General features: G+C 41.7%; 1 long non-coding RNA gene across 1 annotated transcript; it reads right to left on the reverse strand.

Moving 5' to 3' along the window:
- Positions 1–35,592: 35,592 nt before the first annotated feature.
- On the reverse strand, positions 35,593–41,797 carry LOC141489989 (uncharacterized). The gene is made up of 4 exons (XR_012469043.1): positions 41,660–41,797; positions 40,457–40,691; positions 37,979–38,106; positions 35,593–35,730 (listed from the first exon to the last, which is right to left on the reverse strand). It is a non-coding gene; the product is annotated as an uncharacterized LOC141489989 (long non-coding RNA).
- Positions 41,798–72,089: the final 30,292 nt, after the last annotated feature.

A 72,089-nucleotide genomic window follows, 5' to 3' on the forward strand; every position in this document is an offset into this window, starting at 1 on the left:
GATAATAATATCACATCCAACTTAGGGCTGTTGTGAGAAAATGAGATAATATTTGTAAAATATTTAAGGATTGTAAATACAGTCCTCTCTTCTTTTGAACTGAGCTCAGAATAATTTTTATAATGAAATGTTATTTAAAAAATTTAAAAACCATCCTTAACTCCTTGGCTATAAAAAACAGTGGGTTTACTTACCCCTGAACTATATATATGTAGTATATTCCTCTCCTTTCTCTGTCTCTTTCACACACACAGAGAGAGAGAGAGAGAGAGAGAGAGAGCATGATTCAGCTTAGCATAATTTCTCTGCTTCAATGTGTGCCATAATGGTCTGCCATTCAGGAGCCTAAAGACTGACTTCTTACATGCTGGCTTTTTAGATTTGAGTCACCAAGAAGTTATGTAAATGACCTGAGCCTTATTCCCCTTAGTCATTCAAAGATGGTTTTAATAACTATTAAAGAAAAATTGATCTAGCCTACATGGCAGATATTATTTATATCACATCTAGCACAGCCTCTGAGAATTCAACATTATCTTCATGCCCAAAAGAGGAACATGATTTTATCAGAAACTACAATTAAAAGGTATTATTATTATTATTATTATAGAAAGTTTTCAATGAATTTTTACTAATTGAAAAAACTCTATATGTAAAAATTTATTGGGAAAAAACTCTTTTTGAACACTTTACCAATCTTTCCCAATCCAAAGATTACTCTTGCCTTAAAAGAAATGAGAAATAAACTATGAATTGAGTCATTTAGTATTATCTCCATCATAGATGGATGCTTAAGTGGAACAGCAATATATGGAGTCAAGAAGACCAGAGGTCAAATTTGGTCTCTAATATATTACTTGTGAGACTCTGGGCAAGTTACCCAACTTTTCTCTACCTCAGTTTCCTCACCTATAACATAAGAATAATAAAGCAGCACCCACCTCCCTAGGTTGTGGTGAAAATCAAATTATTTAATATATGTAAAGCACTTGGAAACTTTAAAGTACTTTATAAATGCTATTATTATTAGATGATCAGCATCTTACCTACACTTTATTTTCTTTGTTACTTTTTTTCCCTTTGAAACCTTACAGTGATTTCTTTTGTGTGTATTAGTTTTTTATTTTCTCAACACCTTCAGCACTTGTCATTTTTTATAATATTGTGCCTTGCTTTTTAATTCAGCATTACTCGCCCATATTTCAATTCCTATAAAACTGAACTTAGTTGATGAGTTTGCTAAAGATCAACCCCATTCTCTTTAAACAAATCCCTCTTTCCTTTCTCAAAATAATTATTTCACTTTGTCTTCATAATTTCATCCTTAAGAATTTCCATTCTGAACTAACTACCCTAAAGAATTTTAGTCCACAAATATCTAAATTTTCAATTAAATCTGTTCTCCCCAAATCTCTGGTGTACAGTTATATCTTCTCTATCACAATTCTAAGATATGATGTCCACTTCCTCCCATGGATACCATTATTTTCATTTCAATGATTTCTCCTAGTTAATGAGAATTGAGTCCATGATGATAGTTCTCATTATTTCTTCAAATATTTGAAAAATGAAGTTACAATTAACACAACATAAGACATTATCAACTGCTCTTCTCTGAAATGAGAGGAGAGAGAGAGAGAGAGAGAGAGAGAGAGAGAGCACTCCAGAAGAAATCTAGAACAATTAAAATCACCGATCACTACCATATCAGGGTTATGTACTAGATGATCTTTTCACTGAATTTGGGAAACAAGAGCTCTTCTACTCATTTCCTATTGTATCATTCAGAGCAGGACCCAAAGGATAGACCATGAATGAAGTAATATCATGAGCTTTTTTTGCAATCATTTGTGCACATCAATGGAAAACCTTGAAATTACCAAACCATCCTATATAGTTAACATTAAACAATATCAGGTACCTAGGAAGGAAAAAGATAAGATATTTTTCTTTATTATTAGTGATGAAAGAAGTTGAATTACTTCATTATATTTACTGTCCTTAAAGTAACCCTATGTAGCCTATGAAAAATATAGATTACAGCCAGTTACCAACATTTTGGAGAATAGTGGTAAGATGATCAGAAAAGGTTGTCAAGGAGTCAACAGCAAAGATCAGCTGAAATCAGGGATTCCTAAAATCAAAAACAAAAACATCAAATTCTTTAAGACATTATGCCATAAATCCCAAAACATTGTTAGAAAAGAGACTGAAAGTGTCATTTTGTTAATATAGGGCACTCCCAGTTGAAGACTCTCATCTACCCATGCAGGTCAGCACTTTCTCCACAACTTAGAGCTATAGAGAATTGACTAGAACATGGGAAAAGCTAACTGCCTAACCCAAGATTACACAATCATTATGTGCCAGAAACTAATCTTGTACCCAGTTCTTCATGGCTCCATGGAAGCTGTTTATACATTCCATATCTTCTATGTGCAGAAGAAAAAAATGGAAAAAGATAATGATTTAAAATCACTGTGACTTTCAATAGCATTCAATAGTTAAGATTTACAAAACCAGAATCTCTCATGAGCCCAGGACAAACTGGAATCACAAGTATTAAAAATACTTAGGATTCAATTACTAGTTCACTTGTTGCTCTCTGATAGCCTGGAACACAATTGCTTTTCTTTCTTTCAAATTCAACTGCTTATCTCCTCATTCATTCAAAAGAGAGACTTCCGATTTACAGGAACCTAAGTCCATAATACAAATATAGTATAACAGACATCTTCTAAAAAATAACCAAAATGTAGTCTATAGATTTTAACCTTCTATAGCAAGGTATTCTCCAGTGGACTCAATTGGATCCAGGCAATGAGAAATTCCAATTATTTGAATTTTTATTTATGGGATAAGCATTTAGTTATCAACATACATCATGAACTGTATTTTCATCTGTTATTAAAGAATTATTACTGTGTGGAATTGAATGTGTTTCTACTATAAACCCCACTATCACTGAAGCAGGACAGGTAGCTTTTTTTTAGAGGAAATTTCCTTTGAAAATTTGAGGAATGTGTACCCTTGGAAAGCAAACTTCAATTGGACACTGGGATAATGAAAAGTAAAACACAGCAAAGAAGCCTCAGATGCCTTATAGATATCTTCTCACACATAGACAGGTGCAATCTGATGTCTATTGTACTAGACTACCCTCTGCTCTACTGAATGTGCTTAGCATTGCCTTTTAAATGGTCTCCATTTAGATTATAAAGAAACAGGCGTCAAAAAATATGTGCAAGTTTTGAGAGAGAGAGAGAGAGAGAGAGAGAGAGAGAGAGAGAGAGAGTGTGTGTGTGTGTGTGTGTGTGTGTGTGTGTGTGTGTGTGTGTGCAGGGAGATCTGCCACTATTTCTGGAACCTACTTATTTCTGTGAAATGTCAAACAGGGAGCCAGAGATGTATATATCATACTAATTCAAATTTTGATTTTTTTGAAATTCCTCCACTAAGAAATGGAGTCAAATTAAATCTAGTTTCAAAAAAAGGTGTGGATGTTTGTGATATCTGCATCCAGTAGAATCTCCTAAAGAGCATCACTTCTTTTCAGAATTGGATAGAGACAGGGTCTAAGAGATGGAAAATGGAAAGGCAGGAAAAGAGGGAAGATAGCTTCTTAATTTACATGTTCAGTCTCAAATTCAACTTAACTGATCTTCCCAAATCCAAAAACAAAATCTTTGCAGTCATATTACTTCTTAACTGTCCCTGACTCACTATCATTAGTTTCATGTCATATCAAATTCAAACACTGGAAAAATTACAATCATATTTACTTGTCCTGATTTGGATTTGAGGCTCCTTCCCCAAAAGTTCCATTCCAGTGTTTCATTATAGCTTAGAGATAACTCTTGAGTACCCAAAAATCAAGCCACTAGGGAATAAGTGGAAAGGCTTCATTCACAGATCTGGCAACAGATTGTAACTGCTGAATGATAAACGGTATGATTAGCTACAGGGAGGATCATTAATAGAGGTTTGATTGCTAGAAGATAACTGTTAGAGCCATAGCAGTCCCTGAAATTATCACTTACTGGAAATTAATAACCAAGAACTTACTGTCCTTCTAGAAGACTATGACTCCAGAAGAACTTGGTAAGACATAACACCTGGCACCTATTCAGCCCTATGATAAAATAATTCAAGAGATACTCTCCAAAAAGGAGCCATAATGCATTGCAAAGGATTTGGGAGTCTTGAACAAGAAGGATCATTCCTCCACCAAAGTAGAATACTCTGATATCATTTAAAGACTTGAAGATTTGGATAAAACTTAGAACTTAAGTGATTTAACCTGAGATCCCTCTATGCGTGCGCGGGTGCACACACACACACACACACACACACACACACACACAATATTTTAACTAACTCTTTTTAACACCAAGTCCGGCCCTCTATGCCACAGAGCTCAGCAAGTTCTATTTCTACATGTTTTTACCCTCTAGTTATTATTACTAAAGTCAAATTAAGGAGGCTCTTGAATGCAGTCTCAGGGGTTTATCTTATTTGACAGATGATTGAGAGTCACAGAAGATTTTTGAGTAGGGTAATTGGGCTCTCTATTTTCAGCAGAAAAGTTTTCCCGACAAGGGAGCTGGACAAAGTTTGGTCTTCCCAAACTATCATACCTCTATTTTTTCAAGAATCTTCCTAGTATTCTTAGTGGAATTTTCATTCAGGGAGAACTCCTCTAAGTAGAGTGACTTTTCTTAAATGAGTAGGCATTCTTTTTCCTTTGGCAGGGGTTTGAGAATGAGTTGAGTTTCTCTTTTGTTGAGAATCTTAATTGAGAGACTAAATGAGCTCTTAGTTCTAAATTGAAAAGCTTCTCAATAAGCAAAATGGAAAACAGAACAAAATGGATGCAGAGCTTTGAATGTCCATAAAGCATCAAAGGCAATCATAACTTATATTCCCCCCCAACTTTCTGGTATGTAATATGTATCTATGAGATTTAGGAATTGATTTAGAGTTGTAAAGCTCCCCCATAGGTCATCTCAGTCAAGGAAATTGAGGAATAGAAAAATTTGCTGGCTTGTTTAGGCCACACAGATTTCAGTTGTCTTCTATTCGTCAAATACTTTCCTTCCTCTCTATGGAAATCTCTGTTTTCCTATAAAATTCGATTCAAATGTCATCTTCTCTGCTCTAGGCCTTTTTCTGCTTTCCCCAGTTTCAAATACCTTTATTTCTCAAGTTACCTTATATCTACTCTTCAAAAAGGATAACCCAAAAGTCTTAATGCTGTTTAAGTTATCAGGGGTTAAAACAACACTAAGATTTTGAAGCTATCCTATGTATCTTATATATGCTTACATATATACCTATATGTAGATGTTGCTTCCTCTAATAGAATGTAAACTCTTTGTTTCCCCAATATTTAACTTGCTATCTAGCACATAGTAAGAGCTTAATGAAATTGCTGTCAACTGAATATGAAACTAATTCCTCTGTTTTAATCAGGGTTTAATTCCTCTCTAGAACAGTTATGTGTTATCTATTATATCTTTACATGATTTCTTCTTACTAAAATATAAGCTTCATGAAGGCAGGGACCACACCATATCTAATTCCTTCCCTTGCCTCCCACATAGCTCTATCCATATCTTGCTTCCAAGCAAACAGATGGTTAGATAAGAGTCATGAACATCATTTGGGAGATCATTGTAATGGTGCAAGAGAGAGAGAAAGAGAGATTGAGGACCTGAACTAAGGTGGTTGCATTAAGGGTAAAAAGAAGAGGAGAGAAATCAATGATGTTCCCAGAATTCTGAATCTGGATAGCAGAAAGTATAACAAAGGGGACAGAATTGATATAGACAAAAAAAGATTTGAGTTTGGAATATGATGCATTCGAGGTTCTAGCTGTGCATATTCATACCTAAGTGAGGTAGTTTTATTGAAAGGTACTGAACTTGGAATCTTGATTGGTGTCACTGGATCTGAGTTTGAATGCCAGAGCCCTGCCACTTGCTCCTTAAGTAAGGCATTTAATGTCTCTGGGTCTCCTTTTCCTCTACCATGAAGGAAGTTGCATTAAATGGTCTCTAAAGTCCCATCTAGTCCTTATTCAGTGATCCTATATCTATCAAGTAGTTAGAAACCCAAAACTAGAACCCAGGAAAAAAAGTCAGAGATTAAGGAATAGATTTGAGGACTATGCATATAATTGCAATGAGATCACTGATTTAAAGGTGGAGGTGACCTCAGATGCCCTGTTAACTAAACGGAAATCCTCTGTACACCTTAACAACAAGTACTATCCATTGCCATAGAAAGAGAAAAAGAAGAGCTCTTTTCTTTGGGAGATCCATTTTTAGGGAATAGGCAGTGGAAATCATCAGAAAAGATGGAGTCAAAAGTAGAAAGAAGGTCAACATAATATAGAGGCATGAAAACCAATGATAAAAACACTTTCAATTAATCAGCTCTGATAACTGCTTCAGAGAACTAGAAAAAGATAAAAAAAAAGGGGGGGGGGAAATGCTGTTAGTCTCAGTAATTCTGAAATCTTCAGAAGAAACAACCATCTGAAGATAGAATGCTAAACTCATAGTCTGGAAGTCATGGATTCACATGTTGGATGGCCAGTCGATGACCATCAGAAAGTCACCACCTTCCAAAGTTAAAACTTCCTCCTTGGAGCTATTTTTATTCCCAATTTTACATGCTTTTTGTGAAGATCAAGGGAAATGAAGTATGTAATGCCTGTCACAAGTCTTAAAATACTACATCCATCCTCTAACATTAGTGTTATTTGTTTCAACTAAATTCCACAAATGAACATCATACTACCAGGACAGCAAAATAAACAAACAGAGAAGAAATGGAGGCAATATGGATGAAATATTTTTTATAGAAGTTTGGTGCTATAAACACAAGAGAAATAGAATTGAAGCTTGAGGTGATAGCAGGATCAAAAAAAGGTTTTTTTTATATTTCCTTGTATATTAGTTTTCTTATTTTTTAAAAAAGATGACATCTATGTATGTTCTATCCATATTCTATTTCCAGTAAGGCCAAACTAGTAAATGGCCCATCTGAACTATTAGAAAAAATGTCCACACCTTCCTCCTTAAAACCCCCAGTCATAATACTACCAGGCCAGATCTTATTTATGTACAAATCTCTCCATGTCATTCCTGGACTCAAAAGTCTTTGATGATTCCCCATTGCCTTTTAAGTAATATGTGGGTATTTTTGCCAATCAATCAAGTCCCTATTCAAGTTAACACTTAATCTCTCTGTTTTAACTTTATAGTTTATCCCAACCATTAATACATAATCTAACAATTTCTTCTCTCCATGCCTTTTATCACAATTTTCTCTATGAAAACTCACCCATCTCAATCTCTTTGTCATTCTTGTTGATTTGCCTATCTATTCTTGCAGTCAAAATTTGACATTCAAGATCACCTATTCCAGATAACCAAAGCACTTTGAACAAGTCTTTCTAATGCAATTAGAATTACTATCTTATAGCATAGCTGAGTATGTGTGATTGTGTGTGTTATGCCACTTGTCAGGCTTCGGTTGTTTTTGGATCATGTCTGATTTGTTGTTACCCCATTTTGGGATTTTCTTGCCAAAGATACTGGAGCAGTTTGCCTTCTCCAGCTCATTTTACAGATGAGGAAACTGAGGCAAACAGATTAAAAGATCTGCACAATTTGTAAGTATCTAAAGCCAGATTAAAACTCAGAAAGAGGAGTCTTCCTGATTCCAGGCTATGTCTCTATCCACTGCACCTGTCCCTGATGTTCAATCAATGCTACCTGCCTACTAAATTATAAATTTCACAAGGGCAGAAACTATATTTCTTGCAAACTTTAGATATTCCCAAGTACTCAGAACATCATAGGTACTCGATAAATATCTGTTGAGTTGAATTGTTAACAAGGTAGAGCAGGTGGAGTTCATGGAAAGGAAAATGTGGATGTTGCAGAAAAGATGGCAGAGAATACATTCATGAACACAGCGAGTATAAAGAACATTCTTCCTCTGAGATGGAAGTAAAGGAGGAGAATAAGGATAAGTATACAAGGGCAATTGAAGAAGAATAGAAGGAAGCAAAAATGCTCAACAGCTGGTATCGATCTTTTCAGCAACGTCAAAGATAAATTTGCTTTCTGATTATAAAGGTCTATAAGTAAGTAGAAAAGAAATGTAAAAATTTGGTAAGTGAAAGCATGATTAGGAACCAAATTAAATTCTGTATCTAGCTACATGGGATAAAAAGAGTTGGAGGAATCCTCTCTCTTCTGCTTTGTTGATTATATTGAACATTGTGTGTGTGGCATCCATTCTAATATGACTGCCCTGTCTCAGTTTAGCAATTACATGGCTTACTTAACTTCTCTTGAAAACCATAATTAGTGAATTAACTAATAGTGCTACCTTATGATGGTGTCAAAAACTTTGTGGGATCAGTAATGACCCTCTAGACTTCAAAGAACTGATTCAACTAACCAATGGTTAAGTCAATAACTATACTTATTATTTGTAAATATTGAATCTTTATACCCCACTGTTCTTTTCGTGTGAGTGCATAGCTGATTTTGTGATCATAATATAAATTAAACATTCTTTTTCTCATATTATGAAGCAGAAAAAACAAGTACAAATTTATAAAAGATATTGAAATGAATATAGTTCAAGTCTGGCATTGTGGGATTTTGGTATGAAATTGAGGAGGTAAGATGGTATATACACATCTATGTGCTCAAATGTTATTAAATATTAAGGACCAAAGACCAGATAGGACTACCTTCATTAAAGAAATATTGGAAATTGGTGATTTTATTTTTACTTTGTCATCATATGAGTTTGTTTAACTTAAGTATTATTTAAAAACAGATATTTTAAACTCTTGAATTTTCACAATTTAAACTTTATTCTTTTGATTATCACAGCAGACATAAAAGACACAAACAACAATTTGTGAGGCAACCCTAATAAACAAAATATTCTGAAACTAGCAATTCTTGGAAATTCTTTTTTCCTCCATTCATTCAATTGACAACCTAATTCAGATCTTCACCAATACTCATCTGAACTATAATAACAATTTCAAACTTGATCCTCCACTTTCCTTATGTTGAGCTTCCCCAAATATCCCTTCACCAAACAGTCAAAATAATTTTCCTAAGGGAAAGTCATGATCAAGTCAATCATGACCCGTGTCTCGTCTATAAAAATTGGAACTAATCAGGCTATAAGTTCTTCCCCAGTGCATCTTCAGCCTCTACTTTCAGTCATATTTTGTACTACACTCCTTTAAAGTTTCTAAATTTCAACTGAAATTTAGATTTTTGACACTTCTCCAAAATTGTCACTCTACCTCTATGAATCTGATCAAACTGTTCTACATACCTGCAATGTGCTCTATTCTTAATTCTGTCTTGAATTTTCCTGAACTTCCTACATAAATATGAAACACCTTGCCATCAGACACAGTGAACTGGCCCTAGCTGGAGATCTTCAGGTAAAAGTTAGATGATGATATGATGGGGTGCATCGTGAATGAGATATTGTCCATCTATTGATGGGACTAGATGGGGTCTAAGATTCATTCTAATAAGGAGGTTCTCTTATTTTGTTACTTCCTCTCTCTGTAACCCTTTTACTCATCTGTACACTCATACAGTCAATAAAGTGTAAGGACCCAGAAGAAAATGAGTTTGTCATTTTGCCTTTTATTCACCAAGGTCTGTTAAAATTCTTTGATCTATTCACCTAATAAATGAAAACAGGAAATAGGGGCAGCTAGGTGGCACAGTGGATAAAGCGCCAGTCCTGGAGTCAGAAGGACCTGAGTTCAAATCAAGCCTCAGACACTTAATAATTGCCTAGCAGTGTAACCTCAGGCAAGGCACTTAACCTCATCACCTTAAAAAAGGAAAATAAAAATTGATATATAATTACATATATGAAAATGAATTGTTTTCCTTTTTGAAATGTGAAGTAGAATTTTGTTCCTTAAATGAAGCATTCTATGCATATTGCAGATATAAATATTTTGCAATTCTTATTAAAAGAACTCTTTACTGAAATTTTTGGACAAGTTCTCTAATGGGGAATGAATAATATATGTGATATATTTGATCTCTCTTTGTGTATTTCTCTCTATGTGTGCATGTGTATTATTCAAGTTATTATGGAAAGGAATTTAACCGAAAATAAAAAGTTTCTTGGTCTAAGCTTATTGCTTCCTGGGCAGGTGCATTAATTTTGTCTGTGCAAAAAGTTTCCAATTCAAATTCCTACTTCAAAATCATGAAATCCAAATGACTTATTTTTTTTTCCTTTGATAGGACCTGCTAGCAGCCTCAGGTGCTTCTTACCCTCTGGTTGAATGACTCAAAGGCCTTCCAATGGCTTCCTCTTTTAGACATCTTAAACAAGGTGCCTGTCCTCTCTTCATTTACCCCCAGATGCTTTGCTTGGTTGAACTTCATGAGCATCATGATTCCTCTTAGGATAACACTACATGGTGAAAGGACACTTGATTTTCAAATAAACAGTCATGTTCTCCAAAATTTGGAAGTCAGAGAGAGATCATAGATTTTTTTTTTTAGGTTTTTATTTTTGCAAGGCAATGGGGTTAAGTGGCTTGCTCAAGGCCACACAACTAGGTAATTATTGAGTGTCTGAGACCGGATTTGAACTCAGGTATTTCTGAGTCCAGGGCCGGTGCTCTATCCACTGCACAACCTACCCACCCTGAGGTCATAGTGAGATATCAAGATAATATTATGAGAATAATGTTGATGATCTCTTCTTATGGATCAGGCAAAGAGCTTAGTGATGAACAGTCTCTATCCCCAACAAACTGATATTCTCCTGTGCAAGGTGTGTCCACAAACAAGTATGGATGTCCTCTGCTCTAAAGCATATGGAAGGCTCTGGGGTTTGTCAGGTCCAGAGGAAGTAAAGGATGTATCATGATTGATAGATTAAGGAGTCCTTAGTAGTGTCCTGGGTAAGAAGCTTGTGAGGGAATGGAGGTTGTGACAGTTAATAGTACTTTCTGAGGACTGGTGGTTCCTCAGGAGGTCCAGATTGGGTGGGTCAAAAAGGGGTGGGGGGTGGGGGCTTGGGGTGGTGGTCCTTCCCAGAACCAGAAGAAGACTAGGAGAGCCTAGTATCAAGGATTTGGATGGGGAGAAGAATGAGGTTCTCCAACTGAAAGGTGTACCAACCATCCCCAGAAAGAGGAGAGGAATAGAACAAAAGGAATTCCCAATATGGAAGATGATTCAAAAAGTAGACACTATTTGTACAAAAAAAAAACAATTGTAACCAAGATCAAAAGAAATGTAGCAAATTGGTAAACAATTTTGCCAACGAGTAAGGACAAGGCACTCATTTCTAAATTATATAGAGAATAGGCTCAAATTTATATATATGAAAAAGAAATTCCCGAAATGAAAAATGGTTAAAGGGTTTGCAAACTCCGTTTATAGATAAGATACTCAAAACTATCCAGTCATATGAAAAATTGTTCCAAATCATTAATGATTACAAAATACAAACTAAAGCATCTCTGAGGTACCAATCACACATCTCAGATTGTCCAGAAAGGAAAATGAGCAATGTTAGGAGAGATGTGGGAAATCTGGCACACTGCTGCTACATTGTTGGGGGAACTGTGAGTTGATCCAAATTTTCTGGAGAGCAATCTGGAATTAAGCTCAAAGTCAATAAAAATGAGCATACCCTTCCACTCACCAATACTTCTACTAGATCTATACCCTGAAGATATCTTGTATAAAAATATTCATAGTACCTCTGTTTGTGGACAGGCGATGGGGCAAGTGGTTGGAGTCCAAGATCAGGTGAGGTAGACAGACCGCCTGGTTGGGGGTGGGGGGGGGGGTGCTGGTTCGGGGCGGGGGGGAGGTGCTGGTTCGGGGCGGGGGGGAGTTGCCTGCCGGGAGGCCCCCTCGCCAACCTATGAGTGTTCTGGATGGTGAGGGCGGGGAGTGTGGGAGGCGGAAGGCCAGGCTTGGACTGGAGTAAAGTTGTCGCAGTACATGGGGGTGGCGGGGCCGTGGATGGGCGTCTGGGAGGCATAGCTGGGCGTGGCGGCCGAGACGGGAGTGGGCAGTCCAGGGCGCGTGGTGCCAAGGGGGACGAGTCTCTGAGCCTGGACGGAAATGACCTGGCAGGTGGAGTGCATCTCCACGCGGACAACGTCCTCCTGCACGTCCTTCACCAGGCCGATGTAGCCCTTGTAGGGCCCCTGGCAGATGCGCACCGACTGTCCCACCAGGCCGTTGGCTCGGCCGTAACCCCTGTGGGAGCCCCGGCCCCCGGGCCGCCCCCAGACTCGCCTCGGCGCGCCCTCGGCTGCTGGCGCCCGGTGTCCTCCGGGGCTCGCGCGCCCGGGACTGGCCAGGCGAGGGCCGCGGCCCGCCGCCGGAGCCCCGGGCGAGAGCTGGTCGCGAGGCGCCGAGCGGGCAGCCCGGCTGAGCAGGAGATGGCGGGACTTGCAGACGAACAGGCCCCCGTGGTCCAGGAGGCTGCCGGAGTGCAGAAAGGCGACTCCTCCGAAGAGGTGGAGGATCCTGGCCTCGAGGCCGGAGTGGGGGCCCTCCAGCACCCTGACCGCGTCGGCGACTCGAAGGCCGTTCCGGTGGCCGTCCACGGCCGCAGCCGAGCCGCGGTCCCGCCTCGGGGTGACCGCCCGGCGGCGCGCCGTCAGCAGCCGGCCGTGCATGGTGAGGATGCGGCAGGCGTCCGCCTCCACGCCGACGACGACGCCCACGGCGCCGGGCTGCAGCTGCACCAGCTGGCCCCAGCGGGGCCCGTCGCCGTGGCCGTCGCCCTCGCCGGCGTCCAGCGGGGCCGAGGTGCCCGGGCAGAGGCGCAGGTCTCGCGGAAGCACCTTGAGCTCTTCGCAGGTGAGGTCGGAGAGCAGGAGGACGAAGCGCTCCTCCACCCTCAGCACCAAGCCGGCCACGCCCTGGAAGCGGCCCGCGGTCACTCGGACGTGGTCCCCCTGGTCGAAGTCCTTCTGCAGCTCCCAGGCCGCCAGCTGCAGCGGGGCGCGGAGCTGCGGGTGCTCGGGCCGCACCGTGACCTCGGGGCCCCGCACGCCCAGCACGCGGCCCCGCAGGTGCTGCAGCTCCCCGGCCCGCACCCGCACCTTGTCTCCCGGCCTGAAGCTGCCCTCGGCGTCCGGCTGGGCGCCCTGCACGCACAGCTCCGGGTCCCCCAGGCCGTCGGGGCCCTCCGCGAAGCGCTGCAGCTCGGAAAGCGTGGGCATCACCCCGTCCCCGAGGACAGCCGAGGGCGCCACGGTCTTGTAGAGGAAGCCCGCGCGGCTGTAGCGGTTGCCCCGGAACACGAGGAAGTCTCCGTCGGCGCTCACTTTTCCTCCCAGGGCGCGGACCTTGCGAGCGTCAAAGAGCTTCGGGGGAGGCCTGCCCGAGCGGCTCCTCTTGGCCCCGCCGCGCGCCTGCTGGCCGGGGCCCGCCGGGAGGCCGTAGTCGAGGCGAGGAATCATCTTGAGGGAGACGCCGGCTGTGTCGGGCTGCCAGGGAGTCACCTGCGCCAGGTCCCCCTTGTACAGGCCGGCCCTGAAGCGCACCCAGCTCCCGGGCTCCGGGCGGAAGGCTCCCGTGCCCATCACCCTCAGCACGTCCGGCATCTCCTCCACAGGCACCGGCTTCGGATGCTGGGCGGCCCCGCGCAGGCCGGCCACGCCCTCGATGGCCCGCACCACCTGGCCCAGGCGGTACGCCTCCACGTAGATGCGGCCCTTCACGTTGTCCGGGGCCAGCACCGACTGGATCTGCAGGGGGCTCTCGCTCAGCCGCGAGGCCAGGAACTTGCGCATCAGCGTCAAGGCGGCGGCCCTTTCCTGGCCCACCTTGCACCTCACCATCCACAGCCTGGGATCCCGGAGGCCCGGGAGCAGCCTCTGCCTGCTCAGGGCCTCGGAGAAGCGGCCCGAGGCCCCGGGGCCGCCTTCGCGGCGGGATGCCGAGGCGTACTTCTGCACGTAGTAGTCCACCAGCTCCTCCTCTCCCTGGGTCCTCCAGGCGTTCTGGAGGCGCCGGGCCTGGGAGCAGTCCTCCTCCTCCTCCTCCTCCTCGTCGGGAGCCGGGCCGGGGCCCTCCGGGCTTCCCGGGTCCAGGAGGGCCTCCGCTCCCTCCTCCCACTCCGTGTCTTCCTCTTCGTACTCATCGTCCACCTCGGCCTCCTCCAGGATGAAGCCGTGGTGTCTGGCTTTCTTTCGTGGCCGCCGCTCCTCCTCCTCATCTTCATCATCATCATCATCGTCCTCCTCCTCCTCATCATCATCGTCCTCCTCCTCCTCATCATCGTCCTCCTGCTCCTCCTCCTCCTCCTCTGCCTCGGCCGCCGCCGCCCTGCCCTTCTCCTGCTCCTCCGCAGCCTCGCCTTCCCCAGAACGCTCATCCCCTGATTCCGATGCCCACCTCGACTGGGACCCCGACTCCTCAGACTCGGATTCCGACCCGGACTCGGAAGCGGAGGACGCTTCCTCGGGCGGCGCAGATTCCAGGCCTGCGGCAGCTGCTGCTGCTGCCCGCCGCCTCCTGCCCCGGGCCCTTCGCTCGGCCTCGGCGCCTCTCTCCGTGCGCCCCGCTTCAGGGAACTTGCGACGGGCACGCTGAGCCACCTTCTCTCCGGACTTGGCGGGCCTCATTTCCAGGCTGCTGCTGCTGCTGCTGCTGCTGCTGCCCTTCCCAATCCGAGTCTTCCAGAGGCAGTGGCTGGGGCGCAATGAGCGCCCCGGCGCCTTCACTCTCTTTATAGTCCTTCCTTGGGGCTACGTCACAGCTGAACCGGCCGAGTTCACACCTCTCCCGGAGACCCTGCACCCGGCTGGGAGGGGGGAGCTGTGTGTTGGGGGCGGGGGGGGCGTGGCGCGGGCTCTAGAAGACCTGGAAGTGTTCTGGAAGGTAAAGCAAGACCTTCTCCCTCTTCCAATTAGAGGCCCACAGAGGAAACGGGGCATGAGCACCCTCATGGGCATCCCAAACCAAGTGCCTCTAAGGTGGAAATCGCTTTGGCTGGCCTACTGCCCCAGCACCTCCCTCAAACTGTGTGACTTCTCGGTGAGCACGGAGGCTAAGGTGGACGCGGGAAGCAAGGGAATGACTCAACTTGGACCTGAGAAAACCCAAAGAAAATCATGAAAATATTCACCCAAATCCAAGTCACGACCTTCAAGCGCCTTTCCTCCCGGTGGAGGAGACACTGTCAGGTCCCCAACCAGAGGGAGATTGGGCAGTTTGTCCAACAACTAGGTGGAAGGACCAGGCACCCATGAAAGGCCGAGGAGGAAAACGGAGCGTTGTGGTCCTTCAGTGTCCCAACAACATCGCTCAAGCAAGCCTCTATTGTTCCACTGTCACCCTGCCAAGCCCTTGGTCAAGGGAGAAAAATTCCAGCCGGTCTCCAGCCTTTTGTAAAATCAGTTCATCTTCCCTTCTTCATATCATAAGCCAGTTCTCCTCCCCAGGATCCTCCTCCCACAACAGCCCAACAAAGCTCCCATACAACAAATTCCTCCCTTTTATGAAAGAAAAATACATCAACTGAAAGAGTTAGAAACCTGTGCACTGTGTTTGGAACCCCTGTGAACCTGCACATGGCCTCCAAGGGCAACTTTCTGGCTGTGTGCTTACACACGCTTCCAGTCTGCTGGATGTTCCACTGTTTCTTGCATTAGCTCTTGCTTTTGTGAGATGTGCTTCCTTCCTCACCATGCAGTGACATTTCCCTGTCTCTCTGGTTGTAGTGCTTCCCTTATTCTACAGTGGTTGGGGGAATCTTCCCAAGCTTCTCCATGGTCCTCACACTTCAACATTCTTTCCTACTTTGCATAAAGGTTCCTTTCTATTCCAGTACAACAGTTTTTTTTATTAATTAATTAATTTATTTTCATGCATTTGTATAGGAATCTCTCCAGGGTACAAAATTTCCCTCCATGTTCCATTCCTACCCCCCCTCCCCCAGCAGGAAATAGTCAGGTTAGCATTTGACATATATATATTTTTCAACCTATTTACAAACGAGTAATTTTCAGCATGAGGAATGAGGATTAAGGGAAAGAGATACATAAGAGATCATTTTGACAAAGTGTTCATCAGATTCGGAAGGGTTTTTTTTCTGTGTGTTTTATTTTCTTTTGTTTTTCTTCCTCCTGTTGGGGATAATATAGTCCATAACCAGTCAAATAAAGTTGTCTTAGCTCTCTGGATTATTGAGAGGAGTTGCTTCCAAGGTTGTTCATCTCCTAATGTTGTCGATGTGTACCTTGTTCTCTTGGCTCTACTCGCTTTGCTCAGCATCAGATCCTTTATGTCATTCCATGCTTTTGTAGAGTCCAATGATTTATGGTATCTTATAGAAAACTAACCATCTATAATATCCACGGACCAAAACTTGTTTAGCCATTCCCCCATTGATGGGCACCCCCTCCCCCCATTTCCAATTCTTTGCCACTTCAAAAAGAGCTGCTAGGAATAGTGTGGAACATGCAGGACTTTTCCCACTTTTTATAATTTCTTCTGGATATGGTCCTAGAATTGGAACTGTGGGTCAAAGGTTGTGAACTGTTTTATTTCTCTTTGGGCATAGTTCCATATTGCTCTCCAGAAAGGTTAGATCTGTTGACAACTCCACCAGAAATTCGTCAATGCCTACAACCTCTCCGACACTGATCATCTTCCCTTTTTCTCATCTGGGCTAATCTAACCGGACTGAGATGATTCCTCATTGTTGTTTTAATTAATAGTGATTTGGAGCATTTTGTCATGTGATTACATATAGCTTTAATTTCTTCATTTGAAAACTGTCTGTTCCTATCCTTTCACCATTTATGAATTGGGGAATGAATTGTGATCTTATAAATTGGATGCAATTCTCTATATATTTTGGACATGAGACTTTTATCAGAACTCCTGGCTGTGGAGATTGTTTCCCACCTTTCTGCTATTCTTCTCATTTTGGAAGCGTTGATTTAATAGCACAAACACTTTTTAATTCAATGTAATCAAATGCATTCATGCTGCAATTTAAAATAGGCTCTAATTCTGGTTTGTTCATAAATTAATCCTCTTCCCATAGATCAGAGAGGTACAGTATTTTGGACTATTAATTTCTCTTTTGAATTAACTCTCTTTATGTTTAAATCCTGTAGCCATTTTGACCTTATTTTGGTAGACCAGTATAAGAGTTTTCTGTCATTCCCCAGTTGATGGGCGTCTTCACTTGTTCCTAAGTCTTTATTATCTCAAAAGAAGTGCTTCTTGTCCACCTCCAAGTGTGGATGTCCTCTACTCCAATGCATATGGAAGGCCCTAGGGTTTGTCAGGTCCAGAAGCAGGAGTGAAGGAAAGGGAATCAATCAATCTCTATGTATGTATCATGACTGATAGATTAGGGAGCCCTGAGTGGATTCCTGGGGGGAGAAACTAGTCAGGGAATGGAGGTTGTGACAGTGAAGACCACTTGCTGAGGACTGGCGGTTCCTCTGCAGTTGGAGACTGGGTGGGGCAGAGAGGGGTGGGGGAGGGGGGCTTGGGGATTGGGATCCTTTCTAGAATCAGAAGAGGACCAGGAGAGCCTATTGTCTAGGATTTGGATGGGGAGAAGGGTGGGGGTTCCCCAATTGAAAGATATACCAACCAGCCCCAGAAAGAGAAGACCAAAAGGAACTGAAGATATAGAAGTCATAAAAGTAGACATTACATAGTAAGCTGGGAAACAATTTTTACATCCAGTATTTCTGACAAAGGACCCATTTCTAAAGTATATAGAGAACTGAGACAAATTTATAAAACTTTAAAAAGCCATTCTGCAATTGAGAAATGGTTAAGGATATGCAAAGAATATTTATAGATGAGGAAATCAAACCTATCCTTTCATATGAAAAATTGCTCTAAATCATTAGCGATTAGAAAAACGTAAATTAAAGCATCTCTGAGGTACCATCTCACACCTCTCAGACTGACCAAAAGGATCAGAAAGAACGATGAGCCATATCGGAAGGGATGTGGGAAATCTGGGACACTACTACATGGTTGGTGGAGCTGTGAGTTGATCCAAACTTTCTGGAGAGCAAGCTGAAGTTAAGCTCAAAGCCAATAAAAATGAGCATACCCTTCCATCGAGTCATACTTCTACTGGGTCTATACCCTGAACTGATTGTGGGAAAAAGGGTAAAAACATCACTTGTAAAAAAAATATTCATAGCAGCTCTGTTTGTGGTACCAAAGAATTGGAAATAGAGTGAATGTCCATCGATCGGGGCATGGCTGAATGAATTGGGTCTATGTGCCTTACTGGGACACTTTTGCTCTATTAGAAACCAGGAGGGATGGACTTTCAGAGAAGCCTGGAAAGATTGCATGAACTGATGCTGAGCGAGACCGAGAGATGGACACCCTAACAGCAACATGGAAGTGATGATCCACCTTAATGGATTTTCTCATTCTATGGGTGCAATAGTCAGGGACAATTTTAGGGTATCTGCGACGGAGAACACCATCTCTATCCAGAGAAAGAGCTGTGGAGTTTAGAGAAAGACCGGAGACTATTACCTTTAATTAAAAAGGAAAGTTGTCTTATGTGCTACATAATTTTGCTATGGCTAATATTTAATTTTTTCTCAGTGTTATGATTTTTCTCTCAACATATTCAATGTCGATCACTGCATACCATGGACACAATGTAAAGCTCAATAGACTGGGGTGGCTAGGTGGCACAGTAGATAAAGCACCGGCCCTGGAGTCAGGAGTACCTGAGTTCAAATCCAGCCTCGGACAATTAATTACCTAGCTGTGTGGCCTTGGGCAAGCCACTTAACCTCGTTTGCCTTGCAAAAAAATTAAAACCTAAAAAATAAAAAATCAATATGCTGCCTTCTGGCTGGAGCTGGGAGGGAAGAGTGAAGCGGGGGGGGGGGGGGGGGGATGGCAAAATTCAAACCCTTGTTTAAAAAATGAGAGGCAGGAAACCAGAATTGTAATAAATCAGAAAACAAAATATTTATTTAAAAGTAAAATGAAGAGCAGACGTTGGCCGGATTCTCTTCCTTGACATAGCATTTGTGACACGAGAAAAGCCAGTGGGGTAGAATCCGGAGATCCCATTGGGTGTCCAGTTGGGACTCGGTGTAGGGTCTCTCTAGGGAGACTGGCAGCGGTTTTGCAGTTGAAGGTGAGGCCCCAAGCAGTGAAGGCGAAGCCATCCCACAGCCTAACAGACAAGGGCTCCCGAGCCGGGTCCCGGGAGGTTAGCGATGGGGCAAGTGGTTTGAGTCCGAGATCAGGTGAGGTAGACAGACCGCCTGGTTGGGGGTGGGGGGGGGTGCTGGTTCGGGGCGGGGGGGAGGTGCTGGTTCGGGGCGGGGGGGAGTTGCCTGCCGGGAGGCCCCCTCGCCAACCTATGAGTGTTCTGGATGGTGAGGGCGGGGAGTGTGGGAGGCGGAAGGCCAGGCTTGGACTGGAGTAAAGTTGTCGCAGTACATGGGGGTGGCGGGGCCGTGGATGGGCGTCTGGGAGGCATAGCTGGGGGTGGCGGCCGAGACCGGAGTGGGCAGTCCAGGGCGCGTGGTGCCAAGGGGGACGAGTCTCTGAGCCTGGACGGAAATGACCTGGCAGGTGGAGTGCATCTCCACGCGGACAACGTCCTCCTGCACGTCCTTCACCAGGCCGATGTAGCCCTTGTAGGGCCCCTGGCAGATGCGCACCGACTGTCCCACCAGGCCGTTGGCTCGGCTGCGGCCCCTGTGGGAGCCCCGGCCCCCGGGCCGCCCCCAGACCCGCCTCGGCGCGCCCTCGGCTGCTGGCGCCCGGTGTCCTCCGGGGCTCGCGCGCCCGGGACTGGCCAGGCGAGGGCCGCGGCCCGCCGCCGGAGCCCCGGGCGAGAGCTGGTCGCGAGGCGCCGAGCGGGCAGCCCGGCTGAGCAGGAGATGGCGGGACTTGCAGACGAACAGGCCCCCGTGGTCCAGGAGGCTGCCGGAGTGCAGAAAGGCGACTCCTCCGAAGAGGTGGAGGATCCTGGCCTCGAGGCCGGAGTGGGGGCCCTCCAGCACCCTGACCGCGTCGGCGACTCGAAGGCCGTTCCGGTGGCCGTCCACGGCCGCAGCCGAGCCGCGGTCCCGCCTCGGGGTGACCGCCCGGCGGCGCGCCGTCAGCAGCCGGCCGTGCATGGTGAGGATGCGGCAGGCGTCCGCCTCCACGCCGACGACGACGCCCACGGCGCCGGGCTGCAGCTGCACCAGCTGGCCCCAGCGGGGCCCGTCGCCGTGGCCGTCGCCCTCGCCGGCGTCCAGCGGGGCCGAGGTGCCCGAGCAGAGGCGCAGGTCTCGCGGAAGCACCTTGAGCTCTTCGCAGGTGAGGTCGGAGAGCAGGAGGACGAAGCGCTCCTCCACCCTCAGCACCAAGCCGGCCACGCCCTGGAAGCGGCCCGCGGTCACTCGGACGTGGTCCCCCTGGTCGAAGTCCTTCTGCAGCTCCCAGGCCGCCAGCTGCAGCGGGGCGCGGAGCTGCGGGTGCTCGGGCCGCACCGTGACCTCGGGGCCCCGCACGCCCAGCACGCGGCCCCGCAGGTGCTGCAGCTCCCCGGCCCGCACCCGCACCTTGTCTCCCGGCCTGAAGCTGCCCTCGGCGTCCGGCTGGGCGCCCTGCACGCACAGCTCCGGGTCCCCCAGGCCGTCGGGGCCCTCCGCGAAGCGCTGCAGCTCGGAAAGCGTGGGCATCACCCCGTCCCCGAGGACAGCCGAGGGCGCCACGGTCTTGTAGAGGAAGCCCGCGCGGCTGTAGCGGTTGCCCCGGAACACGAGGAAGTCTCCGTCGGCGCTCACTTTTCCTCCCAGGGCGCGGACCTTGCGAGCGTCAAAGAGCTTCGGGGGAGGCCTGCCCGAGCGGCTCCTCTTGGCCCCGCCGCGCGCCTGCGGGCCGGGGCCCGCCGGGAGGCCGTAGTCGAGGCGAGGAATCATCTTGAGGGAGACGCCGGCTGTGTCGGGCTGCCAGGGAGTCACCTGCGCCAGGTCCCCCTTGTACAGGCCGGCCCTGAAGCGCACCCAGCTCCCGGGCTCCGGGCGGCAGGCTCCCGTGCCCATCACCCTCAGCACGTCCGGCATCTCCTCCACAGGCACGGGCTTCGGATGCTGGGCGGCCCCGCGCAGGCCGGCCACGCCCTCGATGGCCCGCACCACCTGGCCCAGGCGGTACGCCTCCACGTAGATGCGGCCCTTCACGTTGTCCGGGGCCAGCACCGACTGGATCTGCAGGGGGCTCTCGCTCAGCCGCGAGGCCAGGAACTTGCGCATCAGGGTCAAGGCGGCGGCCCTTTCCTGGCCCACCTTGCACCTCACCATCCACAGCCTGGGATCCCGGAGGCCCGGGAGCAGCCTCTGCCTGCTCAGGGCCTCGGAGAAGCGGCCCGAGGCCCCGGGGCCGCCTTCGCGGCGGGATGCCGAGGCGTACTTCTGCACGTAGTAGTCCACCAGCTCCTCCTCTCCCTGGGTCCTCCAGGCGTTCTGGAGGCGCCGGGCCTGGGAGCAGTCCTCCTCCTCCTCCTCCTCGTCGTCGGGAGCCGGGCCGGGGCCCTCCGGGTTTCCCGGGTCCAGGAGGGCCTCCGCTCCCTCCTCCCACTCCGTGTCTTCCTCTTCGTACTCATCGTCCACCTCGGCCTCCTCCAGGATGAAGCCGTGGTGTCTGGCTTTCTTTCGTGGCCGCCGCTCCTCCTCCTCCTCATCTTCATCATCATCATCATCATCATCGTCCTCCTCCTCCTCATCATCATCCTCCTCCTCCTCCTCCTCCTCTGCCTCGGCCGCCGCCGCCCTGCCCTTCTCCTGCTCCTCCGCAGCCTCGCCTTCCCCAGAACGCTCATCCCCTGATTCCGATGCCCACCTCGACTGGGACCCCGACTCCTCAGACTCGGATTCCGACCCGGACTCGGAAGCGGAGGACGCTTCCTCGGGCGGCGCAGATTCCAGGCCTGCGGCAGCTGCTGCTGCTGCCCGCCGCCTCCTGCCCCGGGCCCTTCGCTCGGCCTCGGCGCCTCTCTCCGTGCGCCCCGCTTCAGGGAACTTGCGACGGGCACGCTGAGCCTCCTTCTCTCCGGACTTGGCGGGCCTCATTTCCAGGCTGCTGCTGCTGCTGCTGCTGCCCTTGCCAATCCGAGTCTTCCAGAGGCAGTGGCTGGGGCGCAATGAGCGCCCCGGCGCCTTCACTCTCTTTATAGTCCTTCCTTGGGGCTACGTCACAGCTGAACCGGCCGAGTTCACACCTCTCCCGGAGACCCTGCACCCGGGTGGGAGGGGGGAGCTGTGTGTTGGGGGCGGGGGGCGTGGCGCGGGCTCTAGAAGACCTGGAAATGTTCTGGAAGGTAAAGCAAGACCTTCTCCCTCTTCCAATTAGAGCCCCACAGAGGAAACGGGGCATGAGGACCCTCATGGGCATCCCAAACCAAGTGCCTCTAAGGTGGAAATCGCTTTGGCTGGCCTACTGCCCCAGCACCTCCCTCAAACTGTGTGACTTCTCGGTGAGCACGGAGGCCAAGGTGGACGCGAGAAGCGAGGGAATGACTCAACTTGGACCTGAGAAAACCCAAAGAAAATCATGAAAATATTCACCCAAATCCAAGTCACGACCTTCAAGCGCCTTTCCTCCCGGTGGAGGAGACACTATCAGGTCCCCAACCAGAGGGAGACTGGACAGTTTGTCCATCAACTAGGTGGAAGGACCAGGCACCCATGAAAGGCCGAGGAGGAAAACGGAGCGTTGTGGTCCTTCAGTGTCCAAACAACATCGATCAAGCAAGCCTCTGTTGTTCCACTGTCACCCTGCCAAGCCCTTGGTCAAGGGAGAAAAATTCCAGCCGGTCTCCAGCCTTTTGTAAAATCAGTTCATCTTCCCTTCTTCATATCATAAGCCAGTTCTCCTCCCCAGGATCCTCCTCCCACAACAGCCCAACAAAGCTCCCATACAACAAACTCCTCCCTTTTATGAAAGAAAAATACATCAACTGAAAGAGTTAGAAACCTGTGCACTGTGTTTGGAACCCCTGTGAACCTGCACATGGCCTCCAAGGGCAACTTTCTGGCTGTGTGCTTACACACGCTTCCAGTCTGCTGGATGTTCCACAGTTTCTTGCATTACCTCTTGCTTTTGTGAGATGTGCTTCCTTCCTCACCATGCAGTGACATTTCCCTGTCTCTCTGGTTGTACTGCTTCCCTTATTCTACAGTGGTTGGGGGAATCTTCCCAAGCTTCTCCATGGTCCTCACACTTCAACATTCTTTCCTACTTTACATAAAGGTTCCTTTCTATTCCAGTACAACAGTTTTTTTTATTAATTAATTTATTTTCATGCATTTGTATAGGAATCTCTCCAGGGTACAAAATTTCCCTCCATGTTCCATTCCTACCCCCCTCCCCCAGCAGGAAATAGTCAGGTTAGCATTTGACATATATATATTTTTCAACCTATTTACAAACGAGTAATTTTCAGCATGAGGAATGAGGATTAAGGGAAAGAGATACATAAGAGATCATTTTGACAAAGTGTTCATCAGATTCGGAAGGGTTTTTTTTTTACTGTGTGTTTTATTTTCTTTTGTTTTTCTTCCTCCTGTTGGGGATAATATAGTCCATAACCAGTCAAATAAAGTTGTCTTAGCTCTCTGGATTATTGAGAGGAGTTGCTTCCGAGGTGGTTCATCTCCTAATGTTGTCGATGTGTACCTTGTTCTCTTGGCTCTACTCGCTTTGCTCAGCATCAGATCCTTTATGTCATTCCATGCTTTTGTAGAGTGCAATGATTTATGGTATCTTATAGAAAACTAACCATCTATAATATCCACGTACCAAAACTTGTTTAGCCATTCCCCAATTGATGGGCATCCCCCCCCCCCCATTTCCAATTCTTTGCCACTTTAAAAAGAGCTGCTAGGAATAGTGTGGAACATGCAGGACTTTTCCCACTTTTTATAATTTCTTCTGGATATGGTCCTAGAATTGGAACTGTGGGTCAAAGGTTGTGAACTGTTTTATTTCTCTTTGGGCATAGTTCCATATTGCTCTCCAGAAAGGTTAGATCTGTTGACAACTCCACCAGAAATTCGTCAATGCCTACAACCTCTCCGACACTGATCATCTTCCCTTTTTCTCATCTGGGCTAATCTAACCAGACTGAGATGATTCCTCATTGTTGTTTTAATCAATAGTGATTTGGAGCATTTTGTCATGTGATTACATATAGCTTTAATTTCTTCATTTGAAAACTGTCTGTTCATATCCTTTCACCATTTATGAATTGGGGAATGAATTGTGATCTTATGAATCGGATGCAATTCTCTATATATTTTGGACATGAGACATTTATCAGAACTCCTGGCTGTGGAGATTGTTTCCCACCTTTCTGCTTTTCTTCTCATTTTGGAAGCGTTGATTTTAATAGCACAAACACTTTTTAATTCAATGTAATCAAATGCATTCATGCTGCAATTTATAATAGGCTCTAATTCTGGTTTGTTCATAAATTAATCCTCTTCCCATAGATCAGAGAGGTACAGTATTTTGGACTATTAATTTATCTTTTGAATTAACTCTCTTTATGTTTAAATCCTGTAGCCATTTTGACCTTATTTTGGTAGACCAGTATAAGAGTTTGCTGTCATTCCCCAGTTGATGGGCGTCTTCACTTGTTCCTAAGTCTTTATTATCTCAAAAGAAGTGCTTCTTGTCCACCTCCAAGTATGGATGTCCTCTACTCCAATGCATATGGAAGGCCCTGGGGTTTGTCAGGTCCAGAAGCCGGAGTGCAGGAAAGGGAATCAATCAATCTCTATGTATGTATCATGACTGATAGATTAGGGAGCCCTGAGTGGATTCCTGGGGGAGAATCTAGTCAGGGAATGGAGGTTGTGACAGTGAAGACCACTTGCTGAGGACTGGCGGTTCCTCTGCAGTTGGAGACTGGGTGGGGCAGAGAGAGGTGGGGGAGGGGGGCTTGGGGGTTGGGATCCTTTCTAGAATCAGAAGAGGACCGGGAGAGCCTGTTGTCTAGGATTTGGATGGGGAGAAGGGTGGGGGTTCCCCAATTGAAAGATATACCGACCAGCCCCAGAAAGAGAAGAGAAGACCCAAAGGAACTGAAGATATAGAAGTCATAAAAGTAGACATTACATAGTAAGCTGGGAAACAATTTTTACATCCAGTATTTCTGACAAAGGACCCATTTCTAAAGTATATAGAGAACTGAGACAAATTTATAAAACTTTAAAAAGCCATTCTGCAATTGAGAAATGGTTAAGGATATGCAAAGAATATTTATAGATGAGGAAATCAAACCTATCCTTTCATATGAAAAATTGCTCTAAATCATTAGCGATTAGAAAAACGTAAATTAAAGCATCTCTGAGGTACCATCTCACACCTCTCAGACTGACCAAAAGGATCAGAAAGAAGGATGAGCCATATCGGAAGGGATGTGGGAAATCTGGGACACTACTACATGGTTGGTGGAGCTGTGAGTTGATCCAAACTTTCTGGAGAGCAAGCTGAAGTTAAGCTCAAAGCCAATAAAAATGAACATACCCTTCCATCGAGTCATACTTCTACTGGGTCTATACCCTGAACTGATTGTGGGAAAAAGGGTAAAAACATCGCTTGTAAAAAAAATATTCATAGCAGCTCTGTTTGTGGTACCAAAGAACTGGAAATAGAGTGAATGTCCATCGATTGGGGCATGGCTGAATGAATTGGGTCTATGTGCCTTACTGGGACACTTTTGCTCTATTAGAAACCAGGAGGGATGGACTTTCAGAGAAGCCTGGAAAGATTGCATGAACTGATGCTGAGCGAGACCGAGAGATGGACACCCTAACAGCAACATGGGAGTGATGATCCACCTTAATGGATTTTCTCATTCTATGGGTGCAATAGTCAGGGACAATTTTAGGGTATCTGCGATGGAGAACACCATCTCTATCCAGAGAAAGAGCTGTGGAGTTTAGAGAAAGACCGGAGACTATTACCTTTAATTAAAAAGGAAAGTTGTCTTATGTGCTACATAATTTTGCTATGGCTAATATTTAATTTTTTCTCAGTGTTATGATTTTTCTCTCAACATATTCAATGTCGATCACTGCATACCATGGACACAATGTAAAGCTCAATAGACTGGGGTGGCTAGGTGGCACAGTAGATAAAGCACCGGCCCTGGAGTCAGGAGTACCTGAGTTCAAATCCAGCCTCGGACAATTAATTACCTAGCTGTTTGGCCTTGGGCAAGCCACTTAACCTCGTTTGCCTTGCAAAAAAATTAAAACCTAAAAAATAAAAAATCAATATGCTGCCTTCTGGCTGGAGCTGGGAGGGAAGAGTGAAGCGGGGGGGATGGCAAAATTCAAACCCTTGTTTAAAAAATGAGAGGCAGGAAACCAGAATTGTAATAAATCAGAAAACAAAATATTTATTTAAAAGTAAAATGAAGAGCAGACGTTGGCCGGATTCTCTTCCTTGACATAGCATTTGTGACACGAGAAAAGCCAGTGGGGTAGAATCCGGAGATCCCATTGGGTGTCCAGTTGGGACTCGGTGTAGGGTCTCTCTAGGGAGACTGGCAGCGGTTTTGCAGTTGAAGGTGAGGCCCCAAGCAGTGAAGGCGAAGCCATCCCACAGCCTAACAGACAAGGGCTCCCGAGCCGGGGCCCGGGAGGGGAGCGATGGGGCAAGTGGTTTGAGTCCGAGATCAGGTGAGGTAGACAGACCGCCTGGTTGGGGGTGGGGGGGGTGCTGGTTCGGGGCGGGGGGGAGGTGCTGGTTCGGGGCGGGGGGGAGTTGCCTGCCGGGAGGCCCCCTCGCCAACCTATGAGTGTTCTGGATGGTGAGGGCGGGGAGTGTGGGAGTCGGAAGGCCAGGCTTGGACTGGAGTAAAGTTGTCGCAGTACATGGGGGTGGCGGGGCCGTGGATGGGCGTCTGGGAGGCATAGCTGGGCGTGGCGGCCGAGACGGGAGTGGGCAGTCCAGGGCGCGTGGTGCCAAGGGGGACGAGTCTCTGAGCCTGGACGGAAATGACCTGGCAGGTGGAGTGCATCTCCACGCGGACAACGTCCTCCTGCACGTCCTTCACCAGGCCGATGTAGCCCTTGTAGGGCCCCTGGCAGATGCGCACCGACTGTCCCACCAGGCCGTTGGCTCGGCTGCGGCCCCTGTGGGAGCCCCGGCCCCCGGGCCGCCCCCAGACCCGCCTCGGCGCGCCCTCGGCTGCTGGCGCCCGGTGTCCTCCGGGGCTCGCGCGCCCGGGACTGGCCAGGCGAGGGCCGCGGCCCGCCGCCGGAGCCCCGGGCGAGAGCTGGTCGCGAGGCGCCGAGCGGGCAGCCCGGCTGAGCAGGAGATGGCGGGACTTGCAGACGAACAGGCCCCCGTGGTCCAGGAGGCTGCCGGAGTGCAGAAAGGCGACTCCTCCGAAGAGGTGGAGGATCCTGGCCTCGAGGCCGGAGTGGGGACCCTCCAGCACCCTGACCGCGTCGGCGACTCGAAGGCCGTTCCGGTGGCCGTCCACGGCCGCAGCCGAGCCGCGGTCCCGCCTCGGGGTGACCGCCCGGCGGCGCGCCGTCAGCAGCCGGCCGTGCATGGTGAGGATGCGGCAGGCGTCCGCCTCCACGCCGACGACGACGCCCACGGCGCCGGGCTGCAGCTGCACCAGCTGGCCCCAGCGGGGCCCGTCGCCGTGGCCGTCGCCCTCGCCGGCGTCCAGCGGGGCCGAGGTGCCCGAGCAGAGGCGCAGGTCTCGCGGAAGCACCTTGAGCTCTTCGCAGGTGAGGTCGGAGAGCAGGAGGACGAAGCGCTCCTCCACCCTCAGCACCAAGCCGGCCACGCCCTGGAAGCGGCCCGCGGTCACTCGGACGTGGTCCCCCTGGTCGAAGTCCTTCTGCAGCTCCCAGGCCGCCAGCTGCAGCGGGGCGCGGAGCTGCGGGTGCTCGGGCCGCACCGTGACCTCGGGGCCCCGCACGCCCAGCACGCGGCCCCGCAGGTGCTGCAGCTCCCCGGCCCGCACCCGCACCTTGTCTCCCGGCCTGAAGCTGCCCTCGGCGTCCGGCTGGGCGCCCTGCACGCACAGCTCCGGGTCCCCCAGGCCGTCGGGGCCCTCCGCGAAGCGCTGCAGCTCGGAAAGCGTGGGCATCACCCCGTCCCCGAGGACAGCCGAGGGCGCCACGGTCTTGTAGAGGAAGCCCGCGCGGCTGTAGCGGTTGCCCCGGAACACGAGGAAGTCTCCGTCGGCGCTCACTTTTCCTCCCAGGGCGCGGACCTTGCGAGCGTCAAAGAGCTTCGGGGGAGGCCTGCCCGAGCGGCTCCTCTTGGCCCCCGCCGCGCGCCTGCGGGCCGGGGCCCGCCGGGAGGCCGTAGTCGAGGCGAGGAATCATCTTGAGGGAGACGCCGGCTGTGTCGGGCTGCCAGGGAGTCACCTGCGCCAGGTCCCCCTTGTACAGGCCGGCCCTGAAGCGCACCCAGCTCCCGGGCTCCGGGCGGCAGGCTCCCGTGCCCATCACCCTCAGCACGTCCGGCATCTCCTCCACAGGCACCGGCTTCGGATGCTGGGCGGCCCCGCGCAGGCCGGCCACGCCCTCGATGGCCCGCACCACCTGGCCCAGGCGGTACGCCTCCACGTAGATGCGGCCCTTCACGTTGTCCGGGGCCAGCACCGACTGGATCTGCAGGGGGCTCTCGCTCAGCCGCGAGGCCAGGAACTTGCGCATCAGGGTCAAGGCGGCGGCCCTTTCCTGGCCCACCTTGCACCTCACCATCCACAGCCTGGGATCCCGGAGGCCCGGGAGCAGCCTCTGCCTGCTCAGGGCCTCGGAGAAGCGGCCCGAGGCCCCGGGGCCGCCTTCGCGGCGGGATGCCGAGGCGTACTTCTGCACGTAGTAGTCCACCAGCTCCTCCTCTCCCTGGGTCCTCCAGGCGTTCTGGAGGCGCCGGGCCTGGGAGCAGTCCTCCTCCTCCTCCTCCTCCTCGTCGGGAGCCGGGCCGGGGCCCTCCGGGTTTCCCGGGTCCAGGAGGGCCTCCGCTCCCTCCTCCCACTCCGTGTCTTCCTCTTCGTACTCATCGTCCACCTCGGCCTCCTCCAGGATGAAGCCGTGGTGTCTGGCTTTCTTTCGTGGCCGCCGCTCCTCCTCCTCCTCATCTTCATCATCATCATCATCGTCCTCCTCCTCCTCCTCCTCATCATCATCGTCCTCCTCATCATCATCATCGTCCTCCTGCTCCTCCTCCTCTGCCTCGGCCGCCGCCGCCCTGCCCTTCTCCTGCTCCTCCGCAGCCTCGCCTTCCCCAGAACGCTCATCCCCTGATTCCGATGCCCACCTCGACTGGGACCCCGACTCCTCAGACTCGGATTCCGACCCGGACTCGGAAGCGGAGGACGCTTCCTCGGGCGGCGCAGATTCCAGGCCTGCGGCAGCTGCTGCTGCTGCCCGCCGCCTCCTGCCCCGGGCCCTTCGCTCGGCCTCGGCGCCTCTCTCCGTGCGCCCCGCTTCAGGGAACTTGCGACGGGCACGCTGAGCCACCTTCTCTCCGGACTTGGCGGGCCTCATTTCCAGGCTGCTGCTGCTGCTGCCCTTGCCAATCCGAGTCTTCCAGAGGCAATGGCTGGGGCGCAATGAGCGCCCCGGCGCCTTCACTCTCTTTATAGTCCTTCCTTGGGGCTACGTCACAGCTGAACCGGCCGAGTTCACACCTCTCCCGGAGACCCTGCACCCGGGTGGGAGGGGGGAGCTGTGTGTTGGGGGCGGGGGGCGTGGCGCGGGCTCTAGAAGACCTGGAAGTGTTCTGGAAGGCAAAGCAAGACCTTCTCCCTCTTCCAATTAGAGGCCCACAGAGAAAACGAGGCATGAGGACCCTCATGGGCATCCCAATCCAAGTGCCTCTAAGGTGGAAATCGCTTTGGCTGGCCTACTGCCCCAGCACCTCCCTCAAACTGTGTGACTTCTCAGTGAGCACGGAGGCCAAGGTGGACGCGGGAAGCGAGGGAATGACTCAACTTGGACCTGAGAAAACCCAAAGAAAATCATGAAAATATTCACCCAAATCCAAGTCACGACCTTCAAGCGCCTTTCCTCCCGGTGGAGGAGACACTATCAGGTCCCCAACCAGAGGGAGACTGGACAGTTTGTCCATCAACTAGGTGGAAGGACCAGGCACCCATGAAAGGCCGAGTAGGAAAACGGAGCGTTGTGGTCCTTCAGTGTCCAAACAACATCGATCAAGCAAGCCTCTACTGTTCCACTGTCACCCTGCCAAGCCCTTGGTCAAGGGAGAAAAATTCCAGCCGGTCTCCAGCCTTTTGTAAAATCAGTTCATCTTCCCTTCTTCATATCATAAACCAGTTCTCCTCCCCAGGATCCTCCTCCCACAACAGCCCAACAAAGCTCCCATACAACAAATTCCTCCCTTTTATGAAAGAAAAATACATCAACTGAAAGAGTTAGAAACCTGTGCACTGTGTTTGGAACCCCTGTGAACCTGCACATGGCCTCCAAGGGCAACTTTCTGGCTGTGTGCTTACACACGCTTCCAGTCTGCTGGATGTTCCACTGTTTCTTGCATTAGCTCTTGCTTTTGTGAGATGTGCTTCCTTCCTCACCATGCAGTGACATTTCCCTGTCTCTCTGGTTGTAGTGCTTCCCTTATTCTACAGTGGTTGGGGGGAATCTTCCCAAGCTTCTCCATAGTCCTTATACTCAACATTTTTTCCTACTTCACAGAAATACTCCATTACATTCTTGTTGAACAGTTTGTTGAGCTATTGCCCCTCTGATGGTCAAAGCCCTTGTTTCTTAGTCTTTATTATCCCAACAGAATTGCTTCTCTACATCAAGGAGAGCGTTTGGGCACTAGTGTCCTCAGTTCATGTGCTCAGGAATGAAGTCTCTCGTAGAAAGACTATGTTTCTTTAGGATCCTGGATTTGAGGAATTCCCATTTGCTTTCAGCTGTAGCTAGAGGGAAAAGTGGATAGAGGGCCAGGCCTGGTGTCTGGAGGAACTGAGTTCAAATATGACCTCAGACACTTCCTCTCAATGTAACCCTGGGAAAATCATGGAACCCTGTTTGTCTCAGTTTCATCATCTATATCATGAGCCTGGAAGGTAAATCATTGGCCACTCCCTTATCTCTGCCTAGAATCCCAGATGGTTATCTAAACAAATGGCTGAGAAGCTTGGTGATTCCCCTCAATCTAGAGCAGCATGTTTATCATTCTCCCACTTCTCCAGAAGGCACTATAGCTATTTGGAGCATAATCCATACCTGTTTTAATTGTTTGAAATTTGTATTTCCCCTTGTCTTAGTCTTAATTATTTGGGACATTTCTTCTTTTGAAGTTTTGAGTACTTTGCACTACTTTTGAGAAAAAAATTGTCTACCATACTTTGCAGATATTTTCACACAATACCTAGCTTAACCTCTGGGAACCAAGCATTACTTCCATGCCCCAAAAAGGAACATGACTTTATTGAAATCTTCAATTAAAACATATTCCTACTGAAGATTCTCAGTAAATTTTTGTTAGTTGTTTAATCCAGATATTTTGATGCCTTCAAGTGTCTTGATCCAAACTAGAGCTCTCATACCTTCCATTCCTTGAATTACCATTCCAATGAATCCTAAAACTCAGTCCTCTGGCAAATGAAGTCATACTAATTTCCAAGCTGATACCCTCTGTTGATACTAGGCCATTATGAGATAGAAGTGTTGGAGTGCTGACTCTTTAGTCAGAAGTTTGTTTAGGGTCTTCTGTGGAAAGGTTCTTGGAAAGGAACTGTTCTATCATCTGTCAATTTGGGCTGCAATTAACAACATCTGTTTTCCTACCTGGCCTTTCATTGTTTCCATCAATTTAATAAATTTTTGAATATTGGATTTTCAAAGTAATGATAAAGTTAGAAAGAAGCTAATTTATCCTGGGACTTTGTGCAGTTTTATTTCTGTTGATATGTATGAACCAAGCAACTGAGATCCTTTAAATGTAAGAACTCATTTCCATTTAATGCAATAATTACTTTTCAAAGACCAAATATATGCCCTATAAGCTACTAGATGTCAACATGCATTCACATTGACACTGTGATTCTGTATTATTACAAAGAGAGCTGAAAACTCTTCACAAGAAGACAGTTTCACAAGGAGAAGACCATAGCTTATAATATCTCCTTTTCCAGTTAATAGAACAGAAGAACCTTTGGCAAATCAATTAAAAATATGAAAGTGAAGTGTTTACTCTCACAGAATAAAGGCTATATACACAGCAGCCAGAAATAAGTATAATGCTACTTTACATTTATACAGTCTTTCATTTATTTTGTAAAGGGAAGAGACAGGAATGTGAATATCAGGTTGGACTCAAACCAGATGTGTGATCACTGGCAAATTATCATCATAATCACCATTAAATATTTATACAGAATTTTGAGGTTTACATATCACTTTACATACATTATCTCATTTAATTTTGTAATTCTTCAGTGCCTTATAAACAATAATGGGATATATCAATGTAATATTATCTCTCCACTATCTCATGTTTTCTCTATAACAGTTTTGAGAGATAAAGCTTCCCCCACCACCCTATTTCATAAATATTATGGAAGATGAAATTCAAAGGAGTAATTTGCCTATTTTCATGCAGTGTTATAACCAAGTCATTTTGCCATTGTTGCTATTGTCATTTCAGTCATATCCAACTCTTCATGACCCCATTTGAGGTTTTCTTGGCCAAGATATTGTAGTGGTTTGTCATTTTCCTTCTCTAGCTCATTTTACAGATGAAAAAACTAGGGCAGTTAAGTGACTTGGACCAGAATCACACAGTTAGTAAATGTTTGAAACTAAATTTGAATTCATGTTTTCTTGATTATCTAGTGCACCATCTAATTGTCCTAAAGTCAAGTCATGGTCATGGTATAATGAAAAGGGTAGGAAAATGACTGTTAAAAGTCTTGTGTTTGAGTCCTGTCACTGTCATCTATGATAGATATGATCCTGAGCAAGTAACTCTTCCTGAATTTCTCTTATTTTATTTGCAAAAGATATTATCTATCCTAAATATCTCTCATTTTTTGAGATTCAGTAAAATTATAATATTAACATATATATATATATATATGTATATAATTCATTATCTCACTTAAATCACTAGCAACTCTAAAAGTTAGATTCTGCCAGATTTGTAAATCCAATATTACATGTCAAAACTTTCTTGTTCTTAGTAACATGCCAAGACTGGTTCAGAAGAGGTACCAAAACCCAAATATTCTTTACTTGAAATCCAACATATTATTCACCACTACCTCTCTACATATGGGAAGTTTTGAAAACTGAAGTGCTAAATATATGTAAAGTAATGTAACTTAATGTTCTAACACTCTAAACTCTGTGATTGTACCACATTGACTTAGTAAGATTGAATATGATAATGTATTCTCTTTATTATTTCATTTTTGCATCCACTACTGCACAGAGCTTTAGATTCATAGTATCATAGAATTAGAGATTGAAGAGACCTTAGGGAATGTACAGGAATTTGTCTGTTTTCTATCCAAAAACTTAAAGTCCCATCCTCTTATTTTGTAGAAAAGGAAACTGAAACCCAGAGAGGTTGAGTGACTTGTCCAGTCAGAGGGACATAGGTAGTAAATGACCAAGACAGAATGTGAATTCAGATCCAAATTCAATACTCTTTACAAGACACCATTTGACCTCAATAAGACCTATCATTATTTCCATTTTTGTATCTCTCACCAGGACAAACCTACTCCTTTATCTTCTCAACTCTGTATCTCTCCCATACACCTATTGGTTTTCCAATTTTAAATGTTTCTTTTTACTTTACCATAATAGGTACTGAATAAATCTGTTGAACTTTGGAAGAGTGGATGAATAAATGGAATAAAGATATGATAATCTTTCAAGTGAAGTCACACTCCTTCCACAGTTAACTTCTCTGAAACTTTATTTCCTCTCTTCTTCTTCACAATCATTCTTCACACTCCAACCCATGTACACATGGAGAAACAATTCTTTCTTTGTAAACATAACAGCAATATGAAACAGTTTTAAGAATGAGGGAAACAAAACACATTTTCCTAGCAGATCCACCTGAGAATTCTCTGGGTCTAGGGAAGATTCATCCTCATGTGTCACAGAATCTTGTGTAAAACAGGAAAGAAGGAGCCAGGACAGCTACATCTGCTCTCTCAAGCCAACATACTCCAGATCTCTGGAGTTCTGAGCTTCACAAGTGGAAACAGAAATTGGAGAGGGTACAAGTTCCTAAACCAGGGTGGTGGAAAGAGAGAAAGAGGGAAACAAAAACCATCATATTGTAAGAAAAATAGCATTCTTGCCATGAGATTTCTTCCCAATGGTCTAAGGCACCACTACTTCCAGATGACAAGTCTCAGATTCCACTAAGGTAGTATCTATTATCATGGGAAACCAGGGATGCCCTTACTTAAGTAAGACTGAGACTGACATCACCTTTCAAGATGTTTCCATGGGCTAGAGTGTGTGAGGTCTCCTAAGCTTAGTTTATAATTACAGGACTGTGGGCCAAAGTACTCATATGCTCAGCTCAGACTCTAGCCCCCACTTTCCCTGGATATTAAAAGTATTATTTTCCCAGACAGTGCTATGCTATTTGAGGAAGTCTGAAGATTACTAGGAATTCAAATTTTTTTGCACTTACTCAGCAAGAAAATAAATCACATTTTCAGACCTGATTGAATTCCAAAAATGTTTTCCCCAACTATTCCTACTAGTCTATATTGAGGCATTGTTGAGTATGGTGGGAGTCTGATGACCTGTTAGGAAATTTTCTGGTATTTGGCCAGGCTGGTTTTCTCTTTCTCCAGTCAAATCCTTTCTTCCCTTTGGGAGAATTCTATTTGAGGGAATGCAGTTTCTTCTCTCCTTCTACCATTCACTAAACCAAGTAAGAACAGTAACAAATACATTTAAATGGCTTCATCTGGATGAATGAGGTCCTCAGGTGAAGGGTGAATAAGAATTTTGATGGGCAAATGTTTATCTATTGGGACCAGGGCTTCTCCATAACAAGATAATATAGTTCAAACTGGAAGGAACATTAGAGTTATATCATCCAATTTCCTCATTTAGAAAGGAAATTGAGGCCCCAAAAGGCTAAATGAGACCTAAGGTCTCATACATAGTCATTAAATAGCAGACCTGGGATTTGAATTTGGAATTCTCTGACCACAAATCTATCACTGAGTGGTAGGTATATACACATACATAAATTATACTAGTATACAGGTTAGGGATGAAGAAGTATGGATGCAGGGAAGGACTCCAGACAAAGAATTTGTTCCAGTTTAGAGACAAATATGGGTTGTGTAAAGGAATAGTGGAAGAAAGAAATGATTGAAAGGAAAAGAGTCTTAGAATCCTATTTGATTCATGATTCTGCTTAACATATTCTTTAGATTTTCAACTATCTGATGTGACCAAAATGCCATCCCTCCCTCTAAGGAATATTCTTGCTCCTTCTTCAGTCTCTCTCACCTCCATTGTCCAGGATCATCAAATTGGATTTTTTGGGTTCAAATCTTCATTGAAAATTAGAACATATTCCATTCAAGGAATGGCCTGGTTGGATAAGTTTTGCAGAGACAAGGGAAATTCACCTCTGAGATTTGAATTGTAGGCTGAAAAAGTAAGATTTAAAAAAGGAGTTAAACAAAAAAAAAAAAGGTCAGTCCTCCAAATAAATTGAATTTGTTGATTCTATTCAGAGACTTCCAAAATCTAAACTGAATCAAAATAATTAATGATGTCACCTGCTAACCAAATCCCATCCCCCAAGCTCAGGAACCAACTGTTCCAGGATTGATGGAATTTAGGTCTTGCAAGTCCAGCTTTAGATTTGATTTATATCACCTGCCCCACATTCAATTCATTGCTGTTCCTAAGGCTATCATTGTGCAATCAGAGATAAAGAGACTGGATCATATTAGTGGGAAAAGTTCTAGACTTGGGATCAGAAGATGTTGTGCTTAAATCTTGCCTCTAAAACTTGTTGTGTGAGCTTGGACAAGTCATCTCCTTTTTTTAGATTCTACTTCTATAAAATTGCATCATCTTCCCCAACTGATAAATGGTCAAAAGATATGAACAGGCAGTTTTCAAATGAAGAAATTGAAGCTATATATTATGAAAAATGTTCTGAATCATTACTGATTAGAGAAATGCAAATCAAAACAACTATGAGGTATCACCTCACACCTATCATATTAGCTAAAATAACAAAAAGGGAAAACAATCAATGTTTGAGAGGTTGTGGAAGGATTGGGACAATTAATGTGCATTAATTATGTGCATTAAAAATTGTGCATTAAGCACTATTGGTGCTGTGAACTAATCCAACCATTCTGTAGAGCAATATGGAATATGCCCAAAGAGCAATAAAACTGATCAAAACCTTTGACCCAGCAATACCAATACTAGGCCTATATCCAGAAGAAATCATAAAAGATGCACATGTTTCAAAATATTCATAGCAGTTCTTTTTGTAGTGGCAAAGAATTGGAAATTGAGGGGATGCCCATCATTTGGGGAATGACTAAACAAGTTATGTATATGAATATTACAGAGTATTATTATTCTATAAGAAACTATGAATGGTCAGATTCTAGAGAAGCATAGAGAGAATCACAGAACTGATGCTGAGTGAAGGGAGCAAAACCAAGGGAGCATTGTGCACATTAACAATAGTCTTGTGAGTTGATCAGTTTTGATGGATGCAGTTCCTCTCAGCAATTCGGAGAGCTAGGACAACCCTGGGAGACCTGTTATGGACAGTGCTATCCACATCCAGAAAAAGAGGGAAAACTACAGGATCTGAATGCATACTATTTTCATTTTTTAAAAATCTCTCTCTAATGTTTTTCATCCCTATCCCGTGATTTTCTTTCTTTTCCCTTAATCCTAACTAGTCATACAGAAAATGACTAAAATGTAAATGTTAAACACAAATGTACATGTACAATGTTCACTAGACTATTTGCCTGCTGAGGGGAGGGGGAGGGGAGGGAAGGTAGAAGCAAATTATGTTACATATGTGTGTGTATGTGAATGTTGAAAAACTTTCACAATTTTATTATTGGGAAAATAAAATGTCAATAAGAAAAACTGCATCCACTACCTCATGTAGCAGGTATCTCATGTAGAAGCCCAAAACATGATGAACTTTAATTATTTTTTTAAAGGCAAGTAGGAGGGGCAGCTAGGTGGTGTAGTGGATAAAGCACTGGCCCAGGAGTCAGGAGTACCTGGGTTTAAAGGTCTCAAACACTTAATAATTACCTAGCCGTGTGGCCTTGGGCAAGCCACTTAACCCCATTTGCCTTACAAAAAAAAAAAAAAGGCACGTAGGTATTAAAGACAAGACAGAGTCCTAAACTTGAATATCAGAAGATTTGGTTTCAAATGCCCCAGAAACTTCTTGCCTGAGCAAAGCATTTTAACCTCTCAACTTTGGTTTTCTTATTTATATTTCCCATGATATTATTTCAGAGGGTTGTATTTAGTATTAAATGAGACTTTGCAATTAAATGAGATATTTTGCCAATGTTAAAGTTCTATATAAGTAGTTTTTGTAGTTCAGTCATATCTAACAATAGTTGGTGACCCCATTTGGGGATTTTTGGCAAAGATACTGAAGTAGTTTGCCATTTCCTTCTCTAGATCAATTTAGAATTGAGGAAACTGAGGCAAACAGGATTAAGTGATTTGCCCTGAGTCACACATTTAGTAACTATCTGAGGTCAGATTTGAACAGATGGGATAGATCTAGATGGGATAGACTCTAACCACTATACCACCTAACTACCCCTATATAAGTGCTAGCTATTATCATCAAAAGAATAGATAAGAGAAGGTACCTCAATTCCTTACCTTTGCAGAGATATGAGGTCTAAGATTTGGAACATTTCATGTATTTTCAGATTTTACTGGTTTTGCTTTTTTTTCTGTACTTCATTTTTTTACCTTTAAAAATATTCTTTGTTAGATGTGATAGCTCCCTGAAAAAGATAATGGGTTGGGATGAAGGGAGAAATTTAGATAATGTAAAAATAAAAGCTAAAGTAACTAGGTGGTATAATGGATAAAGTCAGGGAAGTCAGGAAGACTGAATTCAAAACCAGCTTCAGTCATTTAGTTCTTTGAACCTGTGCAAATCACTAAATCTGTCAAACTCATCAAGGATCAAATGAGATTATATATGTATGCTTACACACACACACATACACACACACACACACACACATACACACACACACAGACACACAGACACAAAGTGCTTTGCAAATCTTAAGTGCCTATATAAAATTAGCTTAAGACACTATATGAAATAAGTCATTACATAAAATTAAGTCACTATAAAATTATCATTATTTAAAATCAGCTAATGATCTTCCATTATTTTGTATGTCCGTAAGACAGTAATCACTCATTTTTATGCTTCACTATGTGTATCTAGCAGAATAAATAAGAAGCAGGTGCCATTCTCCAGTTCAGAAAAGCTTTTTATCCATTTGAGAAAAGGATGTGGTCTGATTTGTAGAAGAGAAGGGGTGGAGTAGAAAGAGGAATTGTTTGTTTGTTTGTTTAAATGTCTATTTCCATTCTACTATTTAGAACCCAGAGTTCTGATTTTGGGAAAAGTTCCTGTTCTTTCTGCTTAATTTAAAGTCCATAATAAATAACCAGTTATAGAAGGGTCCTGTTGGCCTCTTGTTGGAATTTATGTTTTTAAGGATGTTTTTTCTCTGGCTCACCCTGTGGAAGCAGTTGTTTTGGCTTCTTCCTCAAAGTATCTGTTTAGCCTTTCCCCTCTCCTGAATCAAGTCCTTTTGGAAGCTTCTGGTGGGGTGCCCCAGCATTCCTTGGTGCTCCTACCCATCCATTCCCCCTTTGCCCTTATTTGCATCCAAACCCCTCAGCACAACTCAAAAACTACTAATCTGTCCAAGAGGATATTTCAAACAACCAATAAACTTGTCTACACCAATAATTAGCACTCCATGCTTTATCCATAGCCTAATGAAACTGTATGTTGATATATAGGCATTTTGTCATTTTCAGACTTTCTACCACTTCCTCTGGGATAGTGTTTATGGTTTTAATAAGATTTTTTTATTTATACCATCTGGGAAGCCTCAGGTGTCACAGGTATTGAAAAGTGGATTTATACCCATCTCCTGATTGACAAAAGCAGGACTGACTGCCTCCAGGCTCTCCTGTCAATAAAATTTAGCCAGTCTTTTCTTAAAGGATTTTGCCTCAACATGAGGGTTTAAACTGGAATGTGATCAATCTTTTTACCTTAGATTCAGGTGTCTTAAATTAACCCCTCCATGTGTTTTCATTTCAAGTTTCACCAACCTAGTGCTAAAGGACCACCGACCAATCTCAGGGACTGCAGACTTGGACACCTTTCCTTCCCATCTATGAACTCTATTTTTTTTCTGCCACTGTTTCAATGATGAATTCCTAGCTACTGGACTTGAAAGAGGGGTTCTGTGCTAAGTCACCAGCCTCACTTTCTCTTCCAGATCCATCTTGATCCAGGGGCTAGCCTTGGGTCAGAATGACTGGAAATACCCCTGGATGTGAGGCAATCAGGAATAAGTGATTTGTCCAGGGTCACATGCTAGTTAGTGTCAAAAGTCTGAGGCTGGCTTCAAACTCCAATCTTTCTGCTTCCAAGGCCAGTGCTCTACCCACTGCACCATCTAACTGCTCTTATGAACTGTGCATTATAGGTTCACTTGCTTAATGATGAGAAGGTAACTAGAGGAGCTTTTTTTGGAGTAGGTAACTCAATGACGTGGAAAGTCCCCCAGTTATTTTGGTTTTCCCTCCAGATCTTATCATCCTTCTATTGCCAACTTGGGGAGATGAACATGAGCACTTGGCCAACAAGTAGCTCTGGTTGCTGGTCTTTCTACCAGTCCATGAATGTGCTCTTCAGGACCTCCTGAAAAGTCAAAATAGGTCTGTCAAAGTCTGCTCATTAGCTCATTTGCTGTATTCTATATAGACCTTCCTGAGGGGTCAAGGGCAAGATCTATCAACCAATGAGATTCTGTATTTCTAGTTGACTTTAACTATATTTTGTGTGTGTATCAAGCATTATAAAACTAAGACTCTAGAGGAAAAGGGCATCTCAGATCATGAAGAAGACCTGAAGTCTACTTCATTAGAAAGGGGTTTTAATAAAGTGTTTTATTGTAGGTTGAACAATTTTTAACCCCACAATGGGGGCCATTCCTACAGAGAGTTAACTAACCTTTCTGACCATCGATTGATCAGTGGCATAGCTATCACCAGTTTTTAAGGCTAGACTCAGATCTAAGAAGCATCATTAACCTTTGGAAATCAATACTTTTAACTCTGGAAGCTAATGATGACTCCAATCTGGCATCTTCTTCCCACTACTTGCTTGCATTGGTCTTCTTCTTGCCTCTCTTCATTCCTTTCAGAATTTGGATTAGCAGCAATTTGAATAGTCTGTCCCACTGGATCAAGTCCAAAGGTTCCCCAGAAGTTGGGGAATGCAAAGTCAGCAGGAAGTTCCTTGGCTTCTCCCCCTATGCACAAGCTTCTGTGGACAGATCCAAAACATAGAGTTTCATTCATAAAGCACTTTGAAAAATTAAAGCATTTATATAAATGTCAGCCTTTGTTATTATTGCTGCTAGCCTCGGGCAATCAAGTCACACATGGGTTGACAATTCTTTGTCACTTTCATTTCAAACTATCTCCTTATAAAAATTGTCCTGCTACAAGGAAAATGTAGGCCTGCAGGATAAGATGCTGAGAAACAAAAGCAGTGTGAATTCTTACTGGCCATATGCTCCTGCTACAAGGTTCTAGATTTTCCCTAAGTCAGACCCCTTGGTGAAGCAGAAAAAGTGAAGGCAGTCAGAGGAAATAATCAAATCTGAAAATGGTAGAGTGGCTGTGAATGTGCAGGCAGGCAAGAGTTTATAGGACTTAGATCCAGAAGGGACCTAAAAAATCATCTAGACCAGTGTCCTCATCCTAGTTCTACTCAGGATGAATTAATGGATGAAAAGCTGTAATAAGTACTAATTTGGAGCATAGATGGAATTTGAACTCAGGTCCTCTGAGGCTCCATATTCTAAGGTCAGTATGTTTCCTTTACCATCCTTCTCATTTTGCAGATTAGGAAACTGAGGCCTTGAGAATTAGAAATTTCTGAAGCAAGTGGTAAAACTAACATATATTTTCATATATGTTTTCATATCTTTAGAAGCCAGTTTAGTACTCTTTCTAGATAAAGACAGGCAAAAAAGAGGTTTTTCCTGTTCAATTAAAGCTTTGGGAGAAGATGTGGATCATCCCTAATTTATCTTTTCTACTTTTAGCAGGCAACTTTAGCAGGCAGAGCATAGAGAGAATACTGAGTTTGTAACTAGGAAGACTCATTCTCATAAATTGAAATCCAACCTCAGACACTCACTAACTGGGTGATCTGAGCAAATCATATAACCCTTTTGACTTCAGCTTCCTCATCTGTAAAATGTTGATCTCAGGTCTTCCTGATACCTGGCTCCTCCATCCACTGCTCCATCTAACTGCTCTGTGTTGGATTATGTTGCACACTGGACTAGGAAAATGACTTTAGCAGCTGTGCAGTAGATGGTTTGCAGTAGAGAAATGAATTAAGAAGCTTTTAGCAGCAGTCAATCTGAAAAGAGATAAAGGATTGAATTAAGATAGTATCTGGAAATGGAAAGAGAAAAGGTTGGATGTAAAAGATATTGTAGAGTTAGAAATGGCAAGATCTGGCCCTTCCTTGTATCTGGGGAGTGGGAGGAGGGAATCAATAACTCCAATGACTATAGGAAAATGGTTGTGCCTTTGGTAGAAATAGGGACATTTAGAAGAGGGATAGGTTTGAGGGGGGGAGGTAATGAATTCAGTTTTGAATATGGTGAGTTTGAGAAATCTCCACAGTATCTATTTTGAAACATCTAATAGGCAGTTAGTGATTTGGTCCTGAAGCTCAAGGAGAGACTGAGGCTGGTTATATAGAACATGGTTTAGAGAATTTTTGGCTATTTGATTTCCATACAATCCCACCCACTTAGCCCTAGAGCCCAACTTCCAATCTTTGATGGAGCCAGCAACTGAGTTCAGGGATGGTCTTAGAATCTGACACTGCTTCCACTTCCTCCTCCCTTTATTGGCAGCTCCTTCTGTTCTTTCTCTGGAGGTGAATTGCATTTGCACTTGTCCAGGGGGAGTAGCTGCCAGAAAGCTTCATCTTTGTTTTCTTTATTAGTAACCCTTGTATTCATAGTAGAAAATATTTGAGTTTCTTTTAAAAAAATCTTTCTAGTGATTATCTAGCTGATTTCTGTACATCCCTGAGTTTTTATGTGAGTCAGATGAGGGACTTCCCAAGCAAAATCCTCTTTTTATCATTGTTCAGAAGTAGCCATAGATTTCTTTCAGAAGTTTCCCCAGAAGTAGTTGCTGTCTGATCAGCAGCAGGGGCATCCTGGCACCTGGGCAACCTTGCCTCGTTAAGACACAAAGCAGTGACAGGCTTCTTAGGGAAAAATAGCATACTGAGTATCTTCTAATGCAAAGACATGCAGGGGGTGCGTTTAATAAGCTATTAAGGCAATACCCCATTAACTCTAAGTGCTAGAGAACATCTGGTCTGTTTTCCCTCTAGACCATGGGTTGGCTTGTTTTCATTTCTTTGTGTTATAACCTTAAGACTGTCCCTTTGCCAAGCATTTGGAGAAGCCCTGCAGTGAATTAAAGAACAATGCATAAATAAATTGAATTAGCTTACATTTAATTCAGCTAGGGTTTGTAAAATACAATTTGGCCTTTGCTGTCAGTCTGCAGTGAATGGGTGCTTACACTTGGCTCTAGGCAGTGGTCTTGGACAGTGAACTTGGGTGTAGTGGGGAGAGGGGGAAGGACATTCATGTCAGGGAAATGGAGGTGTTTGTGCCACCATAGAAGCAATATGCAACCTTGCTCAGAGAGAATTTCATAGTTTGGTTCAGCAAAAAAATTTGTCTATGTATTTTCATTGACTGCCTCCATAGTAGGCCTGAATAACTGTTTGCTGATTAATTGTTTGCTTACAATTTATTTACTTTGTAATAATTTCCCATAAATTTGAACTTCAACTCCTTCCTATCATGAAAAATACTTATTGAATCAGGTTATTCATCCATTCATTCTTTCAATATGAATGAGTATTCATTGTAGGCACAGTATTGGGGAAAATACAAGGTGAAGGTAAGACAGACTCTGACTTCATGGAGCCTACAAGTCTATTAGACCCATAAAGCACAAATATAACCCTTGAAAAGATACTAATATTCCTTTTTCAGTTTAGTTGTTGAAGGGGGATGAACAAGAATATTTGTTTAAGGAGCACTGATCAAATCAGCTTGAGAAGAAAACACAACCCAGAAGCAAGAGTGAGTGATCATATACATAAAGGATAATACAAATTTTCAAACATGGGAAATGACTAAGAATTTATGGAAATATCAAAGAAAGAGGAAAAGATTTATAAATAAATATAATAAGTTCAATGTAGGACAAGCTAAATATGAGTCACTGATTGGAAAGTCAAGTGGATATATCCTATAAATAGAAAATAAAAGTAGAAAATAAAATAGATTTGAAAGTCAGTTGCACAGAGGTGATAGATGAAACAGAGGAGCAGCATGGCACAGTAGATTGTGGACTGGACTTAGAATCCTGTAAATTTGGCTTCCATTTTCACTTCTCACTTTTAGTCAATTAACTTAATCATTCTAAGTCTTTGTTACCTTCTATAAAATGATGATTTATGTAATATAATGCTTCGCACATAGCAAACACTATAAACATGTTACCTATTATTATAGTATTAGCTACTTCACAGGAATATTGGGGGCTCAAATGAATATTTTATGTCAAACATTTTGCAATTTTAAAATAACTATAGTAATATGTATGCTGTTTTCTCAATATGTTATTTGACCTTTGGTTTTTTTTATTTGTTTTGTTTTGGGATTTTTTTGTTTTCAGATATTTGTTTTTCTAAGATTTAAAGTTTATTTTTATAAGATTTTGAGTTACAAATCTTTTTTCCACCTCCTCTCTCCACTTCCCCTTCCCAAGGCAGCAAACAATCTGATTTTAATTGTATATGTGTAATCAGACAAACATATTTCACATTGGTATTGTTTGTCCTTCATTCTCCAAGAAGATGATGACATCATGAATTAGTTTTGAGTGAGACTTTTTCCTCCAGAGCCATCTGGATCCAGGCTGGATGTGAATCAGGATGACTGGAGATGGGCCTGTATGCAAGGCAATCAGGGTTAAGTGTCCAAGATCACACAACTAGTAACAGTCAAGTGCCTGAGGTTGGATTCGAACTCCCACTCTTCTGCTGTCAACATGCCAGTGGATAGAGCACTGACCTTGGAGTCAGGAGGACAGAAGTTTGAATCTGGTCTCAGACACTTACCACTTAACCCTGACTCCCTCACATCCAGGGTTATCTCCAGTCATCCTGATTCACATCTGGTCACTGGCCCCAGATGACTCTGAAGGAGAAAGTGAGGCTGGTGACTTAGCTTAGCACCCCCTCACTCAAATCCAATTTCCACATTCATCATATTATGAAGGAAGAAACAGAACAAAAGCCACAACCCTCCCCCCAAATGAAAATAGTATGCTTTGATCTGCAGTCAGACTCCATAGTTCTTTCTCTGAATATGGATGGTATTTTTCATCAAAGTCTTATAAATCATGGGGTAGCTAGGAGGCACAGTGTATAGAGCACCCTGGAGTCAGGAGGACCTGAGTTCAAATCCAGTCTTAGACACTTAATAATTTCCTATCTGTGTGACCCTTGGGTAAGTCACTTAACTGCATTGCTTTGCAAGAACAAAAACAAAGTCTTATAGATGATCTTTTATAATTACATTGCTAAGCAGAGCCAAGTCTATCATAGTTGATCATCACACATCACACAATGTATCTGTTATTGTATAAAATAGTCTCCTGGTTATGGTCACTTCACTCAGCATCAATTCATGTAAATCTTTCCAGATTTTTCTGAAATCCACCTGCTCAGTTTCTTTTATCACAACAGTATTCCATTACATTCATCTATCACAACTTATTTCAACCATTCCCCAGTTGATGAACATCCCCTCAGTTTCCAATTCTTTGTCACTTTACTTTAAATATTTTTGTACATATGGGTCCTTTCCCTTTTTTATAATCTATTTGGAATATAGACCTAGAAAAATACCATAGAAGTGATATTTTGGATCAAAGGGTATACACTGGTTTTAACCGTTTGGGGATAGTTCCAAATTACTCTCCAGAATGGTTGGATCAGTTTACAACTATATCAACAGTGCATTATTGTACCAGTTTTCCTACATCCCTTACAACATTTATAATTTCCCTTTTCTATCATATTAGTCAATCTGATAGGTGTAAGTTTGTTTTTCTCTAATAGTGATTTAGAACATTTTTCAAATGACTATAGTTATCTTTAATGTCTTCATCTGAAAGCTGCCTGTTCATATCTTTTAATCATTTATCAATTGGGGAATGACTTGTAGCCATTAAATTTGACTCTGTTTTCTATGTATTTGAGAAATTAGGCCTTTATCAGAAACACTTAGAGTAAATATTGTTTTCCATCTTTCTGCTTTCTTTCTAATCTTGGTTGAGTTAGTTTTGCTCGTGCAAAAACCTTTTTAATTTAATGTAATCAAAATTATCCATTTTGCATTTCATAATGTTCCCTATCCCTTCTTTGGTTGGTCATAAATCCTTCCCTTCTTGTAGATATTCCATGTAAACTATTCCTTGATCTCCTAATTGGTGTATCATATCACCCTTTATGTCTAAATCATGTACCAATTTTGATTTTATCTTAGTATAGTGTGTGAGATGTTGGTCTATGCCTAATTTTTACTATACTATTTTCCAGTTTTCCCAGAAGCTTTTGTCAAATATTAAGTTATTATCCCAGAAGTCTTTGGTTTATCAAACAGTAGATTAAAAGTCATTTACTACTGATTCTTTTGCACCTTTTCTATTCCATTCTATTTCTAAGCCAGTACCAAATAGTTTTTAATGTTGTTTTGCATTCTTTTACTAATTCTCTTGATATTCTTCCAAATGAATCTCATTATTTTTTCTAGCTCTTTTAAAATTTTTTGATAGTTTGATTGGCATACAATGATTAATTAAATTAATTTAGGTAGAATTGTCATTTTTGTTATATTAACTTGGCCTTCCTATGAGCAATTGATATTTTCTCAACTGTTTAGATATCACCTTATTTGTATGAAAAGTGTTTTGGAATTGTGTTCATCAGGTTCCTGGATTTAATTTGGAAAGTAGACTCTTAAATATTTTATAGTTTTGATAGTTATTATAAATGAAATTTCTCTATCTCTTTCTGCTGAGCTTTGTTGATAATATTTAGAAATACTGATTATTTATGTGAGTATAATTTATATCCTGGATCTTTGCTCAAGTTGTTAATTATTTCATGTTGCTTTTTTAGTGAATTCTCTTATTGTACCTGATTGTTGAGTTTTTAATATCTTAATATATGGTCTATCATATTTAAGTTTTCTAAAAATCTCTTCATCTCTTTAATTCCTTTTTATATTTATATTTTGTGGTTAGATTAATCTAAGTCTGAGAGGGAAGGATAAGTCCCCCAGTAGTATACTTTTGCTGGCTATTTTTTCTTGTAATTCACTTACCATCTCTTCCAGGAAGTTGAATGGCATATATGCTTATTATTGCTAATTCTCCATTGTTTATGGTACCCGTTAGCAAGATGAAGTTTCCTTCCTTGTATCTTTTAATTAGATTATCATTGCTTTTGCTTTGTCTGAGAACAGGATTGCTATATCTGCTTTTTTTTCAACTGAAGCATAATATATTCTGTGCTAGTAATATGCTTCTTATAAACAGCATCTTATAGGATTCTTCTTTTTAATTCATTCCGCTATCTGCCTCAATTTTATGGGAGAATTTATCCCATTCACATTCACAGTTATGATTACTATGTATTTGTCTCCATTTTATTTTCCCTATTTATACTTTTCTCTCTCCTTATCAGCATTTTGCTTCTGACTACTACCTCCCTCAACCTAATCTCCCTCTTATCAGTCCCCCACTTTCCTTTTCCTTTTCCCCTCCTACACTCTTATAGGATAAAATATATTTCCTTACCCAACTAAGTTTATATGTTATTCCCTCTTTGAGCTAAATTGGATGATAGTAGGGTACAAACAATGGTTACCTTCCTCTTTTTTTCCCTCTATTGTGATAAATCTTTTATGCCTCTTCTTATAATATAATTATTCCTATTCTGTTTCCCCTTGCTCCCAGTTCAAAGCTTTTTTTGCACCTTAATCATATCAAAGTCTCTCTCTCTCTCTCTCTCTCTAATATATATATATATATATATATATATATATATATAATTTCTCCTCTGTCTAATTATACTCCTAACTGTTCTAATATAGATACAATTCTTAAGAGTTACAAGTAGCATTTCCTTATGTATGGATGTAAATAGTTTATCCTTATTGCATACCACATTTCATTTTGTTTTATTTTTTCCTTTTTACCTTTTTATGCTTCTCTTGCACTTTGTATTTTAAGATCAAATTTTCTATTCAGCTCTGGTATTTTTATCAGGTAAGTTTGGAAGTCCTCTATTTCATTGAATATCCTTCTATTTCTTTAAAAGATTATTCTCAATTTTACTGAGTAGTTGATTCTTGATTGTGCTCCAATTGCAAGGCTTCTTTGCCTTCCAGAATATCATAAACCAAGTCCTCTGATCCTTCAATGTAGAAACAGTTAAAATCTATGTAATCCTGATTATGGCCCCTTGATATCTGAATTGTTTATTTCTGGCTACTTGCAGTATTTTCTCCTTGATCTGATAGTTCTGGAATTTGACTATAATCTTCCTTAGAGTTTTCATTTTGAGATTTCTTTCAGGAGGTGATTGGTGAATTCTTTTGATCATTATTTTACCTTATGGCACTAGGATATCAGGGCAGGTTTCCTTGACAATTTCTTGAAGGCTTTTTTTGATCATGGTTTTCAGGTAGTCAAATAATTCTCAAATTATCTGTCTAGGATCTATTTTCCAGGACAATTGGTATTTCAATTTTTTTTCTTGTGTTTTCTTATATTTTTCATTCTTTTGAATTTGTTTGACTGATTCTTAATGTCTCACACAGTCATTAGTCCTACTTGCCCAATTCTAATTTTTAAGGAATTATTTTTCTTCATTCAGTTTTTGCTCTTCCTTTTCCATTTGACTAATTCTCCTTGTAAAGGAATTATTTTCTTCAATGATTTTTTTCCAATGTGACCAATTCTATTTTTAAGGAGTTGTTTTCTTCTATCAATATTTGTGCTTCCTTTTCAAGTTGTTAACTCTTTTTTCTTTTTTTAATTTAATTAACTAACTTTATTTTATATTATTACAATAATCTTGTGGTGAGAGTAATCATAAACCCTCCTCCCCCCCACCAAAAAAATATGTGAAACCTTCAGTCTGTGTTCAGTTTCCAATGGCTCTGTCTCTGGGATGGGTTGCCTTCTTTATCATAAGTCCACCAAATAAGTTGCTTCAACATTTTCCCCACAGTTGCTATTAATAGCTGTATTTCCCTCCACCCTATTCCTTCCCACTTTCATTTTTTCTATTATCTCTCTCCTTTCACCCTGTCCCTGCTCAGAAATGTGTAGTATCTGAGTACCCTCTCCCACAATCTTCCCTCTCCTCTATCACCTATTCCCTCCTTCCCACCCCACCCCATTTCCCCTTATCCCATCCATTTTTGTCTCATTTTTCTCTTTGGTAATATAAATATTTATACCCTACTAAGTGTGTACATTATTTCCTCTCTGAGCCATTTCTGATAAGAATGAAGGCTCACTCATTCCCCCTCACCTTCTCACATTTTATTCCAATGTAAAAGCTTCCTCTTGACTCCTATGTGAAATATCTTAGCCCCTTCTTCCTCTCCTTTCCCTTCCTCCCAATACTTTCCTTTATCACCCATTGACTCTGTCTTTTTTACTGTATTATACCATCATATTCAATGCCTTCCTGTGCCTTGTCTATGTATGCTCCTTCTAACTGTTCTTATGAATGAGAAAGTTCATATGAGTTATCAGTATCTCCTTCCCATGCAGGAATACAAGCAATTCAACATCATTAAATTCCTCATAATTAGTCCTTATCCACCCCCTCTATGGTTCACCAGAGTCCTGTACTTGGAGATCAGACTTTCTGTTCAGCTCTGGTTGTTTTGATAGGAAAGTTTGAAAATCCCCTGTTTCACTGAAAAATCTATCTTTTTCCCCTGAAATAGGATATTCAGTTTTGCTGGGTAGTTGATTTTCAGTTATAAACCAAGGTCTTTTGCCTTCCAGAATATCATATTCCAAACCCTACTAGCCCTTAATGTAGATGCTGTCAGATCCTGTGTAATCCTGACTATAGAGCCACAGTAGCTGAATTGCTTTTTTCCCCTGGCAGCTTTTAGTATTTTCTCTTTGATTTGGGAGTTTTAGAGTTTGACTATATTTCTGAAAGTTTTGCTTTTGAGATATCTTTTAGGAGGTGATCATGAATTCCCTCAATTTCTATTTTACCCTCTGCTTCTAGGATCTCAGAGCAATTTTGCTGTCTTATTTCCTGAAAAATGAAGTCTAGGCTCTTTTCCTGGTCTTGACTTTCAGGTAGCCCACTAATTTTTGAATTATCTCTTCTGGATCTATTTTCAAGGTCAGTTGTTTTTCCAATGAGATATTTCACATTTTCTTCTATTTGTGTTGCGGGGGGGGGGGGGGGGTATAGTTTTATTTCTTCCTGAGTTCTCACAAAGTCATCAACTTCCTTTAGTTCCATTCTGCATTTGAAGGAGTTATTTTCTTCAGAGAGCTTTTTTTATCTCCTTTTCCAACTAAACAATTATACTTTTTAAGGCATTCTTCTCCTCGTTTGCCTTTTGTGTTGCTTTTTCCATTTGGCCTAAACTTTTTTTTAACATTATTTTCGTCAGTAATTTTTTGTATTTCTATCACCAAGTTGCTGACTTGGTTTGCATGATTTATCTGCATTGCTCTCATTCTCCTCCCAATTTTTCCTCTGCCTCCCTTAATTGCTTTTCAAAGTCTTTTTTGAAACTCATCCAAAGCTTGAGCCCATTTTCTATTGAAGTTTTGGACACAGAAGCTTTGATTTTGTCATCTTCTGAATATGTATTTTGGTCCTCCCTGGGACCAAAGGAATTTTCTATGATCCAGTTCTTCTTTTTCTGTTGTTTACTCATTTCCTCAGCGTATGACTGATTTATCATACTTCCAAGGCTTTGGGGGGGTGGGGTTTGGGGACATTCCACAGGGATCCTAATTCCTGTGAGGTCTTATGAGAAATTTCAGAACCTCCCCTCTGCCCTGGAGCTGTGAGGATGGTCCCTGCTCAGCTCTGGTGGTATGGAAGCCCAAACTACAACCTTGATCTGTGGGGGGGGGGGGGGGGGGCAAACAACTGAGTGCTGCCCCAGGAAAAGCAGAAAGATTTCTGCAGTCTCCCCTGACCCTCTTACCATCTATGGGCTGAGAACTCTGGGTGAATCTGCCAACTCCCACTGCAGTTTCTCACCACAGGGCTGCTCCCCTGTGCACTCACACTGGTGCTGCAGAGTTATCTCACCACACCTTCTGGCTCTTCCCAATGATTAAACCACCTCCTCTGCCATGGACCCAGGTGTCCAGTGCAGCTCTGGCTGTTCTGGAGCTTTTTCCAACTCCAGGTCCTGGTGGAACAGACCTGTCCCAGAAATCTTCTAAGTTGTCTTGGACTGGGAAATTGTATCACTCAGTCTTTCTGTGGGTTCTGTCCCTCTAGATTTTACCTAGAGTCATAATTTGATGGTTTTTGGAATTTTGGGGGGAAAGAGTTTCTGGGAATTCCTGCCCTCAAGCCACCATCTTGAGTCCACCCCATTAACTCTTTTTTCATAATTCTCTTGCATAACTCATGTATTTTCCCAATTTTTTTTCTACTTTCCTTACTTGATTTCTTTAAAAGTCCTTTTTGAGTTCTTCTAAGAAAACTTTTTGGGCTTGAGAGATCTTTGAGGAATCACACATATAGGCATTTTAACATTGTTGTCCTCTTCAGAGTTTGTGTTTTGAGTTTTCCTGGCATCTATAGTCATGCCTCTTTTTTGGTTTTTGTTTTTTTTTACAAGGCAATGGGGTTAAGTGACTTGCCCAAGATCACACAACTAGCCATTTTTGCTAATTTTTTAAAGGTAAGCTCTATTCCTAAGGTTCAGGGGTTACTGGTCCAAGTTTCTTGCACTGGGGTCAGTGGCCTTGACACTGACTTTCTTTTCCAGGGCCTCGGGTACTGGAGGCTTGCCCATTGTGCTGGGTGTGCTAGGGTGAGCCAACCTAGTTACACATGTCATGCCCTGGCATCTGGGGCTATCAGTTTACCTGCTGCACTGGAACTGGAGGTCTCATAGCTAGCCTGATGTTTCACTAACCTGCTAAACTTGAATCAAAGAGACTAGGTTGCTGATCTAAGCTGTGGCTAAGTGCCTCCTGATTACTTGCCTGGATACCTTCTGCACTGGATTGCACCCCTATTTTATCCAAGTGAGATAGAGCTTTCCTGAAATCCTTCTAAGTTATCATAGGTTGGAAAAATTGCTTCACTCCATATTTTTGTGAATTCTGTTACTCCAGAATTCTTCTAGAGGCTTGATTTAACATTGTTTTTGAAGAAAATTGAGAAGTTCAGGCAACTTCCAGACTTCTCTCAACTTGAATCCACAGCTTATCTGTATCCTTTGTTTTTTGAAGAGTATCAATGATATCTAGATGTTCTGTCTTGTTCATGAATTAGATTTAAGTAAAGCAGAGTTGGACAGGCATTAGCTTCATTCTGTCTTCCAGAGTCATCGAAATCCAGTAGCAAAACAAAAGTCAAGACAACTTGTGATGGTCCAGAATTCATATAAATTATATTATCATAGTCATAGATTGAGAGTTGGAAAGAACCTTAGAAATTAATTAATTCAAAATCTGCGTTTATAGGTGGGGAATTAGGACTCAGAAAGGTAAAGGTCACTGCCAAAGGTTATTCTGACATAAATAACAGAGATGTGGTTCAAACCTAGCACTTCTGGCTTCAAATCCTGTTCTTCTTAGGGAGAAAGTACAAAGGGAGAAAAGAGCCAAATATAGAACATCAAGGGAAAATACTTTATGGAGCTGAACGGAGGATAACAAGCCAGGGAAAGGGACAAAGACCATGACTTCCTGAACTCAAAATGTATGTGTATGTGGTTTTTTTTTTTAGATTTTTGCAAGGCAAATGGGGTTAAGTGGCTTGCCCAAGGCCACACAGCTAGGTAATTATTAAGTGTCTGAGACCGGATTTGAACCCAGGTACTCCTGACTCCAGGGCCGGTGCTTTATCCACTATGCCACCTAGCTGCCCCTATGTGCTTTTTTTCAAGAAGTTCAGATCTCTTCTTCATTTACCCCATATCAAATACCATCACTGGGAGATACTACCACAGTAGAACCTATTGAAGAAAGAGAACTACTTGAGATGTAAAAATTTTCTTCCATTATAACAGCAAATTGGTAATTGAGTTTGGAGTTTTATGTCATTTCCATTGTTCTATGCTATTCCTATCATTTTCTTTTGCTAATGAAAAGCACATTGTTGGCTTTCAGCTTAGATAGGTATATCTGTGCCAAAGAATTTCTCTTCTACCGAGTCTCTAGTTCTTTGAGTTCCTTAAGAGAAAGGTAGATAAAATATGAAAGTAATTGACATTAATCAGTCTCTGTCAACAAAAACTATAGCTTAAAATGGTGGTAATGGTCCTATTTGCAGTAAAGGTCCTGATAAAATGATTAAACACCCAAAAAAATTTGCTGGTATTGCCCAAAAGAGTTCTGGATAATGTGCTTTCTGACCATCTCTTAAGAATAATAAGGGGGGCAGCTAGGTGGCGTAGTGGATAAAGCACCGGCCCTGGAGTCAGGAGTACCTGGGTTCAAATCCGGTCTCAGACACTTAATAATTACCTAGCTGTGTGGCCTTGGGCAAGCCACTTAACCCCATTGCCTTGCAAAAAATATAAAAAAGAAGAAGAAGAAGAAGAAGAAGAAGAAGAAGAAGAAGAAGAAGAAGAAGAAAGAAAGAAAAAAGCAGAAATATAAGAATAATAAGAAAGTTGCAAGATCAAATAAACCAAATAGAATGTCACTGTCCATATATATATATGTATCCCATAAAGAACAACAATGGGAATGGAAGATTAAAGTTACTATATAAATATTAGAACAGAATAAAAAGGGTAAGAAATTGAGAGGAGGGCTTCTTATTTTATTTTAAACAATAACTCCAGAAAGCAGTAAAAAGCAAAAATCTCTACCATCTCACCTCACCCCTGCTTAAGGATTCTACCCAGTGTCTTCTCATTGCTCTGGTGCTCAGGGCTAGGTGAGCTTATCTTTAAGCCTAAGAAGTATTACTCTGCTAAAATCATATGAGTGTTCCGCTAAGCTTATGTTTTCTAAAGGGGGAAGTGAGGAACAATGTTAGTCTGGGAGAGTTTATACCCAGATCTTTCAGGCCAAAGGAGCCAGACTGGTGGGAGACTGGAAGGAACAGGATATACTAGGAGCATGCCTTGAGAATTTCTTGGATCATACATTTAGAATTTGAAAGAACTGCCTGGTTTGACTTCTAATCCAGACTCCAAATTTTATACACAAGAAAACCTAGAGAAGGAGGCAGCTGGGTGGCACAACTGATAGAGAGTTGGACCTGGAGTCAGGAAGACTCATTTTCCTGAGTTCAAATAAGACACTTTCTAATTGTGTGACCCTGGGCAAGTTATTTAACCCTGTTTACTCAGTTTCCTGATCTATAAAATGAACTGGAGAAGGAAATGGCAAACCAATCTAAAACACCTTGCCAAGAAAACCCCAAAAGGTGTCACAAAGAATTGAATATGATTGAACAATTGAACAAAACCTAGAAAACTTGTGACTTGCTCAAGATCACATAGGTCATAAGACTAAGGAAGGATTTGAATCCAGGTCTCCTCATTCTTATTCCAGTATTTTCCAAAGAACTTATAAATATTAATTCAAATGCTGGTATTTTCTATGTGAGATCCTTGTCCAAAGACATGGTGTCAAAGAGTAAGCTAATAATATAGAGTTGTTTATCAAATTTTCCAGAGAAGAATGGGGAAAGACTATAAACTATGTTGCCTAAAAAAACAAAGTTAAGCATTAGATATAAAAACTAGTTTAAAAAAAGTTTAACAAGAAAACCAACAAAGCAAACACATTCCAAGATCTTTTAAGGATGAAACTAGTGGGGCGGCTAGGTGGTGCAGTGGATAAAGCACTGGCCCTGGAGTCAGGAGTACCTGGGTTCAAATCCATTCTCAGACACTTAATAATGACCTGGGCAAGCCACTTAACCCCATTGCCTTGCAAAAACTAAAAAAAAATAGGATGAAACTATAAAGAAAACAACAAATAAATGAAAGATGGGGTGGGGGGGAAGCTGTAGTGTTTTTCTTTTTAGTAACAAAGATTTTCACCATCATGGACAATGGAGTCCCCACATTTTGACTCTAACAACACAATTTGGATTTGCTTATAGAGGAGATAACATTAAAAAGAATAAAAATGGGGAAAAACAACTGAACTAACTTGTCTATACAGGGAAGGCCTGCGTTCTTGGTGACACAGTTTTGCAGCATTGAAGGAATCAGTTCTCAAAGTATTTTAATAGAAAAAGACACCAAAGGTGTTGGGAAAAAATTTTCCATACCATTGCCAAAAAAAACCCCAAATAAATGAAGGAACTTCTGTTACTAGTGAACAATATGTTTACTTTCCAATCTATGGACGATTTTTAATTAGAATATTTTACACACATCAATGAGATCACATCAATAGTTTACAAACATTGAGGACATCCTATTGAACAGAACAGATCAATTTTCATAAATGACATTTCACAGTCTTTGTTGTTTGGTGACTAATTTTTAGTTTTTTGGGGGGGTTTTGCAAGGCAAATGGGGTTAAGTGGCTTGCCCAAGGCCACATAGCTAGGTAATTATTAAGTGTCTGAGGCCGGATTTGAACTCCTGACTCCAGGGCCAGTGCTCTATCCTGTACTACCTAGGCACCCTGGTGACTAATTTTTAAAAGCAAATCAGTAGAACAAAATGTCAACATATAGGCTCTCCTCCAAAAATATGTCTCCAATATACTTTTCAAAATAATACAAGATTACTTTAAAGCTATTAAAAATAACTTTGTCAGCCCTCAGATTATTGAGACATAAAAGAGAAAGAAATGTTTGTTAAAGTGCTCACTACTGTCAGTGGAGAAGATCCAACACAGTACAAGTTGAAGAGAAATTCCTTATAAATATTGAGGACCTTCAGTACTTTTGTTGCAAATGAGATTTTAAAAATTGAATCAAGTCCACAAATTTCAACTTCCTGCATGAGACACAAATTTTTTAAAGTTCTAATTATAATACAGGAAAAAAACAAATAAAGAATATCTATTTCCAGACCATGACATATACTTGTATTGACAACATATAGGACTTTTTTTTTATATAACTCTAGGATGGATGGACAAGTTGAGCCTAGAATTTAGCAGGAAGTAGATGGTGAGCTAGATTGCCCTTGGGAAATTTTAAAGTTTTTTTTTAATAATGTCAAGCTTTTCCTTGAAACAGATCTATTTTCTAATTATCAGTGTTCATCAGGCAATAGTGTGTAATTGTGATATAGCACTACAGTCTCAGAAAGACTGAAACTGAGGATTATCCAAACATGTTTGTTGTTTGTTGACATTGCCCCCAAAAAACAATGGAGAGGCATATGGCAAATGCAAGTAGATCTACCTGCAACATAATGCAAATGAAGAATAATAAAGGAATTGTACAGTAAGGAGGGTTATCAGGGAAATGTTTAAGCAAAAAAGAAGATGGTCTTGTTATGTGACCCAAAAGCAGCATAGAGCATATGAGAAGAGAAATTATTAACATAAAAATGTATAAAAGGTTTACTATTCTGTCCGTATCCCTAAATATCTGACCAATTCACTTATGGAAAAGTAGCACCCTAGAAAAGTAGATTTGTGTCAACCAAACAACCAACTGATTGAGGTAAGTTTTCAATTGACTGTTTTCATACTTTGTAGATGCCAGATAACAAAATGAGTCAGTCAGGGATATTTAAAAATCATATTTCTCTAAACCCTTATAACCCCAACATGTGTTGTTGAGAAAAAGGAATTTTAAAAGTTACCACATTTTCCCATCCTTTGTAAGCTATCTTGCTTTTCTCAATACCTTTTCCTGGCTTCTACTCCAAAGAAAATTAATGGGATTAAGATGTTTTCTCCTTTTCTTCCTTTATCTCTATCCATCCAAAGGAGGTGGGTGTTTTCCTGCCTGCTTGGGTGGAGAACAAGCAAAAAGTTCCTGTTATTTGAGTTATTTGAAGGTTATGGACAAAGTTTTAGGTCAGTGTTTTTCTGACATATTTTTTTTGACATTAATTCTACATGTGGTAAAAAAAAATAATAACATGGAAATATTCCATTTTTTGTCAGTTTATTGCATTGTTATGTATAAGTATAGTTGACATTTATGTAAGGTTTTAAGTTTTACAAAGCATTTTACAAAATATGATCTCATTTTATCCTTATGACAGTCCTGTAAGGTTCATGTTACAGTTACTACTATCTCCATTTTAGAGAGGAAGAGACTGAAGATCAGAGCCCAGACTCTGCCCAAGACAATCCAGCTAGCAAACAGTGGAGAGGGGATCCAAAGCCACATCTTATTCACCTGTTTCCTAGGATTGTTATATTCAGCAAACAACAATTTATACAAAACTTTGGACATTCCTGTCTAGTTAGGGAATGAGATTGTCATGTGATAACCAAAATGAGATGGTTTGGGGGCAGGGTTGTATCTATGGGAATGTTTTATCTTAGCACAGAGAGGGATTTTCCACTTAATGATTCCGATGAGTTCCCATCTAGGAAGCTGGTCTCTAGGATTTGGCCACTTAATCTCCCCTCCCTTCATATATAAATTAATGTAGAAGGACTCCAGAAAGGCAGATTACAAACACAGAGTCAGGGAAGATGGAAGCACTGATGTATAGAGAGGAGGAAAAAAGAGGTAAAATATCAACATCTCAACTGACACAGAAACAAGACAATATGACTAGCACCAGGGTGATGCCCTGAAATTTGAGAGAAAGGAGAAAAATGCATTCTCTCAGGGATTATTTGAATATGAAATTAATAGTAGTGTTACCCCCACTAAAAACTGCTTACCCTTGAATGTGCTTCACCTGCCTTTTCATACCTACCTTAATGTGGCATAGGAAAGAATGTGTTGGATTTGGATACCAGAGTTCAAATCCTGTTTCAGATGCTTCTTAGCTGTCAAACCTTGGGCAAGTCATTGAACTTCTTAGGCTTGTTCTTAAGATTAAATGAATGAAATGTCAAGTTATTTCAAGGCTTAAAGCACTAATAAATTATTATTGACCCATTGTAAAGCAAGTTCTGTTTCTTTCTCTGTCTCTCCCTCCATCCATCCCTCTCTCTGTCTCTTTGTCTTTCTCTTTATCTCCCTCTCATACACCTACACTCACACAGACACACACAAACTCATTCTCTAACTTGATAAAAAATTTTGGAACTGGAAATCAATTGTTCAAATCCCATAGTGAAAACTAAGATACAAAAATGACCTGTAGGAATAAAGAGGAATTATAATTAAGGTAAAGTCTAGATGTCCCATGAAGTCTCAAAGTCTCTTCCCCATTTGGGTTTCATTGTCAATGAGTTCTATAATTATTACAAACTATGATTGGGGAGAATCCAGCTATAAACAGTTTATTTTAGGAGGTTTGAGAATGGAGAAAAATACAAATTGCATTTTGGAAATACAATAGAAGCCCCTAGGGAATGTGTCTGCATTGGTTCACCTTCTATTAGTCCTTCTGAGTTTTGTTTCAGTAAATGGGGCATGATTTATGGTCAGCTCCATTTTACCATTGACAGGGACAGGAGGCACATGGAGAAGAGCCCAATGTGCCTCAAGTCTTGCCACCCAAGGTGCCAGTTCCATGGAGAAGTAGTTGTATTTAGCTGTGAGTATGGGCCAGGGAAGAATCTTGCCAGTTCAGGCCACCTGGGTAGACTTGGCTGCTTCAAGAGAAAACTCACAATGAAGCTCTTGCCTGCCCCACCTTCTGAGGTTCCACTCCCTGGGCCAAATTCTCCATAGGAGTACACCCTGTTTCCCATCCCAACATTTTTCCTGGAATAACTAGAACACCACGCTGTACTTTGGAGATACTACTAAAGGGAAAGAGCTTTCAGAAATAGGATTATATTTTGAAGGGAGTTGTCTAGGGATTGACAATGGATCATGGGATCACAAGGTCATAGCTGGAAGGGACCTCAGAATCTGTTTAGTTTCCCCCATCTTACAGAGGGGGAAACTGAGACCCAAAAAGGTTAAGTAATTTGTCCAAAGTCATATTATTAGTCAGTAAGCATTCTGTCCTCCAGGAACATACTTTCTAATGAGGGAAGATGACAAATAAAAAGAAGCTGAAATGAGGAGATGGGAGGGAAATGAAGATAATTGACCTTGGGCACAGTAGAGAAAATCCCAGCATAGATTTTCCTGGAGAGGAATGAGGTATGGCTGGTCTTGACACTCTCCTTAAATGGAGGTTCTCGGAAGAGCACCCAATGAGAGGGGAAGCTAGGGAGGTGGAAGCATCCAAGATGAAATATGAACCCAGATTCTTTGACTCCAGAGCTTTTATCTTCCACACCCCTTGCAGAGAGAAACTAAAGCTGGGATGGAGGAAATTCCTCCCATCCCACTGTGGGAGAGGTAGGAATAAGAACAGTGGGAGAGATATTTACATCCCTGAATTTGACCAGAAAAAAATAAATAGCCCCACCTCTTTTCCCCTTCCTTTGACCTGTATTGAAACCCCAATATGTACTAGTGAGTGGGACACCTCCCATGTCAGTAAAAGTCATGTTGCTCAACAAAGAGCTAGAGTGCATGTCCAGTACCATGGCAAGTATCCCAGGTCAGTAGACAGGGGACTCAGAAGTTAAAAAACTTTTGACTTCTTTTTTTTTACGTTAATTTTTTCCTCATTTACATGTAAACAAAAATGTTTAATATGTTTGACTTCCATATTCTCTCCCTCCCTGGCTCCCCTCCCCATTCCTTGAGTAGACAAGCAATTTTATATAAATTCTACATGTGCAGTCATGAAAAATATTTCCATATTAGCCATGTTGCAAAAGAAAACAGACTAAAAAATCCTTGAAGAATAATAAAGTTTTCAGAGTATGTTTCTATCTGCAGTTATTCTTTCTCTGGAGGTGGATAGCATTTTTCATCAAGTCCTTTAGAATTGTTTTCTTATTTTTTAATACATGGAGGGGAGGAGTCCTGGAATTGCTGACCATCATTAGGCTTCACTCTCCCACCAGAATGATAATGCTTTTGTTTTAAGTTACTTTAAGTAATCCAGGTTTCTTTAAACACCATTATACCTACAGCACCCTGAATTCTTCCTTTTTTAAGCCAGCTGCACATTACTTAAATATCATAGACATCTATTTCTTCTCCTATAGCCCTTATAATACACAATATTCATTCACATTTTGCTAGCAAGGACCTGAAGCTTATAGACAAGATCCTCAAGAGGGCAAAAATACATATGTTTGATTTTGGAACTTGTATTAGTCAAAACGAACCTTGGCATCAAGTGAAGAATTATGCACAATTTCTCCTTTCCAGTCTATCACAATTCCAGGAACCATGGTCTGACCTGTAACCAACTCATTTCTAACTGGCTCAGTTCAGCTACTTTGAGTTTCCATGTGTTTGCCTGACCTGACACTCATTCATCAGAGGTAGGATAACATCTCCTCTCAAAAGCATCCTCTGATGATGTCATGTTCCAAAAATGAACCATTATGTGAAAATTCTAAAGCTGACATTGCCAATGCTCAAGTCTGTCTTTACTTCATCATTAATATATCATTCATTGCTGCTCTAACTAGGTCTGACCCATATCTGGTCACTGGACCCAGATGGTTCTGGAGGAGAAAGTGAGGCTGGTGACTTAGCACAGCAGCCCCTCCCTCAAATCCAATTCATGTGTTTGTCATGGCATCACCTCCCTGATGTCACAGTGTTCTTGGGGAATGAAGGACAACCATCATCAGCAACTAGGCTTAAAAAAATCTATATCTTTATGGACTGTATCTAAGAGAAAATTACTGGTTAAAAGATAGATAGACAGACAGACAGATAGATGGATAGATGGATAGAGAGATAGAAACAGAGATAATAGATTAGATAGATAGAAAGATAAATAGAAAGATTGATAGCTATCTAGTTAATCTTTCCCAACCAAAAGATTATCTTCTAAATTAAAGCTGTCCAATATACATCCCAAAGGCTACAGTCTAATTTTACGTGGCCAGTCTGAGGATTTTAATTTGCATGAACAAAAAATAAAATAATAATTTGCATGGAATGCATATTAGATTTTTTAATCCTTCACTAATGAATAATCTCAATGATGTGAAGTTTCTTTGGTATTAAGCCATCTTATAAACAGAACATATCGTATAGAATTTTCAATAGATCTGTGGAATGCATTCTGTCTGTACAATGCAGACTAATCAGTATGCACCTACCTTTATATGTTGTGTTGTCACTTTGTTTTGTGTTTATTTTTGCCATTCTCACCTTTGCCTGTTGTATTGATGACATGTGTTCCTCTACTTTCTCATCTTACAGATGAGAAAACTGAGACCAAAAGAGATTAAATAATTTGTCCAAGGTCATATTATTAGTCAGTCTATCAATAAGCATTCTGTCCTCCTGGAACTTACTTCCTAATGAGGGAAGATGACAAATAAGAGGAAGCTGAAAGGGGGAGATGGGAGGCAAATGAAGATAATTGACTTTTTGTAGTGCTTCCTCAATCTAAGGTAAGACTACAAATTAGCCATTATATTAGTGAACTATAGGTGCTATTCTGGGTGCAGCCCTCAAATAATTATTTCATTTTAATGAGGCCCTAAGATAACCTAAGTTTGGACAGCCCTGTTCTAAGTTAAAACATTTCAATGGACTTTTTAATAGGTCCTGTTTATGGCCAGTTACCTACTCATCTCAGAGCAATAATAGCATATATAATTAATTTATTATGCATTTGATGTTCCATTCCTGACATCCTTTAGCTAGTAGAACATTACAACATGAGTTCATAGGCATTATTAAAAGAAAAAAAGCCAAGGTTGAGTGTGGAATAAAAGGTGGCTCACAGAACCTGGAGTCAGGAAGATCTGAAATGAAATTCTTTCTTGTTACTATCTCAATGGCCCTCCCTAAGTTATTTGACCTTTTTTTGCCTCAGTTTCTTCAAATGTAAAAGGAGAGGACTTAGGGGCCTCTGAAGTCTCTTCTAACTCTAAATCTAAAGGAACCAAGCCTTGTTTCTCCCTCAGCAATTGGTGACAAACTAGTGTTGTCTCTATGGCTAGCTAAGGATTCAACCTCCCCCATAGTCAATAAAGTACTGCTAAGAAAGTTATCAGGAATTTATTACTTCTGGTTTTGTGGATAAGTTCAGTGTCCAATCAAGTCCTGCAACAGTCATAGAGATAACACTCAAGCCTGAACAAGGCTACTACCATTTTTTACTTATTTTGCCAGAGAAAAAAGTAAAAACTCCTTTAATGTTGGAAAACTGTTGTGAGGAAGCTTTTTCCTCGTGTCCATGATCCTTTCTCTTCTTCCCCACCCCCCCCCCACAGTGTTCTTTTTGAATCTTCTCTACTTCCCCAAAAACTGTAAGAGGCAGAGCTCTGTAAGTGATATACAGAATCTAAACTGGGACACTATCATCAGTTGCCATGTGACATAAATGTGTTCTTGGAAAAGATCAGTGAACTGGATTATAGAGCCAAGCTTGGGAATTTGGAGACAAGAAAGTTTTTATTAAGCAGTGATTTAGCTGAGAGTAATGTGCATCACCAGTTGAGCAACAACTCTGTCCTTGATAATACTATCTGAGTTATTTATTGACTTCTGCATTTGATGTCCCATTCTTGACAGCTCTTAGCTAATATAGCATTACAATATGAGTTCATAGGCATTATGAAAAAAAATTAAAAAGTCATGGCTGAATGAGGAGTAACAGGTGGCACACAGCACCTGAAGTCAGGAAGACTTGGAATGAAACCCTTTCTCATTACTCTCTAAATGGCTCTGGTTAAGTTAATTGACCTTTTTTTGTCTCAGTTTCTTCATTTGTAAAAGGGGAGGACCCAGTGACCTCTAAAGTCTCTTCTAATTCTAAATCTAAGGAAATCAAACCTGGTTTGTCTCTCAGCAATTAAAATTAGATTTCTCTGATTCCCCAGTACAAAGAATTGTTATGAGTGGTGTTCTTGTTGTTGTCATTTCCATTGTGGCTGACTACCTATGACCCCATTTGGGATCATCTTGGCAAAGATACTGGAGTGGTTTGCCATTTTCTTCTCTAGTTCATTTTATAGATGAACAATTGAGGTAAACTAGGGTTATTAAGTGACTTGTTAGTAAGACAAAGATAAAAAAGGTTTGAAGTCCCATTTGAACTTAGATTCACCAGATTCCAGGGTTAGTGTTTGATATCCACTGGCTGTCTTCCTATGTTATGTGTACTATATGACTATTTAACATGTGATAGCCAAGAGTTTGAATAATTGAATTTCTCAAGTTTCTGATAATATGAATTATGAGGGTAGCTAAGTTATTGAAATTGAAGTTGGCATAGAGGTAGGATTCTCTTGTGGAAACGAGCTGCCATTTTGCCTCTAAAGTTGACTCATTCCTATTTTTTCAGCATCCCAAACTCCTGAAGACCTAAAAAAGAAAGTTGTAACAGAAACAAATGTAACATTATTAATGGGAATGCCATTAATAAAGAGGCATTATCATTTCTTTTGCTTCTGTGCTCTAAGGGTCTTTCCATCTGACCAGTAACTGAAACTTCCTATATGTATTGTTTTCCCCTATTAAAATGTGAACTCCCTGAGAGCAGGAACTGTCTTGCCTTTCTGTTTTTATTCCCAAAACTTAGATTCATATCTGGCCATGGACCCAGATAGTTCTGGAGGAGAAAGTGAAGCTGATAACTCATCACAGTCCCATCTCACTCAAATCCAATTCATGTGCTTGTCATGGTTTCACTTCCCTGATGTTGTGGTCTTCTTTGGAAATGAAGGAAAAAACATTACTTTATCTATGTTGTGTCACCATAGATTTATGTCTAAATCCTGTACCCATTTTAACCTTATTTTGGTATAGGGTGTCAGTTGTGGGCCTATGCCTAGTTTTTGCCATATTATTTTCCAGTTTTCCCATCATTTTTGTCAAATAATGAGTTCTTATCCCAGAGGTTGATGTCTTTTAGATTTGTCAAACAGTAGATTACTGTAGTAATTTACTGCTTTTTCTGTTGACCCTATCCTAATCCGCTCATCCATTATTCTATTTCTTAACCAGCACCAGGCAGTTTTGATGACCACCACTTTATAATATAGTTTTAGATCTCATGGAGCTAGACAACCTTCCTTTACATTTTTTTTCATCAGTTCCCTTGCTATTCTCAACTTTTTGTTGCTCCAGATGAATTTTGTTACTACTAATAATTATTTGGTAGTTTGATTGGTATGGCATTGAATAAGTAATTTATTTGGGTAGAACTGTAATTTTTATTATATTAGCTCAACCTAACCATGGGCATTGACATTTTTCTGATTATTTAGATCTGACTTTATTTGGGTAAGAAGTGCTTTATAATTGTGTTCATGCACTTTCTGTGCTCATCTTGGGAGGAAGATTCCCAAATATTTAATGTTTTCTACAGTTACTTTAAATGGATTTTCTCTTTTTATCTCTTGTTCTCAGGTTTTGTTGTTCATATATAGAAATACTGATGATTTATGTGGGTTTCTTTTATATCCTCTACTTTGCTGAATTTGTTGTTTCAAGGAGTTCTTAAAGATGATTTTCTCAGGTTCTTCAAGTACACCACCATATCATCTGCAAAGAATGATAATACTTCTGCATTGCTAATTCCGATTCCTTCAATTTCTTTTTCTTCTCTACTTGCTAGAGCTAACACTTCTAAAACTATATTGAATAGTAATGGTGATAATGAGCATACTTGTTTTACCCCTGATCCACTGTGCCACCTAACCACCCCTATGTTCACTTTTCAAAAACCTCGGCTATGTTTTTCCTTCCTATCTCATGGTTTTCTTTCTTTCCCCTTAGTTCTAATTCCTCTTTCACAAAATGACTAATATGTAAATATGTTAAACACAAATATACAAGTACAACTTTTACCAGACTGTTCACCATCATGGGGAGGGAGGGAAGGAAGGGAGGGGAGTTGAAAAATGTATAACACATAACTTTGCAAGTGAATGAATGCTGAAAAACCATCATAGCATGTAATTGGAAAAATAAAATAAAATTTCAATTAAAAAAAGAATGGTGTGACCTTGGGCAAGTCACTTAACCCCACTGCCTTGCAAAAACCAAAAAAAAAAAGAAGAATAGTTAGTGGACACTCATTATCATCATCTTTATCTTAATATCAACTCCTTGGCAAAGAAAATAGATGTAAAATAAGAGTTTAGCAACTTTGACACCTAAATAGTATTTATCATCACTTCCAAATCTCCCACCAACATAGGTATCAACATGATTAATCCCCAATGTCCTTTTTTCCCAGTTAGCTTTCCATGTCCCAAAAGTACTATGATCACTATGGTACTGGATAGATAATAGTTCTTATGTAATTGACACTGAACTTTGACAGTACAGGAACACACACAGCAACATATGTGTATTTGTATGTATAAAGCTGTGTCTCTTCATAGAGGCTTGAATTTCTCCTATCTTTTTTTTTTTAACATGGGACAATGGAACAAAATACCTCCCTCTCTTCAATAAGTTAGATTTGGCACAGGTTCCAAATTTTATGTTTTTCCATAACAAACACATAATACATCAAACAATTCAGGGTTCTCATATAACCAGTCAGTTCCCTTCCTTAGGCCCCTGTGTCCTCTATTTGGCTTTCTTTCAGACATTTTTACAATTAAATGAAGCCAAATTTAGATGAAGATAAATGAGGATAAACACACCATGTAGCAATGGATAGGCTTTGATAAATTATTTTAGTAGTTTTTATTTGTCTTGAGCCCAGATCCAAACACTAGCTGTGCTGGCTAGTGTTCTCATTGCCCTGAACTCTTTGCCCTTTGATCCCATTTTGCCTTAAGTGGGGGGGGGGAGGCTTTCTTTACATTTTAAGAGGATGAGACCAAGTTTACATAGCAAAATGCACATGATTAAACATTCTAATCCAGAGGTTTAGATTTATGGAAAACAAGATAATTCTGAGTGACATTCACATTACTAGTCCAATTCACAATAGGCAAAGCTATAAAAAAATATTTTGTAATTTGCTTATGCATATTAATTGACATATATCACTTAAATAGCTAATGCTTATATTTTGTTCATTTTTGACAAATTTAAAACTTAATTTTCTGTTTCTGTCATGTCAAAAGAATCTTGATTGATTCCTTCTTGCCTATTGAATTAAGTCCACACTTCTTAGATTGGTATTCAAGACTTTTAAGCATTAATCTCCAATTTACATTCCATCTTTATCTTACATTATTCTTTCTCTTGTACTATATGACTTACCCAATATGGACACTGTTCCACATATGGGCCTTATACTTTTACATTATTCCAGCTCCAAACCTACTCAGATCATTCCCTATGCTTGATAATTGCCTTCTCCATTCCCCCATACAAACATGCCTATCCCCCAGTAGTCCTACTGTGATCTTTCTCCCTTGGAACTCTCATATGATTTTCTACATCTCTTCTTTGCCTAGCATATTCTTATCTCTCCTGCTAGATTATAACCTCCTTGACATAAGGGACCATCTCTTGGATCATGTCTTCTCTGTCTTTGTATCATCCATGGTGCTTATATAATTTCTCCCCAAAAGTTAATAGCAATATTGATGTCTGTGAGAGATGGATCTTCATTCCCAGGATGAACCTATCTGCATATCTAGTCACTTCTCTGACTGACCAATATTTTTTCAGCAATTTTTCCTCCTAGCTAATCTTATCTTCTTTCTGCAGACTGTGGTTTCAAATGGCTAGACTGTGCCAAGGGCAATATCTAATGTAATTGAAAACATTTATTGAAAACTAAAAAACATAATAATTCAAACTATGTTTCCCTGACCCTATTCCCAGCATCATCCTATAACTCTAAAAAACTATCTTACACCATAATTAGAAATTAATCAGAAAACATTTTCTCTGTTAAAGATATCCCCTCTTACTTTTCCCTTCTGTTGACTGACGAATATTTGTATATTCAGCAGAGTTGCATTGGTAATGGAATGAAACATTTCATTAAAAACAAGATTAGAGGGAGACTTGAATTCCAACCAATCGATAAATATTTATTGAAGACCTACTATGCACTAGTACTATCCTAGGTGTTAAGAGAGATTCAAAACAATAAAAATCATAGGACTTGCTCCATAGGAGTTAATTTAGTCAGGGAGGAATTCCCACTAGACAATTAAAGAATATTACAAAACAGCAATAATTTAGTATAAATCAAAGGGGCAACTAGAATTCAAAGATCAAAGTCCAAAACAAGGGAAGATGAAGGTATTACTGTGCTTTTCTACAAATAATTCTAGGAGAGAAATGAAATTGAGACACAGTCTATATTTGAATAATTTTTCTTCCTGTAACGATTAAATTTTAAAAAATCAAATAGTTTTATGCTTTTTTAAGAAAAAGATCAGTTTTTGCCTTTTCTTTTATACCACAGTCATTTACATTGTAGAAGCCCTTCATTGAATAATCGCATCCCTTGTAACCACCCCCTTAGAAAAAAAAGCTTAAGCAAAACCAAACAACATTTACCAACCCTTGGATTCTGTTTGTAATGCATTCCACATTAATGGCCCTAAATTCTCCGAGAGGTAAAAGATATGTTTCCTTATCACTTCTCAAGGACTGAGATTGTTCACTACCATTCATCACAATTTGACTGTTTTTAGTTTTATTGCCATTAAAATTGTTGCAGTCATTCCAGTACTTTTCTCCTGATTTAGTTTTCTTTCTTTACTCAGCACCATCATACATGTCTTCTCTGTTTCTCTGAATTGCTCATATTCATTGGTTTTTATGGTACAATAGCATCGCCCCCCCCCCAGTCATTTTCTATAGAGTCATTTCAAAACACCAATTCTTCTGGCCACATGTATATCTTGTACTGAGTTAAAACTAAAATCAACATGATACAATTCCTAAAATATTAGAGAAAGATAAAGTGGAATTGGTGCTGGCTTGGTCAAATATGTAGATGGATTTGCCTAGTTTGCCCTTGTAACACAATCCTGTGTTAATCATCTTCCCTTTCTGCCATCTGAGCTTTATCAGGGAAATGCTTTTACTGTAATTCATCCTGAAAACATCAGGACTTACCTTCACAAGAGTAATTAGGCACTGCCCAGGAAAAGCAGATAAAGATTTAGAATGAATTACATGTTGAGATTAGAATGTAAACACAGAAATCTCAATTAACCTTCTAATCTATAGGTCAGGAGGGAGAGGTCTTCCAGTTGCAAGAAAAATAAAATCCGGATTTACTAGAAGCATGCGGAACTGGTTGACAGGTTATGAATTGTGATAATAGGCAAACAAAGAGTTCTGGGATTCAGTTTAAAAAAAAAAGCAATCCAACAACACTGAGTTCAGGTATATAGTCAAAGCTAACCCCAAATGTGAGAGAGTTTCTACTACAGGAGTTTTGGTTGAAGACCCAGAGCAAATACAAATTATGCATTTTAGGATTCTTATTTCCTGCTTTAGGTGAAAAGATAGTTTAATGTGAGAGAGTCTATATTAATGTAAACAAACAATAGCACCATCTCAAGGCCATAAAATGTTTAGTTTGCTTCATGTTTAGGTGAAGGTGAATACTAGTCCTCATTACACAGCCTACTTTGGCACCATGCCCCTGGGAGTCAGGGAAGGACAATTGGTGTATTGTTCTGTAGGTTTTCTGGTTCATATATCCTTGGCAGTAAGAGACCCATAGGAATTCTTGAGTAGGTGGGTGTGGGTGGTTGATTATTTATATCTATAAATATTAATTCAAAGTCTGAGAGAAATTTTAATGAGATGTGCTCTAGTCCTTCACTACTCAATGACCAGAAACCAAAGAATGGCCAGAAAAATATTATGTGTTTCTCATCATTCCTTTCCTCTCACCACTGAATCTGCATTTTTGCCCCTTCCATACTTAAGTCAACCAGATGTAAACTGAAAATTCCAGGCATAGTATGGATGTTTAGTCTTATATTAGTCAATACAAGACATCTGGAAGATAGAAGTTTTTATAAAAATTCAGAGAATTTATGATGTTTCTTTATATTGTGGTAAAAGCACTTAAGATACCCTCAAACAGAAGTTTTCCTTAATTTTCACTATTTATTCTGGTGACCTTCAAAAAAGGGCTGTGGAGACTCCCTTCCCAACACCATAACTTTGGGATCAGAGCTTGACCACTTGTTTCTCATGGCCTTTCCTCTGCCTTCCATGTTGTGGCCTCAGCATCTCTATCAGTCAGATATTACATTATTTTCCCCTCAGGATGATTTAGCTGCATCCTAAAAAATTTGTCTTCTCCAAAACTTAAAGAAGAAGTTTAAAATATCCCAGACTTCCCACCATCACCTTGGTGGTCTCTCCTTTCTTTTCTCTCTTTCCCTCTTAATCTCCATCTCCATCTTCCCTCTTTTCTTTCTACAATGCCTCCAGCTTGAGTACCTTCATATCTTCATAGCCACACAACATACACACACACACACACACACACACACACACACACAAACACACACAGCCCTTTTGTGTGTTGTCTTCTGTACAGGGGGGGAGAAGAAGAAGGAAGGCATTTTCTCTAGATGGAATTTCAAGATGGAATTTTCACCATCTTCATATACAATCTGCCTCTTTGCAACATAACTTATTGTTCTATATTCTACCCTCTGGGGCTAAGTAAGAACAAATCTAACCCCTGTTCTATGTGATAGCCCTTTCATGAAGAAAACTATCATGCTTCTCCCAGGTTAAATATCCTCAAGTTTTTAAAGTAATTTTCATAAAGACAGCTAGGAAAATGTAGTAGATAAAGGAAATGGAGTCAGGAATTCTAATCCAAACTCAAACACATCCTGTTAGTGGACTTTCAGTAAGCCTCCTAACCTCTGTCTGCCCCAGTTCCCTCATCTGTAAAATGAAGATAACAGCACCTACCTCCCATATTTATTATAAGGATCAAGTGAGATAAGTGTACTTAACTTGGTATATGAGAAGCATAATAATTATGTTGTAGCTAATATTATTATCATATGGCTTGATTCTAAGGTTCTTCATCATTTTAGTCACCTTCCTCTGGAACTAATGTGCCTCATCAATGTCTTTCCTAAAATATGGTATCCAGGACTGAATAAAGTCTTCCAGAGATAACTTGCTTCATTCTGGACCTGACAGCTTCTCAAAGCAGTCTAACACAGTAGTATTTCATTGTCTTATTGTTATGCCATCCTGAACTAGATTATTAAATCCCTCAGGTTTTTTCATAGGGATTATTTTCTAGACAGAACTCCCCAATTCCATACCTTTAGTACTGATTTTTTTTAAAAATTCAAATGTAAGGTTTTATATTTTGCCATATTAAATTTCATCTATAATAATAATAAGCAGAAATTATTCTTCTTACTGTTCTAGACTATTATTAAATTTCCTTTGGATCCTGGCCCAACATTTAATGTATCCAATTATTTTTTTAAGTCTTCTGCAAACTTAATAAGCCTCTATATAGCTAAGAAAATGCTAAGAAAATTTTTGATTAGTCAAGGGTCAACAATAGATGTATGGTATACTATTCCATTAGAGATCTTCCTTCATGTTGACATCAAATTATTGAGTAGTTTTAGGGTTTGGTCCTTCAATTGCTTAGAGATCTTCTGAACCAAAATATTGTCTCACTCACATCTCACAGTCTTGCCCATAAGAATAGCATGAGGACTAATGTCAAATATTTTGATAAAATCTAGGTCTAAATAAATACTCCCCATAACTATTCCCCTCTTCTACCATACTAAGTTCCCTGGCACAACAAAAGAGGGTGAGAAGATAAAAATAAGTTTGGCATTAACTGCTCCTGATAAAGTGATATTGGCTTCTAGTTATAACTTTTTTCTAAATGCCCACAAACAATCCCTTTAATAATAAATTCTATAATTTATCCAGGAATTGGAACCAAAGTTACTAACCTAAAGTTTGAAGATATCATTCTTTTCTGTCCAGCATTTGCATGTCTTTAGGTTGAGTCATTTCTCTTATTCTCATGATTCCTCAAACATGTCTGACAGCAGTTCAAAAGGAACATGTGCCATTTTTAACTTGGGATCAGTTTGTTTATTTGTTTTCCCTTAATACTCTGGGATGGTTCATTTGGTCCTGGAGACCTGAATTCATTTAGGGAGGCTGAGTCAGTTCTCACTACCTTCTCACTTAGCTTGTATTCTTGTTAACCATTTTTTTGCCCCAGCCTTGCAAGTTGGAAGATGTAGGAACATTCCTTAGCAGACAAAAAATAAACACTGAGTGTAGCTACCTTTTTTCCATCAACATCTTATCCACTTGAAATATGATTTCTCTCTCTCTTTTTTTGATCTTCAAATATACTAAAAACAAAGATCTGGCAAGAAGAGAAGGGCTTCTAGTATTCCTTTCTAGCTCTAATTCATTCTTGATCTTTACCAAATTATTCTTATATTTATCTTCTACTGCTTGCCTTTACTTCACTATTCCAGTTATTAGCCTAAGATTCCACCTCCTGTCTCCCAGCCAAATGAATTTCCTGAGGTAATGAGATAAAGTCAAGTACTTTTGAGGAAAGTAAAGACTTCAGAAAGAGCTCCCAGTAAGTATAAAGCAATAGAAGGAGAGGCCAAAGCAGCCAGGGGGCAGTATGAGGACACCAGATGTCTCCTGATCATGAATGGACAAACTAAAGGAAGTTCTGCAGGTTCACCTTGAGTCAGTTGATCGTGCTAAGTCAGCCTGGACCAATATGTTGACTGCTTCCACTTCCATCACAATTAACATCCACATCCCTTTAAATATTTATATATGTATATAGATAAAGAGAGAGAGAGAGAGAGAGAGAGATGGAGGGGGAGGGGGAGGTGGGTGGAGATGGAGATGGAGATGGAGATGGAGATGGAGATGGAGATGGAGATGGAGATGGAGATGGAGATGGAGATGGAGATGGAGATGGAGATGGAGATGGAGATGGAGATGGAGATGGAGATGGAGATGGAGATAGAGATATTTACTGAGCAATTTATATGACACAGGTTTATGCTTGAAGTATACCAAGCTGCAGAACCTTATAAAGTAGTTATCTTTATCCCAATCTACAATTTATCATACTGTTGCTATCAATAGCCTCTCTTCAACCCTTCCAGTGAAACTTATTTGCCATGAATATGGGATGCTGAATCAGAATAGGATAACTCAGTGGAAAAGACCAGACTTAAGAATTGTCAATCAGTTCTGTGTTTCAATTTTGCTAAGAATCATAACTACATCCAAAAAAATTATCTAAAA

This window comes from Macrotis lagotis, chromosome 5 (assembly GCF_037893015.1).
Source record: "Macrotis lagotis isolate mMagLag1 chromosome 5, bilby.v1.9.chrom.fasta, whole genome shotgun sequence".
Taxonomy (NCBI): domain Eukaryota; kingdom Metazoa; phylum Chordata; class Mammalia; order Peramelemorphia; family Peramelidae; genus Macrotis; species Macrotis lagotis.